Below are 66,840 nucleotides of genomic sequence, written 5' to 3' on the forward strand. Positions count from 1 at the left end.
CAGAAGATTTAAAAATCTGTTAAAAGAAGAAAAAATAAGTGAATCCAAACTTATCTAGAAAATCTGACGCCGTTCAAAGATACAAACTATTCTTTATGAAAAGCGACGAGAAAATTAAAAGGTTTAAAATTACACTCCTTTAAAAAATGGCAAAGGTAAATGGGCAAGAACAGATACAGAGAAATCCGAGACATTCGCAGAACATATTTCGAAAGTATTTTATCTCTTTTTCTAAATCGAACACCCTATATTTTAGGACATTTTTAGATCAATAAAAATGAGCTGATTTTAAAAAAGTATAATACTGGGAATCTAAAGGATATAATTTGTAAGATATGCGCTTAGAAAATTATATTTTATTGATTTCTAAGTTTAATATAATTATTAACATAATTATAAATAAATTATAATAAATAACATGAAAGTAATCCAGTAACTAATACATTAATTTATCTTAAATGTTCGAATTGTAGCCCTTGTTATATTTGACAATAACCCAAACGTTGTACAAATTCTTGTAGAACCTTTTTTATGGATTCTTGAGAAATATTGTTTATTTCTTTACGAATTCTTGTTTTTAAGTCTTCAATATTTGCAAGTTTCGTTTTATAAACAACATTCTTCAAATGAAACCATATAAAATAATCCAAAGGATTGAGGTCTGGCAACCTCGCTGGCCATTCAATATGTCCACCTCTTCCAATCCACCTGCTCGGAAGAATTTCGTTTAGGTACCTTCGAACATCTATAGCATAATGCGGAGGCAACATATCCTGTTGAAACCATAAACTTTTATCAAAACCTCCAAGAATAATTGTACTAGGGAATAAATTAACTAAAGTAGATACGAGCTATCTCCTTAAAATTGGGCCGTTTAAATTACTTTCGAAAAAGTATGGTCTAAAGATTTTTTACAATGCCAGCCCATACGTTTACTTTTTGCGGGTATTGTGTATGATGTTTGCGCATCCAGTTCGGGTTTTCTTTTGTACAGTATCTACAATTCTGACGGTTGACCTCGAAATTTAATGTGAATATAGCCTCTTTTCTTTTGCCTATAATCTACAATTCTGACGGTTGACCTCACCATTTAATGTGAATGTAGCCTCATCAGAAAAAATAATATTTTGAACCAAAAAAAGGGTTTTGGTGGTAGTTATACATCATTGTTTCGCAAAATTGTATTCTTTTATCTGGATCATCCTCGTTTAATTCCTATACAAGTGTGCATCTAACTGAGGTGCCATTTTTCAATGTTTTATTACTTTGTGTACCGTTGTTTTGCAAACATCGTGATTACGACTAACCTTACGAACAGATGTGTGCACATATTCTTCAAAAGCAAGTAGAACATATAATGTTGTATCATAATTTACAAAGGAACGACCTGATTTGCATGCATTTTCAACCGTACCAGTTTCTCGAAATTTCTTTTCAATCTTACTTACTGTTGACTGCGTTATGGATATTTCTGGATATTTATCATAAAATAAATTACACACTTATATCTGAGTTCGCGATTTGTCTGCATATCCAATCATCTTGAATATCTAAATTCTTTGTTTTACACTCAAATTTATTTCTACTTCAAATTAATTTTTAAAACTAGTAGTAGGCTACTTTTTTGCCATTGATAATAAATAATTTATTGTCTAAGCGCATATCTTTTAAATTATATCCATTAGACATCGAGTATTATACTTTTTTGGAATCAGCTCATTTTTATTGATCTAAAAATGTCGATGAGCCGATGACGTCATCACCTTAATGTGTATAACCTTTTATAACGAAATTTTGTTGTAGAATGTAGAAAATTAAACTTAAAAATCGACGTGTTTTAGATTTTTTTAAAAAAGATTTTTATATAGGAAATATCTAATTTATTCCATACTTTACGAACACACTGTATATTATAGCAGTGGCATAAATGTCGCTATGTCGCTAGCGGTTGTATACACAATTTTTTAGACAAATCTTAGCTATTTTAAATCATTTGGAAAACATATAAAGAGACATTTTTATGATTTTTATATGATCCGTTCCTTTCGCCATCGTCACGTCACATCTCTACCGCTAAATTCAGTTCTCCGCGAGTTTCTCGCCTCGGCGTTCAGCAACCGGGTACCGTGAACCAAAACCGTGGTTTCTTGCCATTTCATACTCATTAAACCACGCCATATGTCACTCAAGGTAGTGAAAAAACCGCTGAAGACACCAACAGCGTGACAATTGTCGAATTCAAGAGTGCGTGTTCTTAATCACAATTATAATAAACCTGAACAAGTTATACACTTAATTGTTTAGCAGATGCTACAGGATCATGTCAAAGCAGCAGGAAATGAAGTAGATAGGAAAAGAAACTATTTTGTTGTTTAGTTATCTGGAGGGTTAAGTGATTTTTCCTTTATTTATGGTTTTGTGTAATGTGCAAGTGACCAAACAGTATATCAAGTTGTTCTTTTGATTGGATTTTACTGCCGAGGAGATTTTTTTAAAGATGTTGATTTAAAAAGGTAAGAAAATTGATTTTCTCTAAAATTTTTACAGCTTTTTCAAGCCCCAATGTATACTTAAAATAAATGAATCGTACTATTTTATTCCGGTGTATTTTTATCAAATTAAAATAGAGGTAAAACTTATTTTGAGTATTCAACACTAATCAAAAATTTAAACAAAAATTACATCAGTTCTTTGAAAAAATCTGTTAATCTGTTAAAAAGTTAATACATGTAAGTACATTTAAACTGTTTAGGACGTTTCTCTTTAAACATCAGAAATATTTTTTTCAAATTTAGCTCTGTTGGTAGATTTGATAGAAGTTCTTGTTACATATTTTGTGCTATGATGACTAGCACACCCTTTGAATGAAGATATGCGATCCTTTATTTTATTAACAATACTTACAGGAACTTTTCTGGGACCATTTCTATGTAATCCTTCGGTGGGTGTATCTTTGGAGGCTATTCCACTATTTTTCAAAGATTTAACTAAGAACTTGATTTTGTTTTTCGTAATACTATGCAAGGCTATAAATTCTTGATGACATACGTTCTCCACGAGTACGATATTTTTTGTATTGGAGTATCTCATCTTGTATGTAACAACACAATCTCCCAAAGTTGCTTCGTTCTCATGTTTCCTAGGGCGTCTCCTTTCCACCGGTACAATGCTTATCAGCCCACACAAATACAGATTTTGTTCATTAACAGAGGTTATATTATTAAATTCTCTTAAAATTTGTTGTTTTGAAGCCTGCGGAATTTTAGCAAAGCAATGTAATCACTTGCTGGAACACTTCGTCCCGAACTCATGGTTCTGTGGACGCTGTTTTTTGTATAGATCTTGGATTCGGCCATATTTTGACTTTTTCTTAGAACTTCATACATGTTTCACAACATCTTCATGTTTACCCTCAGTTTTTTCACTCACATCCATTGTTTACATCAACTTTACTTAATATAGTTTTATTACCACACTAAAATGAGCATTGTTATGACTGACCGTGTAATTGATGCCGAAATAAGGTAGCCGTCGCGTCTCAATGTTTCTGGCTTAGCTTGTTGTTTTCCTATACCGCGTGCACTTAGCTTACTTTTGTTATGTATGGGCATATATTTATAGACTTTTTCTCGTGATTTGTCTTGTTATTACTTTATTTAAAGGTTTGCGAAGATGCAAACTTGCATTTACTACAAGATGGCGTAAAAAATGTCTTTATCCATGATGATTTTTTATATATACAATTGGTTTAAAACGTGTTTAGACCTTGTCCGATGTCCAATTTCCATTCATATCGATTGTTCCATTGTCCATCTCTAAGTTCTTTGGAGCTCATTAATTTTTTTACTCGTTAATCCAGGTTTTCTTTAGTCTTCCTCTCTTCTGTCTTCTGTACCTAGCTGCTTGTTTCGGGAGTCTATTCATTACCATTCACTGTAGATGCCCTTACCATATGAGCTGTTTTTTTTGTATGTAATCCATTATTTTAACCCTAAAAATGAGGTTAATCAACTGCTTAATATTCTCAATACTGGGATACGGATGTAAATTTTGGACTTTGCGACAAACGGAAAGAAGAAAGATAGATGCCACTGAAATGCTTTGTTGGAAAAGAATGTTACGAATTTCGTGACAAATATTTTAATTTTAAATGAGCTAAAATCAGCAAAATGCTATTTAGTAAAGTCCATCTCCAGCAATTAAAATACTTTGGACATGTTATAAGAGCAGACACAGTAAACATAGAAAGACTTATTATCCAACGAAAGGTAAAAGGCAGAAGAAGATCCATAAAAAGTTGGATCGATCAAAATTATAGGAGTATACAAAAGACCTATCCATGAGTTAAAAGAAATGACCAGAGACAAAGATCTTTGGAGACGGACAGTATACGACATCACGATACCCAATACACTCCCTTTTGGGGGTTTTAATATTGTTCTGAAGCTATTTCTTGTAGCATTTTGCAGTAGATACTATTTTATTAAAAATAAACCACAATTGAAGGTTAAAATAAGTACTTTCGTGTATTCGATTTGGTGATCAAGACTATCAGCGGACATAAAAGTATGTCCAGGTTCGAAGTAGGCTGGTACAATTGTCCATTCATATTATTATATTATTGGCGTCCCTATGAAACTTTAGAGAGACGTAGAGTAAACTAATAATATCTTCTTTCGAACGTTTACTAATTCCTTCATGCCAAACAACATCAAATGGCTAATAGTTTTCGATAGTTTGCCCAGATGGACAAGAATTTCATTAAAAGCTATTAACCTTTCTAATAAAATAACTTTTTTAAACTTATCCATTCTTGGCAGCATGGTGACTTTTTGTAGATCGCAAGAAACACTCGATTTTCAATTTTTTGCAGATACCGCGTTTTAATTGAGGACAGCAGTTTAATTGTGGCTGATTACCCAATAGAATAGTATCTGCCTTCGGGGGGTCAGGATTGAAGAGACAAAGAGAGCTCCATTTATTTATTTATTTATTTATCCTATGGCAATTACAACACATTTAGAACAAAAATAAAAACACTAGTAATATAGGTATATGACAAACTTTAAATAGTTACAAACAAACATCAAGTGTATTAATATAATCAACTGACTCTGAAGTTGCAAACAGGAAGTCTTCAGGGCTACCATTGTAGGATCTTTAGGGACACTCTTCAATAATGTGGTCGATGGTTTGGTTCTCCCCACAGTCACATTGAACAGACGGGTTCTTTCCCCATTTATGTAGCATGTATGCACATCTGCCACATCTGGTTCGGATCCTATTTAGAGTGGACCATGTTTTGCGTGAAAGATCAAAACCTGGTGGCTTGTGGGTAATGCAGGGCATGTTATTTTGCCATGCGTTCCATTCTTGTGACCATCTATTCGTGATGTTGAACTCCTCATGTATCATTCTTGCCGTTTTCATTGGTGGATTTCTACAACGGAGACAGGTATTTCGTGCATCCTCGGTATCTTGGTGGATCGGCAAGTTTATATTGTTCATGGTCTATTTATATTCACGTGTAAGTGCATTAACTCATCGTAAATGTGGAGGTGGGATGTGACTTAATACTGGAAGCCATTGGGTGGGAGTTGATCTAATTGTACCAGCTATCATCCTCATAGTGCTGTGCAGCTGAGTGTCGACCATTTTTACTTGTGGTATATATTAAGTGCGGTATTTTCAAACCGTATGTTGAGTTCCTTTCCAGCAAGTTTATTCTTCAGGTGAAAGCAACTAACTTCTGTTTTGGATGCATTTGGTTGAAGTCGCTACCTGCGAAAATATTTGCCCAATATAAGTCTGCCATCAGAACTTCTTTAGACTCTTCTAGTGTTCTACATCGTGTAGTGAGGGCCCAGTCATCGGCGTATCCGAACTTTCTTGATTGTGTTTCCGGCATATCTGCTAGGTATAAGCTAAATAGTAGTGGAGAGGGCACTGACCTCTGTGGTAGTCCATTCTTAAGTTTCTTTGGTGGGCTGATATCTGTGCTCCTCACTACTTGAAACATTCGGTCGTTGAGCATGCTATCTATTAGGCGTGCTATTGGTTTACAGGGGATTGCACGGAGAATTTTGTATATAAGGCCCTCTCTCCATACTGTATCGTAAGCTGCCGAGAGATCAATAATTGCCACTGATTTAAGTCTTCTTTGAAAACCCGCTTCGATGTAGGTGGTGAGTGACATTACCTGGTCCGCGCAGCTTCTTTCTGGTCGAAAACCCGCTTGTTCCACTGAGATCACCTGAAACAGTTCTGTACTGATTCTATTATATACAGGTATGGAAATAATTTTTCGGAACATACGAATATCAATACAATAATATAATACAAGTAGATTTCTTGATTTGCAATTAACCAGTGTACATTTCAAGATAACGTCGCGATGTGCCGTGTCTAATTCAATTGTTCGACTGGATATGCTGTACCCACTGAGTTCTCTGTAAATTAAAATATTATAACGTCGCGATGTTTTAAAATTAATTCGTTTGTTCCATTGTAAACCTTATTACAAGTCGATTATAGTCGAACAAATAAATTCATTTTAAAACATCCCGACTTGATATTTGAAATTTACACTTGTTAATTGCAAATCAGAGAACTCAGTGGGTACAGCATATCCAGTCGAACAATTGAATTAGACACGGCACATCGCGACGTTATCTTGAAATTTACACTGGTTAATTGCAAATCAAGAAATCTACTTATTGTATTGATATTCGTATGTTCCGAAAAACTATTTCCATACCTGTATAAGCCTCTCTAATATAAATATAAATATAATATAATATAATATAATAAATATAAATATAAAATATAAATTTGTAGATGGCAAAGAGAAGCGCAATTTGGTCTGTAGTTTTTTAGTTTGTCGGAGGGTTTGCCTGGTTTTAGTATGGCTATTATCCTAGAGCGCTTTAGTTCTTGTGGAATATTTCCAGTTTCCATGATGTCTGTGAAAAATCGAGCCAGCCAAACTTTTGTATACTTGCCACAATTTATTAGGAATTCTGGGTGAATATTATCAAATCCTGGTGCTCTTGCTGGCTTAACGTCTTTAAGAGCCTCTGATATGTCTTCGCTGGTGAAGGGGAGGGAATACTCCGTTTCTGTGGCTACATGTTTTAAAGTTTTAAGTTCATTCTTTACGTAGTTGGTGTGTGCTTTATCCTTTGTTGCCCTGGATTTTTTTACTATATGTGATGCTACGGCATCTGGCTTTACGGCTGCCTCTCGACATTTCGTACGGACACCACTCCCTAATTTTCTTAGTAATGAGCATGCCTGTCTGCTTGATTTCTGGAAGTATAGACTTTCTACTGTTTCGGTCCACTTTTGGCTTCTAGCGGCGTTTAGGCTGTACAGTAGTTCATACGCTATTTTTTGATCGCCAGTTTCAAGAAAGCTCTGATATGATTCCTCGCTATTTTCAGACCAGCCAGGGATATATTCTTTGCGATAGCCTCTTGGTATGTGTTTTTTGGCTACACTTTTGGCACGGCACCAACAAATCTGTGGTAGTTTTTATTATTAGGTGTAATCCACCCTAGGCATTTAGAGCTCCATTATTGTACGCATATTGTATTGCATGGGAATAAAACTCTCGTGCTTTCCTTGATTCCTTTCTCGAAATCCTTAGCATTCGCCTTATTACGTCCAGTTCCCTATCTTTTGTCTTTCTTTGGTTTCTCTCCCTCTCTCTTAAAATCACGTTTTATATCCAAATAATAGCATACTTTTTACCAGAGTTTCATAAATATTAAACAGTTCTCTTAGTTAAGTATATAATTTTTCCAAAAAAATCCGTTAATTCATCTAAACATCTATTTCTTCTCGACTATATATTGTTCTGAATATTTGTATTCATCAACAATTATTGTCTCCTTGTTATATAATAAAAGATTTGCTGTATCTTCTTATTTTTTTCTTTTATTAAGTTTTTTTTTCTGATATATTTCTGATATTCTTCTGATTATTTATGAGAATTGCAAACGAGTATTGGGCGTGTATATTTTTTCTGAATATTTTTTTAATATAAATTCTTTAAGACATTTAACATAACAGCATTATTGAATCAATTAAAAATTATTTATTAATTTTTTTGCACATTTGAATTTTTTGTACAAAGTATATTAATTGCTGAACATAATATAAAAAATGTTAGATTTATAGTCATTTAAACGACCGTTGTTAATTATTCATAAATATGTTAGCTGATTTCTTAGCGGTTTCTTAAGCTCGGGAGTCATAAAAATCATTCAACCAAAAATACTAAAGCCATATGTAAGAATATAAATGGCAATTAATAATTTATAATGTAGAAAATAATCTATCTAATGAAATAAAGAGATATTAATATAGGTAATTATAATAAATTTTCAATCGACGATATTTATTGCCTTGAATGAAATTTGCTATCTTTAATGTTGTGAATGATTTAATAATCTAGAACTGATTTATTGTTCTCTACATATAGGATGGTCCTTAAGTAATTGTATAAAACGAAACAGTAGATTCTAAACTTTAAAATATTGCGATTTAAGCCAACTTACTTACTTATTTCTATCCATATTCCTAATAGGAATATGGCGATCTCTAAAACAAAAGGAATGAGTCCCCTCGTGGGTAGACCATAGAGTAATGGTAAATCCCACTCCTTTGGAAAAAACGACAGCTTCGTGAAATCTGGGGGAAGCAAGAAATCGCTAAAAACTACACGATTGAACATCGCAATTCTAAATATAAAGTCCTTAAGCAAAGATGAAAAAGTCTACCAACTAGAAGAAGACATCAAGGACCTAAAATGGGACATAATTGGTCTAGCAGAGGTAAAAAGAAAAGGGAAAGAGTACAAAACACTAGAGTCCGAAACGTCCTATATTACAAAGAGCGAGAAGAACAAAGCCTAGATGGCGTAGGATTTCTAATTTCCAAGAAATATGCACATAAAGTAGAGCAATTCTTAGGAATATCTGAAAGAATTGAAATGATTAGGTTAAATGTAAACGAGAACATCTCCCTGAAAATTATTCAAGTATACGCTCCAACCGCAGCACATCCCGATGAGGAGATAGACGAATTTTATGAGAAAATTGCAGAAACTAGCACGAATTATCACAGCACGTATACGATGATAATAGGAGACTTCAACGCTAAGATCGGCAACGACTTGAAAAAACCGAAAACTATAGCTCTGGAGTTAGAAACTACAGAGAAGAAACCTTGGTTAACTTCCTACAAGCCCATAAATACTATGCAACACATTCTATAAGAAAAAACCTCAAAGAAAGTGGACGTGGCTATTTCCAGACGGAAAAACTCGGAACGAAATAGACTACATACTGTGTAACAAAACAGGTACCATACAGGACGTAACAGTAATAAATACTGCGTTAGTAAGTAGCAATCACCGAATGGTTAGAGAAACTAGAGATAAAACATAATAAAAATTGAAATAAATTTAGAAAAATTTAGAACAATATAAAAGCAACTTAAAACCCGCTAAAGTATTAAATATAGATAAACTTAGCTTAAATGAAATCAATGAAGTCATAACAAAAGAACTATTAAATGCAAGCTCAGAAGTGGCAACCGCTAACAGAAAACGAAAAAAAAAAATAATAATAAAAGAGGACATTAAAAGACATCAGGAAGACCGTATAGAACGGACAAATCATTGAGAAAAACCAAAAGCACCAAACCGAAACTAGGAAAGAAAAACATAATAACCGTTAAAAATGAACAAGGACAACTAGAAAAAAGTAAATCTAATATTGCAAACTCAATTGAAAAGTTCTACGCCGATCTGTACCGTTCCAGAAACGATCCCCCTAACTCCTCAAAGCAGAACTTGAAAAGGCAGGTAACAAATGTTCACTCAGAAGTGATGCCCGAAATAAGCCACGAAGAAATAGAAAGAGCAGTAAAAGAAATAAAAAGGAATAAAGCTACTGGAAGCGATGGAATCTTAGCACAAATGCTGAAGGAAGGCGGAGAAGAAACCATCACATATCTAAAAATATTATTTAATAAATATCTATTCCAAGGCAACATACCCGAACAATGACATACTGCTAAAATAATACTAATACACAAAAAGGGAGACACCACAGATCTGAAAAATTATCGACCAATTTCACTTCTTTCACAACTTTACAAAACCTTTACAAAGATTATTACAAACAGGTTTACAATTAAAATTGACGGATATCAACCAGTAGAACAAGCCGGATTTAGAAAAGGGTACAGCACCTGAGACCATCTTTATGCTTTAAAAATCCTAATAGAAAAGACTAACGAATACAATATCCCATTATGTTCGGCTTTTATAGATTATAAAAAAGCTTTTGATAGCGTAGAACTGTGGGCAATAGAAGAAGCATTACTCAACAACCGGATCGACTCCTTCTTCTTCTTCTTCTTCTTCTTAGCCTTCTGTCGTCCATGTTTGGACATAGATCTCTCCAAACTCTTTTCATCGGTCTCTATCCTGAGCAACATATTTCCAATTTGTTCCGGCTAATCTTTTACTGTCATCAACCCATCTCATCTGTGGTCTTCCTCTTGGTCGTTTATTTTCGTAAGGTCTTCAATCGATTGTCTCCCGTCTTATCCCGTAAAGTCTTCCGTCGATCCATCCAAGGAGACACAATATCTCCAAAATTATTTACAGCTACCCTAGAAGATATCTTTAAGTCAATAGACTGGAAAAATAAGGAAATCCCTATTACCGGAAGATACTTGAACCATCTTAGATACATAAAATCCCTAAAAAAGGACTAAAAATGAATTTCAGCAAAACTAAACTAATGACAAACCTATGATAAACATCGAAGGGACAGAGATAGAACACGTAGATGAATATACATATCTGGATCAAAATGTCAAGGTAAGCAAAGAAAATCAGACTGCCGAAATAAGCAGACGTGTAAAAATGGGATGGGCAGCATTCGGAAGACTCTCATACGTACTTATAAATAAAAATATACCTCAAAGACTGCGAACCAAAGTATTTAATTCCTGTATCTTACCTGTACTTACATATGGAGCTCAAACTTGAACATTCACTAAAATAAACATGGAGAAGATCAGAAAAACTCAGAGAGCTGTGGAACGACAGATGCTGGGTATCTCACTCACAGACCATAAAACCAATGAAAATATTCGTAATCGAACAAAAGTAAAATATGCTGTCGAACTGGCAGCTTAACTGAAATGGAAATGAACTGGACATAACGAACGTCTTACGGATGGTCGATGGAATAAAGAAATCGGGAATTGACGGCCATATGAAGCCAAAAGACCACGAGGAAGACCGCAAATGCGATGAAGCGACGATATTAAAACAACTGCAGGGCCAATGTGGAAACGTCTTACAAACAACAAAGATGAATCTTTTATTTTAATAGGTATGATAAGTTTGGTACTTAGATCGTCTTTTACGTTACTTTCTGGTTCATGGATTTGGTATCTTCTAAGTGTTTGTTGAAGATATTCAGGTCTATACTCTTATAGTTTTTTCACTTAGTGGCATTTAAATACACTGATGTTGATAGTTTATAGGTTTGTTAAACTGATCTCCTCCCTTCTTCGATTTCTTAAAAAATCTTTGAGTCTCTGAAGATTTCCTTTCATTTAGACATGATTCCACTTCCTGGCATTTTCGTTTTCATTTAGGCCATCTCCGATGCACTGATATTGGTATAAATATAGATAATCATTAAATTGTGTTAGACAACGACAAAAAAAGTAAATAATGTCATCAAATATTTATGTTTTACGTTTTTTACAGCATAGTATCATTTTAACTTTGTACAACAGATGTTTAAGACATTGGTTGAAAATAACGACTGCCACTAAAACTTTAATAATACAGTTTCTAGTGATAGTAAAAGCTGATATAAATATTAATTGACGAGTTAAAATGGTTATTGGGTGTACTAAAACATAACAAAGAGAAATTTAGTCGCTACTCAAGTAGAAATATTTTTTAATTGTATCAGATATAAGAACAACCGACCTACAAAAGTCAACTGGATTGTTAAACATGTCTAATTTTCATTTTTCTGATATTATCTCAAATTAAATTTCTAACTGTTTTGTAGAGAAAGGATTTCTGATCAAAATATATTTCGTTTTTTTTACAGTTATTCTAATCTCTCTTATTTTTCTGTCTTTGTGATTTATTTCATTCTTCTTTCGTTACATATATTTTTGATTAATTTTTCATATTTCTTCCCTTGGAATTTCTGTGGTATAACCATCGTTTTCATTCTCTTATGTTTCTGTCTAAGATCCAACTAGCATTAAGCCTTTTACGCGCCTATCACATCTAACTGCTGTACTAATCTTTTAGGACGTTAAAAGTCAGCGATTCTTTGCATTTTACATCAGACAAAAACATTTTAGTCTAGTTAGAACCATTACGATAAAGCTGACAGACAAAGGGAACCGAATTTCTGTCATTGTTCTTATAAGTGTGGAATAGGAAGAACTCGTATTTTTGAATTATTAAAACCGTTAAAAATATTACGCCTGTTTTTGTATATTATACTGTTAAATTATTTTTGAATACGGAAACTGTTAAGTCAAACATTAACAAACGTCCTACCCGAAAACAAAAAATTATTCTTAGGAAATGGATTTGCGCCGAAAACCATGAACTACATTATCAAACAACACTTGAGACTCGCGGTTTTTAATTGATAAACAATACAACGCCTTATCGTTGCTTTAAAACAAAATAGGAAAAATCATCTTTACAGTAAAACAAAATTAGTCTGAAGAAAAGTTTTAATAAGTAAAACGGTATAGTATGTTTATGCACGGTCATCCAAGAAAGTCCGAGAATTGGTGCCAAGTATCAAATGAACACATTTTCCTGTTCCGGTGATGGTTTTGTGGGGAGTGTCCGAACGCGGCGAGAAATTAACAACTGGACATTTTAACAAATGTAGTGGAGTTTCTAAACCATATATTGTTTCAAAATAGGCAATCGATATCCCAACAAGACTGTGCACCTGCGCATAAAATGAAAACAACTTAATCAGTGGCTTGAAAATTATATACCCTAATTCGTTGGTAGGGAACATATTCCGCCAGCCAGCTCAGACCTTAATCTACTTAACTACTAGTTGTAGCTATTTTTAGAAGGTAAGGTCTGTACACAACTTCACCATAATCAAGAGCCATTGAAACATGTTCTGGTAGAAGTTGTGTACAATGTGCCCATGGATGTCGTCCGTACAGTGATCCATGAATGGCCTCACAGACTTTTGCGCTGTATACAGTCAAATAGCGGCCATTGTAGTTTAAATTGCTTTAGTCAAATACCTTATATCAGTATTTATGGCAAGACTAGTTTATTTTTAAGTACCCAACATTCAGTGCCTTACATCGTAGTTGGTCTTGTATGGTTATTTACTTTTATCTGATTGATCTGATCCGATCTGATCTGATATGATTAAAACTATTATTTCACCATCTTTATTTGGCGGTACAGAAGGCAAGAGTTTGATACTGCCTCTATTTGGTCCAAAAGTATAAAACTATAAAATTTTGTGTGTAAGATATGATAGAAATTGACAGGTGGCTTACTTACCTCGAGCTTGTAGGCAAACAGCCATGTTTTAAATTGAAAATTCTGAGGGTGCTATTTATACAGATCCCAGATATGCAAACATAACTGACACAATGAGCACAGAGCACAATGGAAAAATGCTTCAATAGTCATGAAAGAAAGAGATAGCTAAACGAGAAAAATGAAAGAAGCAGCTCTCATCTTACTTAATGAAGAAAAGTGTGTACCAAAACCATCAGCAGAATATAACAGACTGGATACCAATATAACAAAAAGAAGTAAGCAACAAAAATATACCAACATACCCAAATCTTACACTAATTATTGATTCATCGTGATAATTATAGAAGCAAATCAGGGTAGCAGTGTTATATAAAATACTAAATTTAACAAAAAATTACGTGTAAAAGAAAAAACTTTGTCCAATTCAAATGAGGTTTTCTATTTTTGGTGGTAACTGGGAAATGCCATTGCTGAATATTTATTGCAATTAAGGCATGATTTCAACAATATTATATGGAAAAGTTCCTGCAGCACGAAAACTTAAATTCAGCTTAACAAAATCACACAACAATGTTCTCCTTTCTTGTTCTTCAGGTTACATCTTGTGGACGTTGGAGATCATACAAAAAACTTAATTTTATTGGAGGCTGCTATAAACAGTTTAAGCCTAAATCAATCTCTTTAAGCTCTCTAATTCTTCTTTTTAAATTATTATATTTAGGTCAACTCAAAATATGTTCAAGGTATTTAAGTTTCTTTTTAAGGGTGTTAATTATTTTATTGATTGAAGCTTGTTTTATTGTCATCATCATCATCTTGGTGCTACAGCCCTTAGAGGGCCTCGACCTTCTCAAGCTTTCTACGCCATTCTATTCTGTCCCTCGCTTGCATTTTCCAGTTGCCGACTCCGATCTTCTCGGCATCTTGTGTTACCCCGTCCATCCACCTTAGCTTTGGTCTACCCCGTCTTCTCATTCCTACGGGTTGCGCTGTTAGAATCTTTTTTATCATGTTTGACTCAGGGGCCCGGGCTACATGTCCTGCCCACTGCAGGCGGTTTCGCTTAATTATAGTGGTAATATCTTTACCACCAAACGTATGCTTGTAGATATTCTGCAGTTCAAAGTTATATCTACGCCTCCATACTCCGTTCTCACAGACCGCTCCGAATATCTTGCGTAGCACCTTTCTTTCAAAAATGGATAGAGCGGATTCATCTGTTTTCGTTAGCGTCCATGCCTCTGATCCATATGTGAGAACGGGGACTATCAGTGTTCTATACAGCCTTATACGAGTTTTTTGAGACAGCCGTTTGTTAGCTAAGTACTTTGATAGACCATGATAACACCTGTTTGCAATTATTATTCGCCATTTTATTTCCTCAGATGTGTTATTATTGGGGTTAAACGATGTCCCTAGATATATGAACTCTCTGACTGCTTCGAAGTTTTGGTCATTGATGATTAAATTTGTGTCAACATTTCCAGCTCTTGTGTTTGTGTTAGTCGCCATGAATTTGGTTTTATTTTGATTTATCTGTAACCCCATTCGTTCTGCTGCTGCTACTAGCTCGGTTAGGATTTCCGCAGTTCTCGCCCTAGTTCTTGTTATAATGTCCACGTCGTCTGCATATGCTAGAATTTGGACTGATCTATTAAATATTGTTCCCCTGCTATCTAAATTAGCGTCTCGTACAACTTTTTCTAAGGCGACATTAAAAAGCTGACACGCCAGCGCATCTCCCTGCCTTAACCCCCTATGTATTTGAAATGGGGTTGACGAGTCGTTTTGAATTTTAACTGCTGATAGCATCTTCGCCATTGTCACTTTTATCAAACATATGAGTTTTTTTGGAATTCCCAACTCATTCATAGCGTTGTAAAGACTTAGTCTTAAGACACTGTCATATGCCGCTTTGACAGTGTCTTAAGCTTGTTTTATTGTAATCTTGTTAAATTTTCTGCCTATTTTAGTCTTTCTATGTTTATAACAGTTATCACTTCTTATTATAGAGGCATTACTCTGTTCAGTATGATATACAAAAACTAATCTACATCTAATTTGCTATAAAGATGATTGATCTCCTACTCTATAAATATATATCTATAAACATTTTGAGAACGATTTCAAAACGTCAAACTTTGGTTAGTTAAAAAATGTGATTTTCATTACAACCAATAAATTGTGGCTTAATCCCATATAAACATAATACTTATTTAAATTAAAAAAGAAGTTTAAAAAAGTTTCATTGTAAAAGATTTTGCTATTTTGTAGTGGGAATAAAATGTAAAGAAACATACAAAAAAACCAGTAGAAGTACTCAATGTTTGTCAAAGAAAACAAGAAATAGGCTTTTTGAAAGAGGAAAGAAAGAATTTTGGAAATTAAGATCCCTATTCCCTTGGCTCCCTAGTTCCAAGTTATAATATACATTTATGAGGAGTATATCCTTGACGGATCTCTTTTAAGGGCTTCTGCAAAACAGAGATGTTGATTCGTACCCGTCTAAATTCACTCTGAGTAGGCGGGTGCCTGATTTTTCGGAGAGTCTTTTTTGATATTCGAGTCTTAAGCGCACAAAACACTAAGCACTGTTGACAATATTGTCATTTTTGTATGATTACCACAAGTTGAAATAATCTATATCCGTTTTGCAGGCGAGTATCTTATACTATATATATTTGTTTAACATTTTATTATAACTAACCTACGAACAAGCTTATCAGTCACCCTGTATAACTTATAATATAACAAAAAGAAACCATAAACAATGTTACTCTCGAAGAATGATAATTCTCACAACGTAATTAGTCCACCAACTCCTTATTAAAAAAGAATTCCAACAATGCACGTCATCGCCATGACCTTTTCCATCGAATATTGGGCACTGGGTAAAAGATAGGTTGATGACTGATGATGGTACGGTATAGTAACGTGTCCGATATTTTTCAGGTGTCAGCAATGGATACCGGGTACCGCTATTCGAAGTGCCTTCATCCGTTCGAGGCTGTGAACAGGCGAAGTTAACAGTAGTTCATATGGTGTTCGTAGAGTGCAAGCCGTTTGGCATATTCGCTCAAAAAAAGTGTGTTTAGTAAGTACCAATTTATTGCTAATAACAATAGAATAACATATTTGATGTATTGGCTTTAATGTACCATTATGACAAAGCTTGGAGATTGTTAAAATTGTTCTAATCATTTATGGATTGTGCATCTTCAAAGTAACACAAAATCAATCACTTAAATTTTTATTCCAGCAATTTTATTTAAAAAAATTTCTTGTATTTTTTTCGTAATGTTCTTCTTCTTGATTATTGTCTATTCTGTTACATTACCCGTTATATTATCCATACTAATCAGTAGTGTCAAAGTTCATGCTTCAACATCGTATAACAGTACTAAAATCGTAAATTCGTACATATATACATAATTTATATTCTCAATCTCTCGGAAATATTTGTATCTCCCACATGGCTACAAATTTATTTATGTAAAAAACGATTTTAGTTCTTGGTTTAATCATTTTACCAACTGTTCTATTAAAGGATTTTGTGCCATAATTATCATGAATAAAATATATTGGATATAATATCGATGGTGTAAAAGCCCAAGGGCGTAATACTAAAAAACTGGAAATTGTGATTTTAGTTTTGTTCTGAAAGACTGAGTAGACATACATCCATAAGAGAGCAGACATACAGCAGACATAAGACCAAAAGTCATATTAGCTGTAGCTATACGTTAAAACATGGCTCACAATACGACCAATTCAGTTTTTTTACGCCATTTGTCCATTACATCGTCGACATTTTGCGTAGGTACCATTAATACTCTTAATATCAACATCAAACCAAAATTTTTATATTGCTTATAAAGTTTATGAATATATAAATTTAAATGACAAGGAATGCATTCTCAATATATATCTGTGTTATTGAAGCGAAGCTTTTATACTGGCATTATATTACCTTTTTTTCTGTACAGTAAAATGATGAGGCGAGCGTCACGGAATTAGCGCCACAAGACGGCGTCGTTACGGGTAGGGTCATTTTTTTTTCACGCATTTTTTGAAGTTATACATTCAATATACATACAGTTTTGCATTCTGCATTTAATTTTCTTATTGAAGTTATACTTCTATACGCGCGGTCGACGTTGGAAATTTGCACGGGAGTGAATCGGTGAAATCATTACATATGTAAGATATGAGTAAGAGAGAGACAGAAGATATATTTTCTCTCTCTTTCTCTATCGGGAATAAAAATGTTCCTTTTGTATATATATTTAATATTATATATTTATAAAATATTATATATATAATATTATATATATATATATATATATATATATATATATATATATATATATTAATATTATTATTTATGTGATATGTTTTGCATTATTTATTAAATGTTCATAATTATTTTAGGCTTTTGTATTTCAAAATAATAATTACAATAAATTACTGTATGACCAAGAATTGTCAATGTTGAAATACGTTAGTATCATGTCTAATTGGCAAATTTCTTACGTGTTTAGTTTATACGCTGATATATGTGAGTTCGAATCCCAATATGAATTTCCTTTTTTATTTTTGAGATATTTAAAAACCCCACGTTAGTCTTATTAAATATTTGTAATGTACGCAAAAATGCTAAATTTTAAAATAAAATGAAATCTTACAACATAGTCCTAGTTGGTTTTTTTTTTATCTTCCACAAACATTTTTTAAAGTTATACTTCTATACGCGCGTTCGACGTTGGAAATTTGTGTGTATTCGTATATATTGAGTTAATCGACAAAATCATTACATATGTAAGATATAGGTAAGAGAGAGACAGAAGATATATATTTTCTCTCTCCTTCTCTCTCGAGAATAAAAATGTTCCTTTTGTAAACATATTTAATATTTAGTAATATTATTATTTTTTTAATAATATTATTGTCATGGTAAATTAAACATATGCTTAAGTTATGTATATTGTCATTTTTAAATACTTATGAATATTGCATTTTAATTTGTATTGTATTATAATATTGAATTATGTGACAGTGTATTGTATTGTATTTTTATATTAATAACAAAATTAACAATGAATTTTACTGCAGAGTATGTGTAAAAAAATATATGAAAATTTTTATACATATATGAAAGTAAAAATATATATTTTCATTAAAATATTGATTCAATCCTTCATTTACTTACTATACTCCTATTACAGGTCAAATGTTTATATACAGCAAACGATGCACCATATACCTGTATACCTAATTCTTTTTCTCTTTCTGCTCTCCCTTACCTATAGCATTACATATGTAATGATTGTGCAGATTGACTTCCATATAAATTTGTAACGACGAACGCGTGTATAGAAGTATAACTTCTACCGGCAGTCCCACTGGACTGTCACACCCGTTTTTTATTTTTAACTGTTGGGTGAGGATGTTTAATACATTTTTATTTTCTGTAGATCTGTTTTTTTACTGGCTTTTCTTTTTCTTTGCACATGTAATCGTTTTCCTTAGGATAATTTTGACCTTGCAAAGATGCAATGATGCAGCATGGCTCACCAAATCTTTCTTCTTCTTCTTTGTCAACCATTTTCCATCCACTCCTGGAATCTTTCTCTATCTTTCGCCAATCTAATTCACTGTTTGCCTGCCACTGTTCTTATGCCATCTACCCATCTTTTTTGAGGTCTTCCCATGCTTCTTGTTGTCTTCCTTGGTCTCCATTCTAGAATTCTCCGTGTCCACCTGTTGTCATTATATTGGGCCACGTGATCTGCCCAGCGCCATTTCATTTTTGCAATTTCTTCCACAATATTCCTAATCTTCGTTCTACGCCTTATCTCGGTGTTTCTAATCTTGTCTCTTAGTGATATTCCAAGCATGATTCGTTCCATTGCTCTTTGCGTTGTTTCTAATTTTTTAGCAGATTTTTTGGTAAGGGCTACTATCTTTCGATAGTTTTTATCTTCAAATACTCGGATATTCTACGAGCGATGTGTAAGTTGACATTATCAAACAAATGATTGGATACTAGTCAGCATTGACGGTTCTACAATTCTCAAACGAAATTCTTCCAATATGTCCTTTTTTCCAAAAAAAACTCGGACCATCTTCAAACACCCATACAGATTGGTTGATCTTTCTTTCTCATAGTAATACACCAATACAAGTTTGTAGAAACAAATAGTAGATTTACTCACAATCCACAATCTAATATATTAATTATATTCTTCACAATTTTCTTGTTATGTTCAGGTCTCTAGGACAACGTAAATTAAAATGATACTGGTACAAGGTTTGTTTTTTTTTAACAGGTTGAGGTGCGCCTACGCTTCTAATTCTTCAAAGTATATGTAAACAGTTTATAGGTGTTTTTTTGTTGAAAAAAAAAACAAAATTTGTTTAATTTACTAATGTTTGTATTTTGAGGACGATTTCGGAAGTGGAAATTGAAACGTCATAAAATTAATTTAACCTTTAATTGTGGCTTATTCCCATTTAAATACAGGTCATTTAAATTTGCTATTTCATTTGTAATTTGCTGTTTCATATTTCCTAGTGGAAAGTCTTCGAAAGGAGGCTGGTTATTTTATAATTTCCGATATTCGTTGGTTAGATCAGAAAATTCAAGTTGACAATATTAGAAAAAATACTTTGTTATATATTTATTTTTTTGAAAGTTAATCTTTATACAGAAGTGATAGTCCTGTCCCTATTATTAGTTCTTAGTAATAAATCCTAACAGTTGTTTCCTCGAAAACGTGCTCATTAAAACATCTCGCTAAATTAGATGCAGTAACACTCGGAGAAATCTTAATAACAACTCTTCATAAGAAGGTAAAAAAGGAATAAAATAACAGCTTGTTTTTAATAACGGCATCCGCCCAGCTGTGTTTTTATTGAATTGGATACCGTTTTGGTAGGAATATCTGAAATATTATTTAGATCAGCTCAAGTGCAACAGTGCATGTCGCATGATGAATATTTTAATTGACAGTGACGTGCGAGTTGTATTTAAATCTTTATTATTTCAATAAATAAAACTGTGTGTGTGTGTGTCATCTTAATATATGAGAGAGTAATAAAAATAAATTAGCATATATTTAAGGTACTTAACAGTATGAGCAAATATACTATGCTGTGGAATATTGTGTGTATAATATATTATGTATAAATTTGTATTCAAAAATGTTTATATAGGATTAAGCCGCTGTTATTGGTTATACTGAAAATTACATTTTAACTACTAGGGAAGCGCCGGGAGGGTTTGGACAATTTTTAAACAATTATGGCGTGGACATGGATAACAAATATCTAAAATTTTGAAATCATACTGATTAACGTATGTTTCCTCACTATATATTTGCGTAGTTTGTGTACAAATATAACAATGTGAATGAAATATTCGCGTATACATACTTGAGGTAATGTGTCCAAAACCTCGCAACTGACCGGGTCTGGATAATAAAAGAATAAATACAAAAATATTACTTAAGGTTTTTATTTGCCAAAAACAGCTTTAGATATCAATGAAACAAACAAAATATTCATTATTAAAATAAACTGTACTGGGAAAGATCACTGTTAAAATATATCATGTCTTTATATCTGGCACTTTGATCTGTCAAGGATTTGGTAACCTTACAATCACTTCTTCGTATGTTACAAATGCTGGAGGTTCTTCACTAACTATAAACCGGTTGGAAGCAACTTGCTTACAACAACTTCTTCAATTTTGGCGACATAATGTCTAAACAATTTTTTTTCAAACACCTTATAAACCACGAAACTATCAATTCGAAGTCTAGTAAGTTCCTCATCCTGATCTTCATCATTTTCCAAATCTAAATCTGAAGATGAGTCTTTGTAAATCACTTCTTCCTCATCGGAAGAAGACTCGCTCATTACTTTCCTCTTTACCAAAATACTATTTATTTTCTACAATTGCATTGCGTTTTGGAGTATCGGTTGCTATTATGGTTGTTCTTTTTACTGGATCTTTTTTAGTTCATTTTCTCTCAGGAGCTTTCGGGTATGGTTTTATTTGGTACTAGTCGAACTAGTGTGTCGGGCTGTGATAATGCAGAGAGGCTGAATTGCGATGACACCTCCACATTTTGTTTTGAAAATTCACTTGATGAAAAAACACTGGGGCATTTGATGTTGAAGGAACCATTCTGTCTCTTACAAATGAGCATAGAAACTCTTCTTCACCAAAAATATTTTTATCCAATGGCTTATCTCCAGTGCAACGAAATATAGATTTTATGTTGAAAGGAGTTGCAGATCAGATAAGAGAGCATCCAGTCATCTGCTCCTTGATTGAAACATCTTTTAAATGGTCCAAAAACAGTCCTATTTAATGGTTGCAATTTGTTAGATGTGTGGGGTGGATGAGTTAGAATTGTAATTCTATTATTATTATAGTTAGCAATAGCAGAAATATATAAATGGGATTTATGATTATCCATTAATAAAATAACTTGGCGTTCTTTAGAAGTATTGAGTATTCAATTCTTCTCTCTCAGGCGACAATACTTTACCAACTTGAGACTCACCTTAAGTAGCAACTTCTTTTTGAGTTTTTTGAACTGTGGTTAGACTTGTCTTGTCCAAATTAATTAGTCTGATCCAGTGAAGCTGTGCCTTTTTAGAATCTTCTCTAACTTACCTTGAAATTTACCGACAGTAGATTTATTGAATCTGGAAATTCTCGCTAAGCTTGCATTTTTCGGGGTTCGTAAGGATAGTTCACATTGTCGACTTAAAAATCCTGTAAACCAGTCTTACCCATATAATTTGTTTGCTTTCCAAGGCTCTGGAAATTTGACTTAGTTTTTTTCGGCAAATTCGTATGCTAATCTGCGAGTCGCTTTTGGGGTTAAATCATGGTATATATTAGAACATTTGTTAAAATACAACGCAAGGGAGGCTTCCATTTCATTAAAAAACACTTGGCGTGTGACAAAATGTGGAGAGAATGTCGTATTGTCAATTTCTACTTCTCTAGCTTTCTTTACATATAAAGCTAGTGTTGATTTTTTAACTTTTTGCTTTTGAGCGCTTTTTCTGTTACAAAACTTTCTAGATAAAACATTACTTCGCATGGATTCTTCGGGAAATCGTCCTTCGGTTAGTTGCATATAGTTATACGGCATGTTTTCTGTAACAATTTTTTAAATTAGGCAAGGTTTCGACACTTGTGGGAGGGTTTGGACAGGTGTCCTTCCCCTTCCTTAAGACAGTTGAGATAAATAAATACTAAATGTATTTAAGGATCTTTATATATCGTAAAAATAACAACAAACTTTCATTATTTAGACTTACCTTATAGTAATACTCAATCAGTATCCCAAAACAAACAAAACCAGCTAATTAAAAGCACAGTTTTAAATTGCTAAATATTAGAACAACAGCATGGACCATTTCGAAAATGGCCGAGCATCAAAACAAAGTAACCTGCCGGCTTGGCGTCTAGACAGATAGTAAGAATACTTCACATTGCTGCGTTGTTGCTTTTCTGGGATGGTTTTCCTTTAGTTGGTATTTTGGTGTCCTGTTTTAGGTTTTCACCTCTTTAGGACGTGGTTTGTTTTGCTGGGTGGTGTCTTTTTCTCTCGCTGGCTTTGTGTGTTCTACAGGTGGTATGCTTTTTTGACTTGTCGTCGGAGGAGCGTCTGGACAATCAGTGGCGAAAGGGGTACTGGTTAACGGTTCCTTTCAGAAGTTTCACACTTTCAAAAGTATGTGAATATATGTATACACATTGGTAAATAATAAATGGATTGAATCGCGGTTCGCGCGAGGGCAGCTGTCGCTGTAACCTCTGCAATAAACAGGTATCATTCAATGGGATCGGAAAACCACAGAAAACCGATTCCTCCCTGTCTAGGCAAGCTCGAAGTGAGCATTTAAAAGTTATTGCGACGGTAGTAGAGGTGACTTGCCTCCTGGATGTCAATGTCAATGTATTCAGCGGGGAGCTCGTTGCTGGCAAGGGCCAGTAATATTGTAGGTAGGAAAGGGATTTTAGGTTTAGGTTTTCGTCTGAATATATTGCCGATGGATGAGCAGGTAGTTTTTAGTACGTTTTGGGCTTTGAAGTTTTGGCCTCGTATGATTTTGATTGTATAACTCCTGCTCAGAGAGGTATGCGGTTAGTGAAATGGAAATTATGAGAGTGTCCAATGACTCCCGCTGTCCAAACCCTCCCGGTGTTTCTCTGGTGTTCGACGTTTCGACTTTAACTCCAGAAATCGTTCTCAAAAAAGATTGTTATTGTTTTGAAGAAATCTCTAAAAATGTATAACAAAGTTGTTTGTTATTTCGTTATGTCCTTTTAAAATTGACATACTTGGCCTTGATGTTATAGGCAACAGCATGTATATGTCTGAAAAAATCTGAGGGTGGTGTTTTTACCCTAGGAATATTAAATCCTGACTCTTTTGTATTATACAAGTTATGTCAAAAAAAGGTAACACTGTCTCTAGGATAGGCACAAAACTGAAAAATAAGTTGGGTTTGCTCAGTAAAAAATTATTATAACACCATCCGTTTTTAAGATTAAGGGAGTTTTGCCGAAACTACTGGCAACATTGTAATGAAATTGTGTACGAAGATCTTTATTTTTTATGCACGATAGAGCTCCACCGCACTTTGATAGAAGGTATCGTAATTGGTTGAATACCAGTTACTTATATCAGCTTATGCAGATACTTTATACCAGCGTCGGTTAGTACTTCATAATTTTCAAATCAAAATATTCCGAAAACTGTAAACAGTATCGACTTTTAACAAAGTACCTTTTTGATGTAAAATTGTACGATGTTTAACTTCGCTTGGAATTTTGATTAATCTAATTAAATTCTACCCTTAAAAATTTTATGTTGAATAATACTTGGTACGAACCTTATAACTAGCGCCCTCTATAAGAATCAAATATAAAAACAAACGTATGGGATGTATCAGCTTCTAAAATATATTCGTATAAAAATTTGATTACAATGTTGCCAATAGTTTCAGCAAAATCGTAAAAAATGTGTTATTGTTTTTCAACGCCTTTTATCTTGAAAACTGATAACGTTATAAAAAATTTTACCAAGTAAACTAGAGACGATGTTACCTTTGTTTGAAACACCGTGTATGTCTGTGTAATTTGTATCGTAATTGTGGTTATATAACGAAAGTTGTGCAACGTAGATTTGTGTTTTTGTGCATTGTGTGTTGCATATGTATTGTGTATAATATTGTAGGTGATGTTATTTGACCTCATTTTCCGTCGCTATTATTGGTATATTCGTGACTTCTTTTTTTAGTATTGACAACCAAATCCTGCTACCAAAACATTTTCTAGATGCATTTTTTTTTATCTTTCTTGTGTGATGTTGGGTTTAGTTTTGGACAAGATAGATCTCACGCACAAGGGGTGTTACTTTTATGGTAGCTCTACTTCAGTGAGTTTTTATAATTATTTAGTATTTGGTATACTTTTTGTTTCTTGTTTCTTTAAGAGGAAAATTCACTCACCTCAGATATCTACGGTATCTCTCAAAAATTTTCGTGCGCATTTGGACGTCGAGAGTAGTACAGCATGATCTTATAGAGATGTTTATTTAGACCCAGCTTTTTTTATGTTTTCTAAGAGGTACTTTGGAATGACTCCAGTAGTAGAAAGAATATTAAGTATCGTCTGGGTACTTTCCATTCTCCATTATCGCCTTAGTTATATTTCCAGATCTCTGTACTTGGCGATCTTTTCGTTCTGTTTGATATAAATCATATAGAAGATGGTCGGTTTGGAGAAGTCCCAGTTTGTCAGCTAGTTCTTGGTGAATAATCTTTCCTACTGACTCATGCCGTTCCTTATATTCAGTTGCAGGAAATGCCTGGCAGCCCCGTTAAGATGTTATATGGTTTCTTGGGCTTGACACCCATATCGGCATTTGTCGTTTAGGACCTGAGGTTATTTGACGATAAATTTTAGGTAATTTTTGGTTGGTATAACATGATCCTGAATGGTAAGTAATTAGCCATTATTCTGTTGCAGTGAACATAGATTTGAATGAGTTTATTTCCCGTTCAGCCCGTGTAATGGTTTCCCATCCAGATGCGCATTTTTTGTCCTTAGTTAGATGGTTTACGCGCAGTTCTGGTTCCCTCAGTTTGATCAGTGTTGTGTCATCTACTGCGCAAATCGCGCGATGTAGAGCCTCAATTTTTTGGCCATTTTGCATATCAAATCCTTCGAGCTGAACCTTTCCCTTGACTTTATTTAGTCAAGGCTAGACACTTGTTTAGCCCAAAATGCATACTGATATCATTTGAGAAAGTTTCTACAGTTTTTAGCATTTGATCTAAATGATTTCGAGTGGAAGCTCTTAGTTTCAAATTATCCATATACAACAGATGATTAAGCTTCACCACTACAGTATTGATGTAGTTAATGCTAAAACCTAAGTCAGTGGAGTTCAATAGTTGGGATAGTGGGTTCGTTTTCACCAGGTATTTGGAGGTGAATTTTAGTCTTTCAATCTGTCATTGTATGTCTTAAGAAGGTCACTATATTTTCATTAACTTTATATATTCTGAATATATCTACCAGCCATTCATGCGACACTGAGTCAAAGGCTTTCTTATAGTCAATAAAGGCAGCAAAGAGGTTCCTTTTTTGGTGTATGCCTTGTTAGAAATGACTGAGTCGATAATAAGTTGTTCTTTGCAACCCATGGAACCCTCAGCGCATCCTTTCTGTTGAGATTCTGATATTGTTTAGAGAGCAGTGTTAGTAGACACGCTGGGCTACACAGGATGTGACCAATTTATACAGAGTTGGAAAGCAAATAACTGGGTGGTACTTGGCTGGATCTTGGGTATTATTTTGATCCTTCGGTATTAAATAAGTTGTTCCCTGAGATTATCTAATGAAACAGAATGGTTTACAAATGAAAAGTCGGAAAGTCCAACAAATATTTCCTAAATTTTTAATTACAATCAATTGTGGGTTAATGCAATATAATAACAGTATTTAAACAGTAATTAAAATTGCCCTCAAACTTTTCTCTGTTATAGAAACAGTTATTATACTTTCTGGTATTCTTTAAAACCATATTAAATACAAGTACAAAAATTATACATTGTCACACCTTCATATTTACCCAAGTGTTTAGTTATTAAAAAATTACCTCATCCAACCACGGCGCCCTAGAAACCATCAATTAAGTTTAATGACCAAAAAACTGCCTAAATTACTGCTGAAAGTTATCTTCTACGAATTTTGAGGTGCTAATGACATAAACTTTCATTTGTCTCACCAATTTCCTAAATCGTGGGCGGAACGAATCATGATTTGGTATGTCGTGAATTACTATGTAATTACTAATAATAGTGTTTTGGTCTTATTAGTGGTTTGTCTAGGTAAGTTTTTGGTAAACACAGTAATGAAAACTTAAAGATAAGGATGAATCCGTATGCATTTTCATTGTGAACTGAATACTGAGAGGAAAACTGGGTACCATTTAGATAGGTTTGAAAAGCTACCAAAGCATCCTTGCCGTGGAATCAAATAAATAATGTAACGTCAATATATCGTAGGGAATCCCCCTGTCTCATCCCATTGCCAGCTTTAATTATTGGACCGGATAGTTCTTCTTTTACACTTACTTTTATTGTGTTGTTCTGGTTGATATTTTCAATCGTTTTGATTGTTCCTAGAGGTATCTCTCCTGTGTACAGTAAATGGATGACTTCCTTTAATTTTACCCTGTCAAATGCCTTCTTAAGATCCACGAAACATAAATATGCCGGTTTGTTGTATTATACCAATTTGCCGGTGAAAAGTCAAATAACAGAAGACAAAAGCAAGAAATATATACCGTAAACTACGGCAGATGGACTTAAATATCAATCATCATACCCTGAGACCATTGAACCAAAATTATGATATATGAAAAACAAATGAATTCATTTTTCTCGCCTTTATTTTTACGATACTGGTTAGCTTCTCCCATTATTATTATTGACTTCTCAAAAACCATTAATTAATTTATATAATTATCGCGGGTTTTCCAATCATCTGAACCTCAAAATATTTACCTGGGTCATAGCCTTCTTATACAGTTATAATGAGTTTCTTGAAAGGCGAAAAAATGTTAACAATCTTTATTGTTGTTGTGACCCACATACTAAAATAATGTAACCGAATATGGAAAACAGAAATTTTGGTATCAGATATAATAAAAATTTTATGCTAAATGCAACACTTTCTTACAAGCTTTATAATTCAAATTTGGCGTTATATTATACATAAAATTGTATACTTTAAAATGAGTAATTCGTCACTTGATAATATTAAATTCGATAAATGCTTAGGTATAAATACAGGCTTAGTTTTAGATAATATATTCCTACTGACCGAACAAATCAAACACATTCAGTACACAGTTTTAACTGTTGGGTGCGGTTGTTAAATCTTCTTCTTTTGGTGCCTATCCTCTGTGGATGTTGGCAATCACGTTCGTCCATACAACTTTGTTGACAGCTGCTCTGAATAGATGTATGGTAGTCATTCCTGCCCACTGTCTGATGTTCTTCAACCACGATGTCCTTCTGCGCCCTTGAGATCTTTTGCTTTCTATCTTGCCTTGTAAAATTAGTTGATACTTCTCAGTGCGCATCACATGCCCTAAGTATGTCATCTTTCTGATTTTCACAATATGCATAATTTCCAGATCTTTATTCATACGTTGGATCACGGTGTTGTTGGTAATATGATGGATAGAGGAAATTCTGAGCGTGCGGCGGTAGCACCACATTTCGAAGGCTTCTAATCGTTTGGATGTTGCCTCCGTCAATGTCCAGACCTCGACTCCATATAAAAGGGTAGAAAATACATACCATCTCTAGACTCGTATTCTTATATCAATGTTCAGGTGCATACCTATTACATAAAATCTTCCTGAGGCGATTGAAGACAGTTCTCACCTTTTCTATACATCTAATTTCCTGTGAGTGGTCCCATTCCTTATTTGGGCTGCATCCAAGGTATGTAATTTTGTCGATTATTTTCAAGGGTTCATTATTAGCTGTGAATTGGTGTTGTATTACGTCGTTTTTACTTACTACAAGAATTTTGGTCTTCTTACAGTTTAATTTAATGCCTAATCTGTCACAGGCTTCGCTGAACAGCATTTCCGAGTGAGTATTGAACAACGTCGGTGATAAAATGCAGCCCTGACGCACTTCCCGTTTTATCGTGAATTCTTATGAGGTTTCGTTAACAGTTGCCCTTTGCTGTAAGTATAAATTTTTAATTAGGCGTAAATATTTGTCAGCAATACTAGATTCTTTCAGTATCTGAAATAATTTTTGATGTTGCACCTTGTCAAATGCTTTTTTAAAGGCTATAAAGCATGCAGTAGTTTGAGTTGGTTGTTTTGAAATAGTTTCAATATTTCAGCTTGTATGTTATCAGGTCCAGGTGCTTTGTTAGTTTTTAGTCTTTTTATTGCATATGTTTCTTCACTGAGCGTTATTTCTGGTCTTGAACATCCAGAAACACTAACTTCTGTCTCTTGATTTTCCTTGAATAATTCTTCCATGTATTGCCTATATCTCTCAAATATTCTCTCACTTTCGTAGAACAGATTGTTGTGGTCGTCTAGTATTAAGTTATGACTTCGTGATCCGTTTCCTCCCGTTAAGTTTTTGACCTTTTTATGTAGGTTAAAAGTGTCATGCTTTTGTTGTAGGGATTCTATTTCTATGCGTTGATATTGTAGCCATGATTTTTTTGCTTTTTTAATGTTTTCCTTAATGATTTTGTTTATTTTTTTTGTACATTTCCTCATTCTTATTTCTGTGTTTTCTTCGTTTTTCCATTACCTCTAATATTTCTTGTCTCATCCATGGCTGTTTCTTTATATTGTTTTCTGGTTTAAATTTATTATCTACCACTGAATTACAGATATTTTTGATTTTATTCCACATATCATCCACACTTATGTTTTCTTGATTAATATCTGAGATTACTTCTTCTGAGACTCCTTCTCTTGTGGTTTTATCTTTCAACTTCTGGATGTCGTGACGTTTTTGTGCTTTTCTTTTGTGGACTTTTTTCATGTGGAGTTTGAAATGTCCTAGTAAAAGATTATGGTCTGTTGGAACATCTGCTCCCGGATATGTTTTTGCGGATTTTACGAAATTCTGATATGTTTGTTGTTTAATACATATTTATTTTCTGTAGTTCTTTTTTATTACTATATTTTCCTGGCTTTTCTTTTTCTTTACACTAGCTCTCAAACTTCTTTGCTGCTCTTTACTTTACTTGCTTTACTGTATACTTATACAGTGTTGTACGAAAAAATGGAATCATTGTGACATTTTTCAATACTTACAGTAGTTAGCAACACTGTTCACACATTTACCACTTATCAAGCATTGAAAATATAACCTTAAGTTTCTCTGCCTTTTATTTAAAGATGTTTTAGGACATTTTTCACTAAGTTTGTGTTGCTTTGTACTATTTTATACTATTTTGTGTTCTTTTTGGTAATTAGTGAGTCTTTTTCGTTTAATTCCATCATGGATATTACACCTAGGAAGCATGAAAAGATTATCACGTGAAGTGAACACACTTCTATTTCACAAAAAGAAATCGCAAGAGTGTGTGCACTGATTTAGGGGGTAGTAAGCAAAATTTTAAAGCGTAAACAAGAAACGGGATCAATGGATGTGAAAAGGTTAGGAAAATGCAGAAGAAAGAGTAAAACAACACCAGCAGATGAAAGATTTTTATTTCGAAAGATCAAATTGGACCCAAGAAAAACAAGCCAAGAGCTTTAACAAGATCTAGCAGCATCAGGTGTAGTGACTCAAGAGGAGTAACAATAGACGGCGAAAAGCTCCATGTCCGTTTCGCAGATGATATTGTCCTTAGCATAGATAATTTAGAAAAAGCCACAGATATGTTAAAGAAATCGGACTTTGCATGTTCGAAGGTGGACCTCAGAATGAACTTAAAATAAAACTAAGTTTATGACAAATGTGGTCCTCAATAACCATTTAACTATAAAAGACAAACTGGTAGAACTGGTAAAGAAATATAAATATTTGGGTCATGAAATAAGAATCAGCAAGGATAACCAAACATGTGAAATCCAAAGACGAATTACTTTAGCGTGGGCAGCCTTTGGAAAACTGCGAGACACACTTAGGGTCCGCATACCAATTAGCCTCAAAAGAAAAGTATTTGATCAATACGTATCACCGTTCATGACCTATGGGGCGGAAACTATGACTCTAACCAAGACTACGGCTTTGAAATTGAGAGTGGCACAGAGATGAATGGAACGGTCTATGCTGGAAGTGACGTTGCGGTACCGAATATGAAACGAAGATCTGCGAAGAAGGACGAGTATTGCTGATGTTGTGGAATGCATCTTCTTCTTCTTCTTCGTCTAGCCATTCACGTCCACATCTGAACATAAGCCTCTTCAAGTCTTCCTTTCCATTGTTTTTTATTGTACGCTACTTGTAGCCAATTTTTCCCGGCAGTCCTTTTCAGATCATCTGTCCATCTCATAGGAGGTCTGCCTCTGGGTCTTTTGTGTTGGTATGGTCTCCAGGTTAAAATTGATCTGTGCCATTTGTTTAGATCGCTCCTAGCTACATGTCCAGCGTATTCCCATTTCAACTTTAATGATTTTTGCACCACATCGGTGACTTTGGTTTTCTGTCTTATCCATGTGTTTGTTTTCTTGTCCTTAAGTGATATACCTAGCATTTCTCTTTCCATCGCGTGTTGAGTGACTCTAAGTATATTCATATTCTTTTTTGTGATTGTCCATGTTTGTGCCGCATAAGTTAATATTGGAATAATGCATGCATCAAAAACTTTAGATCTCAGATGTATTTGAATTTTAGGCCAAGAGCAGACAAATGTAGTAGAGGAAGACTACCTACACGTTGGGCTGACGACATCAAGCGTATCACCAAAAATTAACAACAAAGAGCTCAAAAACGTAAAGAATGGAGAAGTTTTCGGGACGCCTATGTCCAGCAGTGGACGTGATAAATGAAGGCTGGATGATGATGATGATTAGTGCTGGCGTTTCCAGATAGCGTAAAGAGTAAAGCTCACCTTGATTGTTCGAAGCTTAATAATTGTTTCTAATCTACCCATAACTGTTTTTTACTACACAGCTCTTTTATTTATACTATAATTTTAATAAATATACATAGTTTTTATTTCTATCCTTACTTTTTATTGCACTGATCATTGTTGATACACTTTTATTTCGTATAAACAAAAAATTGGATGATACAACTAACGATTTTTAAACGCATTCGCATTTGACTACCCAAAACAGTAAAGGTGACAGTTGCGAATGATTAATAAAGGCTAATTTCTTCAATAATATTTTCTCTTTTTAGCAATATACCAATTCTGTGTTTTTTGTTACAGGTGATCAAAATGTATTCACGCGTAGTGTCATTTGTGATAATATTCATCAGTTTAGCTGCTACTTCACCGATAGAAGAAACCAGCACCAGGTACACTGTCTACGAAGAAATAAACAATATTTCTTCTAATAATGAACAAAGTATTAGTCATCAAACCCACTTAAATTGCTCCTATGTTTTAGACGACCCCATAACAACTTTATTACTAAAAACAAATATCTGTGATAATGTTAAACAAGATGATTTTGCAACTAGTCGAAAATTTAAAATAAATTCATCAAAAAAAGTCGTTAATAGTAATCACAGTAGCAGTAGTAGTTTAAAGCCTACAAAAAAAACCAACTATACAATAGTAGTAAATTCTAGCTCAAAAAACGATATTAAACGGACTCCTATTAAATTAACAACTCCTAAAAGTACTAAAATCACAACGAAAAAACAAATTAAGAAGACTACTGCAAAAATCAGCAACTTGTTTACGACAGTATCTCCCAAAAAGACAAAAATAGGTTCATCTAAACCTGCTACTAAACCTTTAGTAAGACTATCGACCCAAAAGCAACCCGTAAAGATTAATATCTTACCAATTTCTAAGAAAAAACCTCCTATAAATAAAAATGCAAAACCAGTTGTTCATAAAGTAATAACAAAATGGAAAGAAAATGCCGATCTCTTAGATTTGAAACAAATATACAAACAAAACTTAGCGATCCCAACCCCTAACCCAGAAGTAACTTCATCATCTCCGCCATTTTCTCTCAATGATCTAGGTCCAATACCATCTTTAACTAATACTGGTGGTAACTTAAACGAATTAAATATTATGCCAGAAGTAAGTTCCCATTCCCCACCATTTTCTCTAACAGGTGTTCCCGATTTATCAGAGTTGGTCCCTATAGATCCTATACTTCCACTCGCTGACACAGGTACTCAAGCTAAACCACTGAGCACTTTTAATCTAGATATGGTTCCTAACAGCGACAATGGAATAAAATCTCCTTGTCCTAGCATACATATATCCAGCTCTATGCTGCAACCGGATCTACGACAGGAATGTTCTGATCTAAACTTGGTCCTAAACTCTCATATTCACCAAAATCCTAGCGATAGCGGCACCAGACTACCTGCTGTCAGTACCTATGACTCTGATCCAGAAGCTGTAGAAGCAGAAGCGGAACCAGTATTTGATGCTGTAGAAAGTGAGCCGGTAGGGGCTGCAGCAGATCCTGGTGTAGGGGCTGGACAATCGGTAATTCCACAAAGCGTTGGGACTCCCGGTAATGGCGGTACTGGAGGTACAGGTGGTAGTGGGAGTAATGGTGATGGTGGCGCGTGGAAATTTCCCGATCTCAAACATTTATTCGAAGCCATTGGATATATATGGAGAGGCCTGGGTTTTCTCTTTAATTTTTTGAGAAATCCGTATTTATATCTCGTTCCTATGGCTCTATTCTTCCTTTTAGGTTTTTTAAAGGTTCTAGTTTTATTTCCTTGGTGGATTCCTTTACTTATACTTTATATTAGTGTGAAGACAGGACAAAAGCCTAAACAGCGCATAGCGTTTTATCAACACGTGCATAAACCTGTAAAACATTTGGATGGGTGGTTTTGGAACCACAAAACAAAAACTTGGCAGAACGTCAAGGACTACGTTTATAAAAAACGAAACGACTTTCCCGAAGCGATCAGTTTTGATCCTCACGATACTCTGCAGAAAGATTTACAAAGGATACATCAGTTGTACAATGGTACCAGCGATGGATACAAAAGGTTTAAGCGAAAAACTCGGTGAGAGATATTATATAGTAAGGAAACGTATGGAATGAGTGATGTGCTAGTCAAATATTTATCGACTAAAGAATAAAAGAGAAAAAAACTAATATCGTTAAATTAAAAGAAATCATTTGAGTAGACTGGCAGCCAATAATATTTTTGTACTCATATATTTGGTCAATTCATCTTTTAAGTGCTATTGCAAGGTTTAAGAGGTAAACTCTGGTTGCGATTGGACTTCAATTGGTATTTAACCAAAGATCCCAACCTACGTACTTTCGTAGCATGTTACAGATTTTGTAGCATCTGTCGTGGATGCCCGTTTTCTACACTTCTCCATCTCTTCGTATTTCGAAATATTTCTTCATCCAAGTTTTTGGTGTTTATTGGTTTTTCTGTTAGTTAGTTTTTCAATTTAGTTTTGGTCTTTTTTGCTTTCTTATCTCTGAAAGTTTCCAATTCCACGCAGCGCTCATGGTTCATTGTAATATGAAATAAAACTAACAACCTGCGGATGCGCGAAGATAGCTGTGGTCAAAGGTCAAAGTAGATTATAAAGTGTCTTCCTTTCTACTTAAAGTATGAATTTATATTTTTCAAAATTTTAAACTAAAAACTTTTGCTTTCTATCAGTAAAAATATGTTAGGACATATAAAAAGTTTGTTCTAAATCTACTGACGTTATAAGGCAATATTTTGATTTAGACAGTAAACTAATTTGCCAAGTCGTAAGATATTCAGCCTTCAAAAATACGTACAACTTTTCTCAAACAATTGAAGCTTTCATTTTTTTCTAATAGATTTTCTAATTTATTTCTAATTTTAATCCCTGTATTTCCGGGAATTTTTTGACAATGAGCAGAAAAAGTTTTAACAAGAAAAACCGAATCACTTAATTGTAAATTCCTTTGTTCTAATTAATGACTTTATTAGATCTGGTAAATAACTAAAATTAACTTTTACGAACATAAGTTCTTTAGAAATTTGTACGTTTATTGACTTTTAGTTGTACATCGTAAGTCATTTTTAATATCTAACACAACATCTTTTATGGCATCAAAATAATTTTGGTAGAAAATTGCTTTTTTTAATCCACATTGCTCATCTTGTAATTATTTACCATGGAGGCAAGCTTACAGATGGTACTTTTTTTCGTAGGTTTTCACACAAAAATGTGGTCTCAAAAAAATTTTAAAACTTTTTAAATTAATTTATTGACTTAAAGAAATTCACTTCTGCTACTCTGTTTATACCATGTAGAAAACAAGTACCATATTTCGATAAAATATTTTCAAATTTTATTCTACCTTTGTCATATACGAAGCGGCATCTTTTAAATTCTTTTGGCAAAAAAAAAGTAGAGAGTGTTTGCTGAATGAAACTGCTTACAGTGATATTATTGGTTTTCTCCAGCTGCTTTATAGCTATTAAATAAGGTTTTCCTGGTTCATCCTCTTGTAATGCACCGAATAGAAGATGCATCTTATAGACCACATGCATCTATACTTTCTTAGTGTCTCGGTAGGAAAATTGTTTTTTTTTGCAATTTTTTAACGTAATGTGTGCTGCTAACAGAGCTTTACACATGTCTTGATTAAACAAACATTTTTCTTTTTTTATTCATCTTGATCTTGGACATTTTGAAGAGAAGTATGAATCTAGTGTTGAACACGTCTGACTGCATTCTTTTTAGCTTCAAAATATGATTGAAACTGCTTCCCACAGAAAATTTTTAAAGAAAAAAAAAGTTCAAGCAACAAAAAGACATCAATTTTCATACGAGAAGAATCAAAGCTAAATTACAAAAGCGGAATTGTTCACAATTTGATAAATTTTTGTATTTTGATGCTTCTCTCTATGTTCGTCTTTTTATTATAAGTCTTATAAGTAAAAGCGTATTTGTACAATAAAAATGTTATTTCCTGAAAATTATCTTTTGTGAGACATGATGCTTTCTTTTGTCAGTTCCATATTTAATAAATTAAATGTGAAAATTAATGTAATTTACGATTTTGAAACAAATCTTGCAAAATACTTTGTCTCGACTTTAAATCGAAAAAATACTTAATCCTAGTACTTTTTTAAATTGTAGATATATTTATATTTATATACATAGATATATATATATATATATATATATATATATATATATATATATATATAGGTATATAAATATATAGATATATTTATATACAACGTTTATTTTAAAACTAAGTACCTACAACTTGCTACGCTAATAAAATAATTTTTGTCTTGGAAAACCTATAATTATTAAATCTAGGTAGTAATGCAAAAGTTCTTATAGATAATGAACGCTAGATAATGAGCTCGTTTATATCAGAGTTGTAAAACTCAAAGTAAGTAAAACAATTTCCATTATCTTTCACATATTAATAGAGCTTTTGTTTTGTGTTAATTCATTGTCGTTCCTACCATTTGGTATTTCTATTTTAGTTTCCTCGCCATGTAGTCCGTGTCGTCCATGTCCTGGGGCAAAATATCGATACCATGGTCACCGGCGAATGTAAATATACTTTATGTATTATATACAGTATATGAATTCTGTAAAAATAGTTCTTGTAGTTTACTATTGTCTATTTTCTATATATTTTGAACATCCTCCCTTTGAGAGGCATACTCTTTCATTTACACAGACGCACTGTACGTGAAATTAAATCTTAACTGTCTTTTTCCTTTTTAACCTTTCGTTTTCTTGGATTATTTTAGTTATTTCTTTTGTATTATACAGCTCTTTGGTATTTTGGCTAGTTTTTCTTTATGAGTCAGAACAGTCGGGCGGCATTTTTTTCCGTTTATTTTAGAGCCTTCATTATGCCATCATTTGCTTGACCTACATCTTCTATTTCGTCTTGCAAGTCATGGATATGTCTAGTTAGTGTATTTTCATAGAGGTCGCTTCCTATTGAAGATTTGTTGAGTTCTTCGATGTTTTTGATTATTTCTTTTCTATTTGGTATGATACAATCTATTTCATTTTTGACACTGCTATCTGGACTTATCCATGTCGATTTACGCTGAGGCTTTTTATCGAAAAAAGAGTTCATCATGAATAAATTTTCCTGGTGTAAGAAGTTCAGCAATCTTTGCCCTCGTAAGTACATTTCTTTCGCCATAGCCATACTTAAAATATGCATAACATAAATATAACATTATTTCATACTATATATTTGATTTTTTTCTGTTACCTGTTTACAATGTTGGAATTTAATTTAATCGATAATTGGTTTTACTTCTAGGTTTTTTCTCATTTTCATAATGTCTCATTTAAATATTTTCGAATTTAATATGTTAATTTATCAATTTTATTATAAATATGGTTTCTATTGCTGATATTTCTGTGTAAATTGTCTGATGTGAAAATCAACGAATCGTACCTATGAATCTTTCTTTTTTATTGAATTTAACTAATACTCAACGATGTAAAAATTTAAATTTATTAAAATTCCTAATCTCTAATTTCTTATTTAAATTTCCATTCCTATTGATATTTATTACATCTGCTAAATGAACGACGAAAAGTAATTCTTCAATTTTATTACAATGTCCATCTAGTTTCACAAATTTAAAGGAGCGCATAATTAGTGATTTTTCTTGGCCTGTTTAAAAACAGCGGATGCTTTCCAATCTGAGCATTAGCTCATAAAATTTGCATATTTTATTTTTGGTTTAAATTTATACACTTTTGACAATGTTATATTTATACAAAATGTACAAAGTGTCCCAATCGACACGAAACTTGAAATAAGACGATTTGGTTTAATTTATATACAGTGTGATCCATTTAGATTGGAAATAGACCTGTAAAATGGATCCTATTTCAACAAATCTTTCTGAATCTTAAATTATATCTTCGAGCATTTAAAATGTTTATATCTCTTTTGAGAGCATTCTACAACACTTTCTTGGTGTTTTATTTAGAAATACTGTTCCACTGGATTACAAAGGCCTTCTAAATATCTATTTCCACAATTTCATGAAAATATATGAACCATTAGTGTAGCAGTCACCTGCTCTCACCTTCTATCTTTGTGAGTACCGTGCCCAGCAACCTCCATGACAATTTGCTGATATGGTTCTCAATGTTGTGTAATATTCATCTGCTAACTGTTCAGTCCATTGATAAAGGTATTAATGCCACGGGTATAACTGCCTAGCAGTTTCCTTCAATTTCTCTGTTGACAGCATCGAGTATGTTATAACGTAATGAAAACTATTGATTAAACAGAATAATAATAAATTTAAAAAAAAGCATAGATTATGTAATATTAACAAAAAAAAATGTGAAAGTTTACCACTGAGTTACATCCTCTTTATTTTTAATAACATCCACAATTCTTCAAAGCATAGATTGTACCAAGTTCTGACAAAAATTGTAATGTAAAAAAACCCATATTTCTTGCAATTTTTCCTTCAATTCGTTGACTGACCTGGCAGGATGTTTTCTCAAAGCTTTTTTCATTTCTTCATTTCGCGCCACAAAGTCTCTATCGACGACAAGTCGGGACTGTAAGAAACCCATTCCAGAAGTGGTATGCCATGGTCTTCAATCCATTTTAAACTCTCTGTTGAGGTATGACAACCTGCGCCGTCCTGTTGGAAGACAAAATCTTCCGGTGATGATAAACGGTGTTCCATAATCGGTAAAAGAGATTCTTTTATAGTATTCAAATATTCATCCGTATTTACAATCTCATCGATAAAATGTAACTTTTCACACCTTTAGAACGACATGCTGTCCCAGATCATGACAGATGCAGGAAATTTGACTTTTCTCTTCAGACAATCGGGATAGAAAGCTTCATTTTTCCTGCGAATGACACGACTCCCACTGTCTCCAACACGCACTTCAAATCTGGACTTATCACTCTGTTGTACTGAATCCCATTGCGACTGAGTACAATCTTTATGCTCTTTTGACTATTTTTTATGACATCTTAGTCTATTTTTCTTTTGTTGTAATGTTAAAAGTGGTTTTCCTTTAGCCTAAAATAAAATGAAATATATTAAAAGCAATTCTTACTAATTTTTTTAATTGTTGAATATAAGTAAAATGGGAAGGGGCTCGTACGTTATTAGTGGTCTGTGGATCGTACATTGTTTATAGTTTCAGAATTGTTTTCGGTCACTACTGCATTTATGTATTTAAAACTTGTCACTTTCTTAAAGCTGTGTCCATTTATGGTGACTTTTGCTATGGGATCTTTTGCTTCCCCTTGGTTTCTTGACATGAGCATTAACTTGGTTTTTTATAGGAAACTCTCATTCCTCTCTCCCAGGTATGATGGTCCAGAGCAGAATAAAACTCAATAATTATGGTAATGATCTTATAAGTTTTCCTACATCGTCTGCACAAGTTATGTTTTGGGGTGATTTTGTTAAACAGAGTGACAGAGTAAACTGAATTACCTGATAACCTTTTCATGAGTACATCTCCTTGCATTAAACTTCTAGAGGTCCTGAAAGTTCTCCTTTTGTTTCAACCATCTTGATTGCTGATGAATAGGTCATTTTGATCAGTCGTACATATTTTTCTAGTGCAACGGTAAACTCTAAACTTAAAACTCATGTAACTGGACATCCATCCATCTAATTCAATTGGTTATTAATGTTACTTTGCAAATAAAAATATCAAAAAATTCTGTGGGTTTGTTTTGTTTGTCAAAAAAGAATAAAGAACTCTTATTCAGTATTCCACAGCAGACGTTATTTAAATGACAAAAAACTGGCACATGACACAAATTTTAGGTTAAAATACTTCCAAGATCATTTCAATTCTTCCAAGGCGTAATTTATGTTGTGAATGTGTTTTTGTGGGAATATTGTTGACAACAATTTGAATAAATGATTCTCATTAACTAAAAAATTTTAAACCTATATTTAAAAGTTCAACTGTTTTCTTGTCAATGAGGGTTGCTTTCTCTGGAGGATTGGTGTATTTGAGGAGGATTGGCTTGGTGTATTTATGCAGAATTTAATTTTTTATTCCGGAAAATAAAAAATTAATTTAGATTGATAGTACTTGTCACTAAATTTACCACCATATAGTCAGGTGTTATTTTGTTAATGTAAGCTTAACAAAAGTCTGGAGTTTGACTTTTTTCGTTACAAAATTATTAGACTTTGCCTTTTTAATATTGGACAAACTGGTTTAGCATTTGAAAGAAGTGTATTAAAACATAAAACTCATAATACGTTATTAGGTTTAAGAGGGATACTTAAGTAAAAATAAGACTGATTTCTTTAAGTACTACGAATACACATATTTATTTATTTATTATTGTAAAATTAACTTTCATATATTTATTAAATAGTATTTAAGGAGGAAAATTATACAGATGAATTATAGAAAGTCAATTATAGAAAAAAAATTACTTTATAAAACGACTGTTGCAATAACATGACAAAATCTGTTTGACATAAAACTAGTTCAGTGCAGAAGAGCTCGTTTGATAATTTTTTTGCAAAAGTCTTTTCCAGGTGAAAGCGATATACTATCGATATTAAATTATTTACATAACTAAGAAATTATCTTCAATATTTTGAACTATTACTAGTTTCGCTGTACTTGTAATTCATCACATAGGCTATACGATGCCGTGGATTTAAAAGTAGAATTAAATTCTAGGATTTAAAAGAGTCAAAATAACAACCCAACGTCAAATGCTTGACATTAAAACACAGGGGCAAGCTAGGTATTTTTATTAAATAAACTAGTGACTGTGGTTATAAGTTTGACACACAACACAAAGGTTAAGGACTTTTTAGAATTGGGGAACAGTTAATGATGCTTACAAAATCAGTTTTTTTTTATTTATGGACTATTTTACACATTAAAAATAAGAGCTTTTTTGAAAAATATTCTTAATGTACAAACATTTGGATGTTAAAAGTTTATTTGGTGATTCTACGTTTTAAAATGAATATAAAAGTCGCACATAATGTTACTCTTATAAAATGTGACGCGACCTTTATGAGTTATGTCCAGCTGGACTTGTCTATAGTTTATTTTTATGAACGAGAGAGTAATTAGCATAATTTTAACTGGTAGCTCCGACCACTCCATGGGCGTGCTCAAGATTAATTGAAAAATTACTTTGAATAATTGTAAAAAATAAATGAATTATTTCAGTGTTATAAAGTGTTATGTGTATGTAAACAAAAGTGACCTCTTTTATCACACACTATATTAGAACTGACTGGCCTACATTAAAAAGGGTTTTAAAAAATTCACATTTTTTTTAATTTTTAAAAATTACAAAAGAGAAAAAGAGTTTTTAAAACCGTCTAAAGTATGTTAAATAGATGAATAAAAATATTAATATAAAACTTACAGCTACTTGTTACAAATCCAAATCAGATTCAGAAGATGAACTTTCAGAACCAAGATTTATAATAACTGGCTCGATCATTTTATCAGTAATATTGTCCAGCTTCCACATTTTTTCCTCTTCTTTAATAGTGTGATTTACTGCCTTTTCCCAGTTTTCAGGTTTTACATTATTTACGGCCTCCAAAAACAACTGTTTAACATCATGAATTTTAAAAGTGGTATTTTTTCTTGAAACTTCACTCTTTATCTGTGCCCATACCAGTTCAATCGGGTTTAATTCACAATGATATGGTGGGGATCTAAGTACTGTCATTTCACGATTTTTGGCAATTTCATCAATTTCGTATTTTTTAAATTTTTCTTTATGAAGGGCACACAACGAATAAAGTTCCTTTCTTATAGATCCGGGATGGTACGTAATATTTTTTGAACTCAGCCAATTCTGCAAGTCTTTTTTTAACCACTTGGTTGTGGGCAGTCCTTCTATAAGTCTGGAGTGATAACTTGCATTATCCATTACTATTACACAGTTCTTAGGAAGAAGATCTATCATTTGTTCGAACCATTCTTGAAAGACATCAGCGTTCATGTCTTCATGGTAGTCACCGGTACGAGTTGATTCAAAAGTTAATAAACCACCTTCAACAAAACCGTCTGAACTGCCAATGTGTACTATTATCAGCCTGCGTCCCTTTCCTGATGGTGGGTTTAAACCAGTAGATAAGTTATTTACAAAAGCGTGCCTTTGACTTGTAACAGTTTCATCCTGCCAAAATTTATTTGGTGTATGACCCTCGTTGATCCATGTTTCATTAAGATAAAATATTTTTCTTTTTTGGTTTCTCATTTCCTTTATGGTTCTTAGAAAATGTCTTCTCCATATGACAATATCGCTTCTTTCTAATAAAATAGACTTTCTGGGATTCTTTTTCCAGCGGAAGCCTATTTCTTTTAAAAGTTTCCATAACGTACTTCAACTCATTTCTGGGTAATCCTTATCATCTCGAACTGAGACAAGAACTTTATCCAATGTTGGAAATTCTTGTCTAAAGAAGAATTCATGCACTTTCCGTCGAAGTCCTTCTTTAAAATGATATTCTATTTGAAATTTTGGTTTCCCTGGAGCATTACGTGGCATTTGAAAACTACCACATTTCTCTTCTTTAATAACTCTGTAAATCGTAGATTTCCCAACACCAAGTGTACTGCTAACTAACTCAACGGTCTCATCAACACTTTCACATAAACGTTTGTCTGTAAATGATTTAAAACAATTAAATATTAATGTTTTTTCATTAACTGTTAGAGGAGAAACTTTTCGGCGTTTACACGGCACTTCCAAATTTTCCATAACACTAGTATACACAATAAACTGCACCTTGCAACTGAAGTACCTACTTTTAGTGAACTGTTAAGAATTTTGAATACGCCACTTGGACCTTCCTATATACAAAATGGAAAAACCCACTATCACATTTTCTGTGGAATAAGTTTAGAAGGTAATTATCTATTCAATTACTGTCGTAGATTCCTGTTATTAAAGAATTAAATGTTTGATTGTTGAAACCCTTACTTCGTGGAATGCACTCATTTCAGATAAAACAAAACGTTTTATTTTATCTAAAGAATTAAACTTTATTTTGCAAATAGGCAAAGAATTAAACTTTATTTTGCAAATAGATAAAATAAAACGTTTTATTTTATCTAAAGAATTAAACTTTATTTTGCAAATAGGTAGGTACTTATTAAACTTTTATTGGTTATATATAACCAATAAAATAAACATCTTACATTTCTTGCAAATTCATTAGTACCTGTTAACCTCCATCACTCCGACACTGGCAACCTTATTTAGGGATTAGTATCCCTCACAACTATTGTATTCTATTCTGCTCCAACCTTTATACCTGGTGGTCATACTCAATTTAAAATTGTTTTCCTATATACTTCTCTAAACTTGTTGACAAATATCTGTTTTTCATTGAGTCACCCGTATCAACAGTTTAGGGATTTGCATACATAATTTATTGTTTTATTACTCTCTCATACATAAAAATACACTATAGGGTATGTGATAATATTTACAAAGAATTTTGATCACCAATTTTGACTTTTCTCAAATACAAAGGTTTATTATATTGTTTTTTTAACGTAAATTTGTATAAAAAGACATATACAGGTATAAAACGTTTAGTAAGTCTCTCATTCACTTCGGGGAAGTAAGACAAGCCATAGTATTTGACAGGTGGAAAACAATGTTGAGGTACATCAACTTGAACTGAATTTGTAGGGAGAAAACTTTAATTTTCTGCTAAATTAGTCAAGATTCTGTCAAATAATGGGGATTAATTTTTAATAAGAACGATTTTAATTTAACTGATTCAATTGTTAACATGTCAACCTACACCGTGTTATTTTTTCATCAGTGTCTCTTTTTTTCAAATACACCAGTGATGCTATAAAATATTTCCTATATATCGTTTTACTTAATTACTTACGCATTACAAAATATAGAAACCAAAATTTTGACTGCTGATATTTGCGTTTTTGTTCGCTTTGTTAACCAAGTGGTGTAATTACTATTTAAATGGGAATAAGCCACAATTAAAGGTTAAAGTACGTTTATTGATGTTTCAATTTCCACTTCGGAAATCGTTCTCAAAATACAAACATATTCTAAAGCATAAATCCCCTTATAACTTGCATGCTCATCAAGAATAAGAATAACTTTATCGTCATTACTAGCTTTCACAAAATTTTGGAAATGCTTAATCCATTTTAGAAATATTTCGGTTGTCATCCATCCTGATTGTTGAGTCACACCTAAAGTTCCTGGAGAAGCTTCGTCGACAAATTCATTTTTCATATTTTTCTAAAATATCATCATCGGTGGGACAAATGTACCGATAGCATTAACGCAGCAAACAATAGTGGCGCCCTGTGCGCAAAATTTTCTGTGGTTTTTGTACAGTAGAAAGGCCCGATTCATCAGCATTATATATTCTATGTGGCTTGTAGTCTAAAGACTCCAGAAGTTTTTCATATAACTGAAAAAACTTTTCGACTTGGGGCCGATTAAAGGCCTGAGACCGGGCTGCTGAAGTAGGTTCAGGTTTCTGTAAAGATATATCTTTATTTCGTCTTAAAAATCCTTCCATCCATTCTTGTCCAGCCTTTTGTTTTTGTGGATTAAATTTATGAGCAAAGTTGTTTTTTTTTTTAGCAAAATGAAAAGCTAGTTCTTGGACCGATGCGATCGTCAACCCAAACAAACGCGATACAAGGAATTTCAAGTGCTGCACTAAGTGTCTTTCCACATCATAAGGAAAGGTGGGTTTCCATCATCATCTAAAACCTTTCAAATTGAACTCCAATGTTTTATTGTTGTCCAATGCGTGCCTCTGTGGAGTTGCTTTGGGAACACCAAATGTTTTTGATGCCAATAACCAACCCATTCCCTTTTTTCGAACTGCTTCTATAGCTCTCTGCATTGAATATCCACTCCAGGATTGGCGATCAGTCTTACGCTTATAATTGCGAGGCATTTTGTTATATCTGTAATAAATAAAGACCTAGATTACATTTTCAGTTCATTACTGAAAACATAATGTCCGTTGTTCAGCTATGTCGTTTTGTCCATATAGCGTTATGAAAGAAAAAAATGAAAAATTAAATTCAAAGAGTGCTTCTTTTGTAGAATAAATTATATCAAGAGGCAAAACAAATCCATTAGTGATAAAATAAATGCAACAAAAATAGGTAAAATAGCGAAAAACTTACCATTTATACAAAAAACTTTTCGTCTGTATAAAAACTTATACTGTACATACTCTACAAACAGTGAGACAGTGAGAAATGAGTGAGATGGGCGTAAGCCCGTTTTCACAGGCCGTTAAGTTCCATTCGGGCCACATGTTTCAATTGTCAGCTACGCGTTCAATGCCGTTACATCACCGCATAATAACTATGATATATGTCATTTTGTACTTGTATGTCGTTTTGTACGTATTTTCCCTACGACAAATGAGAGTCCAAATAAACTTATCAAGCAATTGCTTCTCTTGAACAGTATTTTTCACCACCAGGAAAATTTTTTCAACTGTTTTGAAAACAGGAAATAAATCACCATTTAAACTAGTATAATTTAAAACTAATGACATTACTAAGATCAAATTTTGATAATTGACGAGTTGAAGTTTGGTGTTTTTAAAATCATATACATTTTATACTTGTGGCGCCATCTCTATGTCAAGCCCTTGACTTTTTGAATGATGTCATGCTCAAATAATATTTGTTAATAAATAGCAAATTCACTGTATACTGAAAGGTGTGCTGTGTATTTGTAAATATCACATTGACCACCGATTATTCGACTAGGCGGATGTTTTAACAAATGGAATGTCAACAATATTCGAAAATTCCAATGTTCTAAATAATACAAACAAAAAAATACTGTGTCATTTTAAAAATATTTTCAATAAAAGCATATCATGACTTTCACCTGTTAAAGGCTATAAAAAGTTGACGTAAAACAGACAAGTCCAACTCTGAACTTGTAATCAAAATTCTGTGCGTGTACTCAGAATATGTATTAGCGAAATAAGTATGCCATCTCCTGTAGTGAACTGGTTTTTCATATGCATATTTATTGCATTGCATTCCTTCATGTTAACGGTTACACGGAATTGTCATGATTTCCTCTTGCGTGATTCATGTTTCAATGAGAAAACTGAAGACTAAGGTCGTCTAAAATGTAAGAGAAACAGTAAGATTCAGAAGTATGTTAAATGTGGATAAATGTTAATATAAAAGTAATAATCAAATTATATTTATTATTGGTACAAATAAATCTATAATAAATATTCCAGTACAAATGTTTTTTTATTTATGTAGACTTACAATATATACTATATAAAATTTGCTACATTGGTAGAGGTGTGACCTCTTCTAACAATCGATCAATTATTTACCAAAAAATCGCATTCAAAGTTTAAAATTAAATAAAACCAAGGTTTCAAAATAAGTAAAAGCCCACAAGGGTTAAAACTAATAAGTATATGACTTGAAATGAGCTTCACAAACTCCCTTACTGAATTAAAATCCTTCTTTAAACCCAGATCTTACAAAAGCCTTAGGACGGATTCTCCGGCATTTGATGCTAATTCTGTAGCATAGTTCTTGTGTATTAGAGGTTCATTTCAAATCGCCTAAGAGGTATTTAAACCTGTATGTCTAGCTGGTCATTATATCGTACCACTTCTCCAAGCAAATAACCTTGAAGCAAAACGCTCATTCAAAAGCTCTCGAACCTGAACAGCACAATGAGATTGTGCTGTGGTGGTAAAATATTTTCTGGTCCCTTAACACGTTATTGTTGTTTTGAGTGGTTCAACAATACGGTCTACCAAAATTCCGGCCTACACATTAAATTTTTGAGGGTGGTAAGTATATGTTTTCCTAATCTAATGGTAATTGTTATCGGTCTTATAATAAGCTATATGCTATTCAACATGCGTTCTTGATGTTCTCCATCTTGCATCTACGTCGTATATCTGTACTTCTGCCTCTGTCCCATAGTGTCTTACCATCAATTGGTATGTCTTTTCATCTTTGCTGTTTCTAACATCCTTTTTGTTTTTTCTGTGTCAGGTCGTGATTCTGCCGCGTATGTCATTATTGGTCTGGTTACTATTTTGTAAATTCTGCCTTTCGTTTCTTTCCCGATATTTATATTTCTACATATTGTTTCATTCATGCAACCTGCAGCTCTGTTTTTTCTATTCACTTCACCTTCCACTTCAGTTTCGAGGTTTCCGTAGCTAGATAATGTTGTGCCTAGATATTTAAACTCCATCACTTGTTCTATTATCTGATCTTCCAGCTCCAATTTACATCTTAGTAAATTTACTGTTATAACCATGCATTTTGTCTTTTTTTTGGGTAAATTGACATGTTAAATTTTCTGGCAATTATATTAAATTGGTGCAGCATATATTATAAATCATCTTCACTCTGATAGAGTAGTATTGCGTCGTCTGCATAGCATATTATTTGAAGTTGTTTTCTCCCATTTGGTATCCTTTTTTAGTTCTTACTTTTTTTATTATTTCATCCATAATCAGGTTGAACAATAGAGGACTCAAGGAATTTCAATGTCTTATTCCATTGCTAGCTTCAATAGGTTTAGTTTTTCTTTCACTTTTACTTTTATTGTGTTGTCTTTGTATTGTGATATTTTCGATCGTTTTGATTATTCCTAGAAAAACGAATATTGTAAAGCAAGTTCGAGTTATCTATTAGCTGTTGGATAAAAAGTTTGCGGAACTGTAGCAATGAAATTTATTTGCTTCTAAACTTCTATAAACACTAGTCCGTGAAACACCAGAAGCTTCAGATATTCTTCTGATAGACAGAGAGGGATCCATCTGCTGCTACTCCAATACCTTCATTTCGAATTGGACGACTTACTTCTCGTTTGATGTTAACTGAAGCCGTATTTTGAAATCTACGTGGGCCAAAACTTGCAAAAAAACAGCATTTGACTCAGAGTGAGCGACTGCAAACAAAGACTAACCCAAAGTCGGCGGCTGAATGAACATTTGCCAATCTGTATGACTTATGAATTAAACAATGAACTATACCAGATCATTAAACGAGCATACCCCAGGTGAGAAGAATTATAAATCCAAAATATCCAGTTCCAACGATTCTAAAGGAAACAAAAAGACGAGCAGAAAACGTACAAACAACACTTACAATTGTCAACGGTTATTATCAAATAACCAACTGGTATATTGAGCAAATTAATTTAAGAAAATTGCGTGTGATATACTAGTCATCTGGGAAATATGGACAAAATTAGCATAGACAAGAATTTTAACTCATTTATTATATATTGAACCGGTGGTTGTGATTTCACAAATATAAAGAAAAAAATTACTACAACAATAGTACAAGAAACAATACTTGATATATTAACATCGGAAGTTACAAAAACAATCAATACGACAAAGTCACGAAAAGCCTCAGGTCCAGATGAAATATACGTAGAGATGATAAAGCTTATCAATGAAGAAAATCTTTAGACGTTAACACTATTATTTAACAAAATATATACCACTGGAATCTTCCCAGAAGACTGGCTTAGATCGACATTTATACCTATACCCAAGAAAAATAAAGCAAATAGATGCTTACAGTTCAGATTAATTAGCCTGATGAGCCATTTATCAACGAATATACAGAGAATGCGAAAGAAACCTGAGCGACAATCAATTTGGATTTTTTATGGGGCTTAGTACAAGGGAGGCATTATTTGGCCTCCAGATATTACTACAAAAATGCCGAGATCAGTGAAAAGACGTGTTTCTCTGTTTTATCGACTACAAAAAAGAGTTTGATCGAGTAAAACACACAGAACTCATAGAAACCCTAACACAACATGGTATAGACCATAACACTGTAGCACTTATTAAAAAACTATATTGGGATCAAATGGCGTCGATCAAAATAGACAATCGTCTGACAGCAGAATTGCCAATAAAAAGAGGAGTTCATCAGGGCTGTGTACTTTCTCCACTGTTATTTAATATATAGTCCGAAAAGATCTTTCAAAATACCCTCGAAAATATTGAAGAAGGAATAAAAATCAACGGAGAATACGTAAACAACTTAAGATACGCAGACGACACCGTCATTATTGCGGACAGTGCTAAGGGTTTACAACGACTTTTGAATGTCATAACCAGAGAGGGAGATAGCTTGGGACTAAATATAAACACAAATAAAACAAAAGTAATGGCTGTTACACGTGCACCATTTGTCGACATTAATATTTTTATCTACAACAAACATATAGAACCAGTACAAAGATTCCAGTATCTTGGTTGCTGGATAACAAACGATCTTGACCACGAGGTCGTGCTCGTATAGAATATGCTAGGTACGCATTTCAACGAATGAAAAAATTCCTAATAAACTCTACGTTATCGTTGGATATCCGATGCCAAATTGTAAAAACGTTTATTTATTCCATATTGCTATACGGAGTGGAAACTTGGACTCTCAGAATTACAAGTATGAGGCGTATAGAACCTTTGAGATGTGGGTTTTTCGAAGGATGCTAAAGATCTCTTGGACAGAGCACGTGACCAACAACGAGGTGCTAAGAAAAATGGGTACTGAAAGTAAACTCCTAAATATTGTAAAAAACAGAAAACGATTTTTCTAGGATATATTTACAGATGAGAAAAATACAACTTCCTACGACTTATAATGGAAGGGAAAGTGGAAGAAAGAAGCGGTCCAGGAAGAAGAAAATGCTCCTGGTTGAAGAATGTAAGAGACTGGACAGGTATGGATACACATTCGATGCTAAGTACTGCTTAATATAGAGAGCCATTTGCTGTAGTTATAGCGAACCTTCAGTAATAGAGAAGACACCTTAAGAAGAAGGTTGTGATTTGTGACATACTTTTAGTCCTATAGTTCCGCAGGGAGATTATCTATTCCGAGTGATTGCTTTCTGGCTAGATTTTTACTGCGTGTTTAGTTTCAAGAATCGTTGATAATTCCTTTTTTCTCTTGTCTGTTCTACTTACCTCATCTCTTTCATCTTCCAGGTTTTCTTCTTCTTTCCTTGGTGTTAATACGTCACCATTCAGGCTCTTGCATTGGTTTGTAGTTGCCGTGAATTATTTCCGTTGATGTTAACTTTCTTATAGAATGTTCTGATTTGTTTTGTTTTTCTTTTAAGATTTTTTATATATTTAAGTGGTTTACATTTGTGCTAGTGCGACGGCTAACCGTTTTTTGTAGACTTCATTTTTTCTCTTGTTACTTTCTTGCATTCATCATCATGCAGATTGTTGTCATAAATATTTGTTATTCATTAAATATTTCTGGAAGTATCCAAGATTATGATTTTTGAATAGTTAATCCTTCAGTTCAATTAAATATCTGTTCATAGTTCCATTAGATAAAACAGAAATACATTTATTGAATATACTTTAGAAATATTTGAATACAAAACTTAGTTTAGTATTTTTATTGAGAATAAGCCACAATTTTACTTAAAAATACGTTTATTTTCCGAAGTGGAAATCGAAACTTCAAAAATATACTTAAATTGTGGCTTATTCCCAATAAAAATAATAAAGTGTATTAAGATGCCCCAATTTTCATTGTTCAGTAGTTTTCCACTGTCTTTGTAATAAATATAAATTAAAATTTATGATGTGACTTAATAATACAATTTATGACACAGATATCAAAAAAGGTTACAATAGGGATAAAAAACCATTTCTATATATGTTGCTTAATGAAAAATACTCTTAAAATTTTACTTAGTAGTGAGATATCGTGCAAAAATTGTTATCGATTAGGTACTAATAAATTTTGTGGAAACAAATACACTAAATTACTTTTTTGATAATAGCTATGCCAATTACTAAATAAATTGGGTTTCCATTAATCACACATATTCCATACTTTGGGAATCTTTCTGTTGTTGGTATTTTTTTATTAAAAAAATTACTACCATGTACATAGGTACAAAAAATATATTGGTAGTTGTTATAAATGCATATCTTTATGTGTCCTAAAGCTAAATAAAGATATTCAAAATGAAATTCTTTTAATTGTAATAAAAATGACAACTATATGTATAATTTTTGCAAAGTTACTATAACTATTTCGTTATTTGTATAAATAAAATGTTGAACTTAATGTATATTATGGTGGTTTTATTTCCCTGTATATGTTTATTACACTTATGATATTATCACGTGTTTTTCGTGTAATTAATATTATTTTATATTTATACTATTTATATAGAAAATTATTAAATTTTTATTCCAAATACAATGCTCAAAATGAGAACTCCATAACGAAAGAAATCAAAAGAAGAATAATTCTGTTTTGTAAGTTCTTTTTTGATCAGCTTAGACACATGAAAGTAGAAATGAAGCCAGAAAATAAAAATTACAATACACAAAACCCTTATACTGCCAGTGTTAACACATGGATCGGAAACATGAACCATCTCCAAGACAGATGAAATTTTTTTGCTCATATTTGAACGAAGATTCCTGAGAAAAAGGTATTTGGAATTATAAAATATACAACAAATACAAACAGATATCTGGTGGTAAAGACGTATAATCTCACACAAAAATAAAAAGACTAAGATGGGTAGCATATCTAGCAAGATAAAAACAGAAATCTTCCTAGACAAATTTTTATGTCACAGCCAGTGAGAAGTAGACGAAGAGATAGATGATGCAAAAATAGGTCCAGCAAACTGGAAACAGTTGGCAATGAATAGGGATGACTGACGAAATAGACTTAGGAAAGTCTACTACAGAGTTTTAGAAACAATGACGATAATGACAGTGCTCAAACAATTAGAAACACATTGGATTTAATAATCCATAATGTTTTTAATAAAAAAGAAATGCATATTTCCTCTGGTGAGAAAGAACTGGTGGACATAATATACATAAAAGAGGATACAAGGGTGACCTGCTTTACAAATTTTTATGTTTAAAAAAAATTAAGAATTCTTTCCAGAAACACCTAATATAATAACAAATGAGCTCGTTAAAAGTATAATTCAACTTCGTATACAAAAAATAATAACCACTAATAGAATACTAGACGAATGGAGGAGAGCGATGATGCTGATGTTCTTCGAGAAAGAAAATAGGAAAGGTTTATATAGTTACCTATAAAAACTCCCTATAGTGTTCATAATTTGATTTTGATCCTCAATGATTTGTCCCTATTCATTTCTTAATTTGTGGATGTTTTTTCTTCCAATGGACATGGTCGATCTGAGTACTTTTATGCTTTTGGATTTTTTATTACTCTAGTTTTATGCTTGGATTTAATTTTTTGTTTTTGTGTTCAGCACAAGGATAGTAGACTTAAAAGACATTTTTAAGTCTATTATCCCAGTTTGTTTAAAAATAAAGGTTTTTAATCAGTGCATTTTACCGGTTCTTACATATGGTGCAGAAACACTGACTCTGACAAAAAGAACAGTAGATAAAATAAGAGTTACACAACGCGCTATGGAAAGATCAATATTAGGTATTACCATCAGAGATAAAGTACCAAACCTAGAAATAAGAAGAAGAACAGGAGTCACAGATGCAGTTGAAAAAATAGCCATGGCTAAATGAGCTTGGGCCGGACATGTTGCCAGATTAACGGATGATAGATGGACCATAAAGATTCTGGAATGGCGACCAAGGCAAGAGGCATATCGAAGCAGAGCCAACCTCAGCAATGGACAAGGAAAGATGAGATGGCCATTCTTTTTAGTTACAATTATTTCACAATATCCCTACGGTAGAAACATACCAATCTTTTCTTGTACTGCTAAGGATTTGACGGTTTTCCTAACACCTAAATTTAAAGATAACATTATCTACATGGCAAATATTTTATCGTTTTAGAAATTCCGTGACTGAAAATGTCCATTGTTAAGTATTTAAATAGTACTACAATAGATAAACCTTTATATGCAGGAAGTTTCGATAATATAATGACTTTTGTTACATTATTGTTTTGATATCTTATTTTCTATTCAAATTTTATCAATTTAAAAAATACTTTTATGTGTGTTTTTCATTCTAGATCTGCAGCTATTGAAGAAGGTAGAAAAGCATCGATAGAAAACACAAAAACTGAGAATGTAGTCTTAGATTTAATGGACGTTCGAACTCCACCAAGAATAAAACTTAAGCAGGAGAAATTAAAATACGAAAATTCCCATCCAGGTATTGCTATACCTGTCGATGAAGACTCCATTAACATAGAAGAAGGCACTACCAAAAAGTTCAATTTTTATAAACTGGAGAGACCGACTACAGACTCCAGTATCTCTACATGGATTCTGCTAAGTGGGCAACCGCTCACTACAAACAAACCAACTGTAGCAAACTCTACAAATAATGCAGGTGATGATAACAAGAAGAATGATACAATCGTTCCTATTTATAACAGAACAACAAGGCCATCGATGACCATAAATACATCAAATGTTATCAAAGAAAAAATCAAATTTACAGAAATAAGTAAGTTTAGTCAAAAGAAAAGAAAATCCACTACCACTTCTCCTCCTCCAACAACCACAGTTGCAGAAATAAAGAAAACTGAAAACAAAGTCCCAGAAGTAAAGGAAAAATCGAAAATAACATCTACTTATAGCACATCTGCATCAGTATCTGTATCTTCAGGTCATAAATCAGAAAATGATAAACAGGCTACAAAAATTAAAAAGAAGATATCTACAACAACTACTACCAAAGCACCTCTATTGACAAACTCTAGTAGTAAAAAAGATGAGAGTCTTGCAATGACAGCTAATACAGTAACTAAGATATCTACTTCAGAATCCAACATGGTCAACACTACCGCAACGAATTCTAGTTCAATTGCTCTAGAATCCAAAGATGGTTCAGTTTCTTTAACAACAGACAAGAAGAAAACCTCCTCTGGTAAAAAGAAGAAAAACAAACGTAGGAGGAAACCAGCAAGTAAAGAAAGTACAGCACTTACCAGTACCAACAAAATAAAAAATAAAAACAATGCAATCGGGGCTCAGATCTACAACTATCTATCTAGGGAGATAGTTCCTAGTCTTGGTGTTGGTTTAGTAGGCCTCATGGTGACTGCAGGCTTGGCCAGCTACTTTTTGTATCCATTCGGTGTGGCAAGAAGAAACTTTGATATTGATAGAAAAGACAAAGGCAACTATTTTTATAAAGACGAGTACTCAGGAGGAATGCTTGAAGAGGATGCTATTGGACAAGTCATAGCTGGTATGCCTGACAATAAATTGTTTCCTCAAACAATCTCAAAATCGTCAATTCCAAAGAACAATTATCTTAATAAGTTTTATAGGTCAAATGTGCAGTCTCCAATACAGTACAGCCAACCACACAAAAGATTTCCTCAAGAAAACGTGTCCGCACTCTTCGAAAGGGAAGATAACAAGAAATTTATAGAAGACAACGAAAACAAAGGTAACAATATTAAAGAAGAGAAGAGATTTGTTGTTGGTAGTGTTCAGAAAGAAGAAATCCAGAAGGTGACACCTGCTGCCGTGCCTGAACATGGACCAAGGAGCTTGGGCCTTAGCAGGATACCGAGAATGAAACAAGACTCTAGTGAGTCTTCTAAAAATAAATAAAATATATTATAGTTAAATGTGAAAAAGGAAAAACATTATTAATTCTTAGGCAACTTTCTAAAAGAGATATAAAACATTGGTTTTTTATTTATTTAAGAAGTAGAAGTGTAAAAAAGTAATTCCAACGATCGATTTTAATAGTTATAATTGATTTACTAAAATGTACGAGCCTTTTATTGAAAAAAAAAAAATTATTGAAAATTGTACGAGTCGTAGTGCGACTGGAAACCCTACCAGGAGATCTTAGCCAGAAGATTATAACTACTGACTTTTATGGCAGTTATAAATAAGGCAGTATTTTGTTAATTGTTGAGTAGATGTGGGAAATCCCAAAATTTGCGTTAATTTATTAAAGAAAGTTTTCCTATTGCATATTAACCATTATATTGAACATTTCCTTGGAATTACTTTTCTTCACCTAAACTTGACAAACTATAGATGTGACTGAACTTTAATTATAAGTAAAGATAATTCTAATGTAATTAACGCAAAAACAAGCTAAAAAGTATGTTGTTTTGATGCGTGGTAATGGTATTATCAATTAAAGCTTTAATTAAGATGTATTAGTTCGTTTCACTAATTATTTAAGAGTTTGACGTTTGAAAAATTCATACAGTTTTAAATAGTCTTGCAAAAATTACAGAATTACAGATTAAGTTTTGGATTTTCGGAAATTTTTCATTTCTGTATAATCTTTTCATATTTTCTTATACCTGTTTTTTATTTAAAGTAACTTCTTCTTTAAGTATTATGTCCTGTAGCTGCATAGTAGCTTCCATGAGAATTTCCTGTTACTGTTCTCGATTTTCTCTATAGTTCCAACTGTCATACACTTTCTATATAGTATAGACCTATATACCATTGTGATTGATGAAGAGCTATAGTTTACTATTATAAAGTAGTAGATTGCAAAGCAAAAACCTTGAAAACTCTGTCTTAAACTATACGTCAAATTAGTGATTTGGTTTATCACTATTGCTAAAAGTATATTTCGACTTTGTCGTGATAAAATACTAAAAAGTCTTATCAACTAAAAAAATTATACTGGATTGGTTTTGAAGGACAAAGTCCAACATATAAAAATTCGTGTCCTTATTTGTCTACCTTGGTCATTGTTTTCATTTACCCAGGTTCCCAGATATTTGTAATTATTCTCTTTTTCTACTGGTTTTCCCTCGATATATAATCTTCCTACTGTATGTTGCTTAGAAATAATCATGCGTTTGTTTTTCTTAACGTTCATTTGTACTACATATTTTATACTGACTTGAAGTTATCTATTTACTAAGCGTTGCAGTGCTTTTAGACTGTCTGCAAAAACAGCGGTGTCATCTACGAATCTTATGTTGTTCAATATTTTTCCGTTTATTAATATACCCTGTTGTTCCTCTGACCTATAGTTTCTGTATCGACATTTTTGATTCTAATCTTTGCTTTTTGATTCCAGTACATATTGACAATAACCTGTATATCTCGACTACCCATATTCTTTTCTTTTAACATTCTTACGAGTTTCTGATTTCGTACTCTATCAAAAGCCTTTAGATAATCTATAAAGTAGACATAGAGATCCTGGTTCATATCTTCTCGTCTTTGCGCGAGAACATTAAAAGCGAACAGAGCCTCTCTCGTTCCTAGTCCTCCTTTGAATCCAAACTGGGTGTCATCTATATCTTCTACCATTTTTTTGTATAGTCTTCCATGTATTATTTTGAGAAATATCTACGTGGCTTATTAAGAAAATTGTTCTGTACTGAGAGCATTCTGTCGCATGTACTGACTTTCTTAGTGTTACAAACGTGGACAGCAACCAATCTTCAGATATTACTCTTGTTGTATATCCTTTATTGACCAAATCTTAAAAGTATATGCAGTGTTTCTTCGTCAATGCATTTAATTAGCTCAGTGGGTATCTGATCTGGGCATACTGACTTTGCACTCTTTGCATTTCTAATTGCCTGTTCTAATTCGCACATTATTATTTTGGGTCCTGTTTGTTCCTGTGGTTCTTTTTGTTTCATTCTATCATCGTCGAATAGTTTTATTATGTAGTCTTGCCAAAATCTTGGTTTATTTTTGATGTCTGGAATGAGTTTACCATTATTATCTTTAAGCATCACATAGTGTGCTCGCTTTTTTGTATTTGTTAGTTCTTTTATTTTTATATGCATATTAAAGCTGTCATATTTCCTGTCATACTCTTCTGTTTCTATGCATTGATCTGTTAAACACTTTTCTTTGGCCTTTTTGATCTTTACTTTAATTCTACTTTATAGTTCTTGATATTTTGGCTTATTTCTCCCTTTGGCTTTTCTCCTCTCTTCTATTAATGCTAAAATTTCTAAAGTCATCCACTTATGTCTTTTATTTGTCTTTTCAGGCTTTAAATTTTCTTCTGCAGCCTTTAGTAATGCCTTCTGAATATTGCTCAAATAGATTTCTTCTCCTACTTCTGTTAGATTTGAGTTGACTTGTTGAATCACTTTTTGATGTATTTTTCTTTTTCTTAATTTTGTATAATCAAACGGTTCTTTGTTTTTAGGTATTACAATCTTTTTGAGTATCACGTCCATTCTAGTTGTCAGCGGGTTATGATCTGAGTTGACATCTGCTCCGGAGTTATTATTATCGATGGATGGTTTATAATTCTTTAATCTTCTTAGCATTAAATGGAATTTTTTAGATATGTTTAGTTCTTTTCTTGTCTTCTTTATATGGACTTTTTAACACAGTACCTTCAGAACTTTTAGAGAAATGGTTTGAATAGTTTTAATCAGTTTAACATAGCGCCTGACCTAAATCGTGTCCTCATTTATTTGCAATTGATTATTGTGATTACACCCTATTCGCATATTTTCTAGATATCTGTTAATATAATCCATTAACAAGGAGGACTTTTCCACTCAATCTGTCTTATTTGGAATGATGAAGATCTTATTCCAACTCTAATTTCAAGACTTTGAGAGAAGTGCTTTTCTCATTTTAACTAATAAATTGTTTTGACTAGTGTTATTATAGTGTATGAATGTTTCAAAATGTCGGCACACTAATTGCCAGCTAGAAAGAACCAATGATGCGCATAGTTGATATTGCGAATATTTCTGGGAAGCTCTTGATGGATGACATTCTTAAGAAGGTGTCTTATCGTGACCGGCATTAACATCGAATTGTTTGGAACGTATGGGTATTTTCTAGCTGGCGCTTACTGTATTTAAATTATAATAAATGAGACAACTGTTGACCATGACCTATTTATAATATTGTGTATTATAGCGTTTTTGATTGACCTAAGTATTATAATATTTTACTAGCCAATACAATGCATCTAGTTAAGTAGTGGCAAGTCATAGCAATCTCTAAAAATATTTTATAAAATGTAGACTATTACATTGTCCATTAAGTTTTTTGTGAGGTAATGGTAGATTTTGATTTTCTTTAATCGAACATATTGTAAAACTGACAATAAAAGGGAGAAATTTCTCTCCTCCCGTATTTATATGAAATATTTAATTTATGGAACTTTAATCTGTGCATTATATGCATGTTTTAACTGTATATGTAGCTAATAATACCAAACTTTACTTTATTACGGTCAACATATTATAAAAACAACTTCCAGTTTATATTTAAGCACCTTTGTAAACATTGAGCATCTAGAATGTCCTGATTTTTCTGTTTAAAAATTTGCATTGCAGCCATATTGTGACATGTTTCGCTATACTGTTAATATACAGGATGTTTCAAAAAGGTAGGTCATAAATTAAATCATGCATTCCGGGGACAAAAATAAAGTGATTAAATCCAACTTACCTTAATATAAAAATATACACAAAAAAAGTTACAGCCCTTTGAAGTTACAAAATAAAAATTGTTTTTTTGCATTATCTCCTAAACTACTTGACATTTTGTAATAAAAATGGACACGTTACTTTCTTGTTCTGAAAGCATTTTTCATAAAAAAGAAACAACAAAATCTAAGCGCACAGAAAAATTTTAAGGTGTGCAGCCCTAAATCCCCCCAAACTTGAGTACGTTCAAATCAAATGAATTTTGTGGCATCATTAGTTTAACACATTATTTTTTAAAATTTTTTGCCTTTTATCACTTTTTTCAAAAAAACGTTTTTATCGAGTTACGGCCCTTTTCAATAACCTTTAAAAAATTACGTGCAACTAAATAAATGGTTTAAATGAATTAACAGGTACAAAAAAATGTGTATAACCTCTATAAATATGATATTACAATAAATGTTCAAAATGACCCCCATTTTCTTCAATACACATTCGGTATCGTTTTAATAAGGAAAACCGAATGCGCTGAAAAATCATATTTTTCTGACAAAATTAATTTGCAGCTTCAATTATTGTAACCCTCAATTGTTGTTCGTCCCCTATTGTTACAGAATACACTTTCTCTTTCATAACCCCCCAAAAGCAAAAGTCCATGGGTTAAAACCTGGACTTCTGGGTGGCCAAGAAATAGGTGCGTCAGAACCCCTTCCAATCCACCGACCAGGATACTGCTTGCAAAGGTATTCCAGGAGGAGCGCCATCTTGTAGAAACCACATATTTTGCCTTATTGCAATATTCACTTCTTCCAAATATTCTTGTAAATCGTTTGCCAATAATTGCAAATAATTATCACCATTTAAATTGTTGGGAGGAAATACTGGGCCTATTAGATTGTTATCCACAATTCCTGCCCAAACATTAACTTTGAAAGACCTTTGGCGAGGAGTCGTTTCTTTGGCGTGAGGATTTTCATCGGCCCAAATGTGCTTGTTATGATGGTTTGTTATTTCATTTCTACTGAAGTTAGCCTCAGCGGTAAACAAAATATTTCTAATAAAATACATTTCGAGTGTTTTCCATTAACAACCAATCGCAAAATCCAATCCTTTTAGGATAATCTTCAACCAATAACTCTTGAACCGTTATTAAGTGATAGGGTTTAAGCAGTTGATCCTTCAAACGCCTCTAAACCCTTACGTGAGGAACATTTAGTTGAGCAGCTACCACCCTTGTGCTTATTCCAGGGACTTCTTCAATGATTTCTAAAATGTCTTTATCAGTTGCATCCATTATTGGACGACCACTATTGTCAGCAACTTGAGGTTGGAATGTACCCGTTTCCCGTAAACGACGATCAATGGTCAGAAATGATCGTCTGTCGGGTGTATTTCGATAGGGGTGTTTTACTGCATAATGCCTTGCGGCTGCTGCACTATGTCCTTGACATTCACCTACGATATTTCCGATAGTTTATTGAAATCATAATTTAATCAGATTCAACTTACCCAAAGTTAAATGCATATCTGCCATTTCCTGAAATGTGTAGGCCATTGTAATATAAAATTTTTTAATATCCATCTTATTCACAGAATAAATGATAGCTTCAAATTATTGACTATTATTGATGGAACTGTTTGTACTTATTGTATCCGTAGAAACTAATTGTAATTTTATAGCCAACTAGGAAAAAACTAGTTTTTCGAAAAAGTGATAAGAGGCAAAATTTTCTAAAAATAATGTGTTAAACTAATGATGCCACAAAATTAATTTGATATGAACGTACTCAAAAGTTTGAGGGGATTTAGGGCTGCATACCCCCCTTCAAATTTTTCTGTGCACTTAGATTTTGTTGTTTCTTTTGCATGAAAAATGCTTTTAGAACAAGAAACTAACGTGTCCATTTTTATTACAAAATATCAAGTAATTTAGGAGATAATGCAAAAAAACAATTTTTATTTTGTAACTTCAAATGGCTGTAACTTTTTTTGTGTACACTTTTGTACAAAGCTAAGTTGGATTCAATCAATTTATTTTTTTCCTCGGAATGCGTGATATTTGAATTTTGATACACCCTGTATTTGTAATTTTATACTGGGTATAAGAAATTTCGAAGCAGCGATCTTCGTTGGTTCAGAGAGTTAATGAGCTCTTCCCGTCTTCGAGTTTTATTTTGACCTACCCCTATATGATAAGCCCTGATATAATGAAACATATCAATCATAACGTGGCCTAAGCACAAACTTTGAGAAAGAAAGGGTAGTAATTGAATGCTTCCAGATGCTTCAGACGCCGCCCTCTAGAAACACCTTCAGTTTTGACCGAATATCAAAATTTCAATAAATTTTTGGTATATTTATAATATTTTTGGAGATTGTCAAGATTTAGAAATATTGAAATCGCTATTAGATCCGCTTGTAGAAATTTTAGGTATATTAGTGGGAATTATTATTTATGTAATTATTTATTTATCACTTGTATGCTTTTTACTGAAAATTTGTAAATAAAATAAATTATATGACGATATTGTACATCTGTTTTTTATTTTTCAATAAAAAAACATATATATTTAAATTTAAGGATCAGTCTAGATGATTATGTATTTTTTCACGGGGAACCTGATCTAATTTCATCTATTTTTTTTCAATTATTGTTTGGGCATGTTTAATAAATAATAAAGTATTATAAAATATCATTTCATTACGATACTAAAATACAGGGTGTTCCTTTTAAGAAAACTCAGAAAATACTCATTCCGAGTTTCGACCAACCCTGTATATCAAAATGTAATATTTCATTATGTTATTAATTTTATACAATAGTAGAGTCTATTAAAAATCTTAAATATATTTTTTGATATCAAACCTCTACAATTCTACAGGCTGTTAATTTTGATACGAAATTAAGAAAAAAACGTGATTATCTTTTAATTTACCTCGTATAATACCACCGAGCCTTATATTGAAAAAACGAGGACATTAAAAAATGTCCAAAAATATAAAAATATACAGTGTGTTCTATTAAAAAAAATAAGTTTGTTTTATTCCGTCAATATGGTTCGCCCTGTATGTTTGAAAATATTTTTAGAGTATGGTCCTATCTGTGGTCAAACTTTAAATTAAATAATTTTTTTGTATTTTGTATTTTTTTGTATACATACACACAGGGTGCGGCACTAATGCCGCACCCTGTATGTATGTATACATGTATGCATTTAATTCGTTTAATTTAAGTTAATTCAATCATTTCTATGTATTATTGATATTAAATATCAAATATATAATAGGAGAAATCAAAATAAAGATAATTAAAGCAGAGAGAACAAGAAAAAACAAAAGAAGATGGAATCTGGAGAAGTTAAAAGTACAGAAACTAAGAGAACAATATGAGCCAACCCTAAAGGAAAATCTAACTGAAGCAAATAACACAGAGAACATATGGAAAAATATAAAAGAATCTACTTTGAATTCAGCTGAAGAGGTGCTAGAACAGCGGGAAATAAAAAGAAGGAAAGAGTGGTTTTATGCAGAATGCGAAATCAAAATCAAACAGAAAAACCAAGCAAGAGATAAATGGATATCAACTAAAGAAGAACATCATCGAAACGAATATAAAGAAAAAAAAAGCAGCGGATAATTGTTGCAAGAACAAAAAAAATGTGGTTGGAAGAGCTGTTAAAGGACCTAGAAAAGAATAGTAAAGACAGCGCCAAACTATTTGGATACCTAAAAGCTCAACAAAGAAAAGGCAGACCAGTAGTTAAAATTGACAATAGATCATGGGAAACACACTTCACAGAACTATATAAATGCAAAGAAATCCCGGAAGAGGAAATAGGAGCAATGGAAGAAATTAGAGATAATGAAATAGCGATACCAACATATGATAAATATTTAGACATCATTTAAAAAATGAAACAGAAAAGAACACCCGGACCAGATGAAATTCCTAATGAGCTGATTAAAAACGGAGGAGAAAAATTATTAACAACCATCTATAACCTAATAGTTAGAATATGGGAAGCAGAAGAAATGCCCGAGGATTGGAAAGAAGGCAGAATTATACCAATATTTAAGAAAGGAGAAGTAATAAACTGTAACAACTATAGAGCAATATCCCTATTGAACATATAAAATTCTAACAGCCTTCATCAAGCAAAAACTCACTCAATTTACAGAGAAAAAAATTGGGGATTGCCAGCAAGGATTCAGAGAAGGCAGATCTACTACAGATGCGATCCAAATAGTTACACAAACAATCGAAAAATGCCACGAACACAATATAGAACTCCACATCGTCTTCGTAGACTTCAGACAAGCCTTTGACTGTATTGAAAGAAATATATTATTTATTGAAATGAAAAATCAAGATATACCAGCAAAATTAATCAGATTAACAAAAATGACCATGGATGGAGCTCGAGCTAAAGTAACAACAGAAGAAGGTAACACAAAATCAATTGCAATAGAAACAGGAGTGCGGCAAGGCGATTCCCTGTCAACCACATTATTCAACATAGCAGTAGAAGGAACAGTCAAGGCCACCAAAATTGAAGGAACTATAGCCCACTCCTCAACACAAATAGTTGCATATGCAAATGATTTAGTTCTCATGGGAAGAGACAAGGAATATTAAAAAAAGCAGTAACAATCCTGGCAAAAAAAGGACGGAAAAGAGGTCTAGAAATTAACGAAGAAAAAACAAAATATCTACTCTGATCTAGAAGAGAAGATAACAGGACGAGAGAAATCAAAATAGAAAACTACACTTTTGAAAGAGTCCAACAATTTAAATATTTGGAAGTAATATTGAATGCCCAAAACAAGAGAAGTGAAGAAGTAACGGAACGAATACTAGCAGACAATAAAACATACTGGAGATATCATAGGCTTATGAAAGACAAGAACTTATCCAGAAATACAAAACTGAAAATATACAAAGTTGCAATCAGACCAGTAGTTACGTACGCAGCTGAGACAATGTGCCTCACGGAAAAAGATGAAGAAAACTTGAGAATTTTTGACAGGAAAATTATCAGACGGATTATGGGCCCGATAAGAATGCGCAACGGAGAAATGAGAAGAAAAATGAACCATGAACTAAGGACGTAATGAAGGGAGAAGATATAGTTAGACTTATTAAAGCACAGAGGCCGAGATGGCTGGGACACATAGAGAGAAGGAAAAACGACCTACTGATTAAGAAGATTACCAGATGGAAACCAGCAACTGAAAGACCAAGGAGAAGACCCAGAGAGAGATGGGAGGATCAGGTCATGAGAGATATCCAAATTCTAAAAGTGAGAAACTGGAGATGGCTGGGACACATAGAGAGAAGGAAAAACGACCTACTGATTAAGAAGATTACCAGATGGAAACCAGCAACTGAAAGACCAAGGAGAAGACCCAGAGAGAGATGGGAGGATCAGGTCATGAGAGATATCAAAATTCTAAAAGTGAGAAACTGGAGGGAACTATGCACATATCGAAATGAGTGGAAGAAAATTGTAACGAAAGCCAAGTCATACAACAAACTTTGATGAAATACAAGTGAAATGCGGAGTGATGCACTGCAATAAACGAATCAGGGAGCTCTAAGTAAGAACGGCAAACATTCCACCCGGAATGAAAAGCCCTGATGATGATTGATTGGGTAACAAAAGTAAAAAAATTAATATGAAATAATAATGCAATTTCGCTCGCCCTGGTTGCAAGCAAAATATCGAGTCACCATAGAAATCATTCGAACTGTCACTAATTAAACGCACTTATTAACAATTCAGTTTAATTTGATTTAGTTTTTCTTTTTATATAATTAATAACAGGAACTATTTTTTTTTAATGAAAAGTCTAGAAATTTCAAATCTTCTATGTTATGGTCCAATTAATCTGAACTCAAAGCACCTTAATTGTAAATAGTCATCTAGTTATAAGTAACTAATAAAAATACTTAAAGTAAGTATCGGTTGAATGGAAACCTAAAAAGTTTAAAACCCTTTCAGGAGACGAAATTAATAGTTATTTAACCAACAAGTGTATTAATAAGAGCGATTAACAATTGAGATATATAATGTTCGAGATTGTTAATCGCCATTTTAATTCACGAGTTCGTTACAAAACTTTTCCGTCGACCGTACTTTTCAGAAATAAAATCATCTTAGTTTAAATTTTTATTTACTTAACGATAAATAATGACATACAATGGCAGACAGTACTTACAGCGGCTACTTCATTTTAAATAATTTTTTAGTGGGAATATAAATAGGTATGTTTGGTTGCCTACACCACAGGCAACTGCCAATCACAGAGCATTAAATGTGGTTAAATTAATTGATACAAGCAATGTATGTTGTATTGCCTATAATGAAATCGTTCATTAATAGAAAATCATTCATTAATAGGGGTCATTAATCAATGATTTTGAGGGTGTTAAAATTAATCATAAATGGACGGTCGACGGAAAAAAGTTTTTATTATATAATATATTATATACAAGCCTTTTTGTTTGGATTATTAAAGGGAATGCTGGCAAAATCATTAGTACAAATTATTTTTAAAAATTCCGACCTTATTTAAACCAGGTGGATGAATAGGTCATACACTTTGACGTACTTCGGTATACTTTCTACTGTTAATTGATACTCTAGCTATAATTTTAGTTTAAGCTTATATCCGCTCTGTTTTTGTCAAGCTTCTATAAATAGATAAAAATACCTGTGGATAAATATCTTGCCATAAGTATATACCCAGTTCATCCTTTGAAGCATCAGTTTCAATTTCTTGTTAGATTAAAAATATCTTGCTATTGTTGCTGTCGTCAATAAATGGTGGTCAAGATAATGCTGTTGGATATTATCTCATTCCAATGTGACATCAATATTACATAATGGGGCTGTTACCTTTGACAAATTGGAACCAAACTTACCCAACAAATGGGACATACCTAAAATTGTTAATGTCTTTTTGATCACCATCACATCATTTGTATATAGGTAGATCTGAAATTGGCCTGACATATAGTTTATGTGACCCATCTCCACTATTAAAAAAATTCGTCCGATAAACTTTATTGATTTCAATCTAAATCGAATTTTAGGGCTATATTATTATTACTATACTATTATTATTATTAGTATTTATTTGCATAAAATCTAAACCTCTGGATAAAATATAGTAAAATACTAAGTCTGGCAATTAAGTTCCAAGACTATTGGCGCAACATCTTAATTTACCATTTTTTTTTTTTTTATTTTCCCTTCAATATACTCTATTTTGCATCCATACAAGCAAGCCTTCCATTGTGCGAAGCGGTGGTGCAGGTCATCTTCACTCATGACAGGAAAAATGACACCTCAAAACAGGATTTGATTCTTGGATACAGTTAGAAGTCTCAGGGTGCTAAATCTGGCGGAAAGGATGGATGCTTCCTGACTTCGACCTACTTGTTGGCCAAACAGTCATTAAAAGAGTTCGCGTCTGATGTAGGACCCAAGAATTCCCTTTACACATCTCCTTAGTCTTTGTAAAATCTCTAAATAATAATATTAATTAACTGTTTGATCTTGTACCCATTCCATGTAAACTGCATCCCACATATCGAAGAAAGCAATCAATATAGCTTGTTCTTAACTTATCGGACTCTCCAAGAGTTTAGAGTCTTCGACTGCATGGATTACCATGTACTATCAGAGTTAGATTGAAAAATCCATGATAAGTCACCAATTATGACCTTTGAAAGATAAAAGGCGATCAAAACCCTCGAATGGGGTGATAAAGGAATAAATGTGGACGGAGAAATGCTACAGCACTTAATCTACGCGGACGATATAGTCCTGATTGCAGACGATTTGGGACAAATAAAGAAAATGTTGGAAGAACTTAGTACAGCCTACTAAGAGTAGCGCAGAGGAGAATGGAGCGATCAATGATAGGGGCCGCTCTGCGAGACAGGATCAGAAACAAAGATCTACTAGCTAAGACCAAAGTCATAGACGTAATTGAAAGAAGCTGTAACTTAAAATGCAAATGGGCTGGACACGTTACCAGAATGAAGGACGAAAGATAGACTCGCAAACTAGTTGAATGGAGACCAAGAGCCGATAAACGTAACAGAGGAAGACCACCAACACGATGGCAAGACGACTTACGAAATACAACAAAAAACTGGATACAGCAAGCACAAGATAGAACACTTTGGAGCCAAACAGGGGAGGCCTATGTCCAGCAGTGGATTGAAAGAGGCTGATGATGATGACCTTTGAAAAAAGTCAAAATGTTTTTAGATGCATTCAATTGTGTTTACAAATGTTTTTACGATGCATCTTATGTTTCGCCGTTAGGAGTTAGGTTAGGAGTAAGTTAGAACTTTGCTCACGTTCAATTTCTTATATAAAACTTGTCTCGCGTTCTTTTCGAACCATTTTAGTACTTTTTGAACAGTAAAAATCACTTTTGAAGTCACAGGCTGTAAGGGGCGCTGGTCATTTTCAACATCCTTCCTCCTGTTCTTAAAATTAATGTATCACCCAAAAACTGCAACTAGACAGATAATTATTCTCGTAAATCCTTTCCAAAGTCTCATAGTTTTACGACAAGAACTTCTCAAGTTTAACAAAAACTTTTTCGTTAAAAAGTTAGTCTCGGAAGTTAGGTAATTACCAAATCT

General features: G+C 33.0%; 3 protein-coding genes across 3 annotated transcripts; all 3 read left to right on the forward strand.

Moving 5' to 3' along the window:
- Positions 1-2,178: 2,178 nt before the first annotated feature.
- Positions 2,179-54,413, forward strand: LOC140444361 (uncharacterized). Its single transcript, XM_072536112.1, has 4 exons — positions 2,179-2,513; positions 16,544-16,685; positions 32,067-32,155; positions 52,830-54,413. The coding sequence occupies exons 3-4, from the start codon at positions 32,076-32,078 to the stop codon at positions 54,385-54,387; spliced, it is 1,638 nt and encodes a 545-aa protein (XP_072392213.1). The 5' UTR covers positions 2,179-2,513; positions 16,544-16,685; positions 32,067-32,075; the 3' UTR covers positions 54,388-54,413.
- On the forward strand, positions 8,813-9,280 carry LOC140448149 (uncharacterized). The gene has a single exon (XM_072541244.1). It carries the CDS (start codon positions 8,813-8,815, stop codon positions 9,278-9,280), a length of 468 nt encoding a protein of 155 aa, XP_072397345.1.
- LOC140442287 (uncharacterized) lies at positions 32,163-35,880 on the forward strand (the record flags this gene model as incomplete). Its single annotated transcript, XM_072533365.1, has 1 exon — positions 32,163-35,880. A coding segment is annotated over one exon (1,695 nt), but the record flags the coding sequence as incomplete, so codon positions are not given.
- Positions 54,414-66,840: the final 12,427 nt, after the last annotated feature.

Source organism: Diabrotica undecimpunctata, chromosome 1 (genome assembly GCF_040954645.1).
Source record: "Diabrotica undecimpunctata isolate CICGRU chromosome 1, icDiaUnde3, whole genome shotgun sequence".
Lineage (NCBI taxonomy): Eukaryota > Metazoa > Arthropoda > Insecta > Coleoptera > Chrysomelidae > Diabrotica > Diabrotica undecimpunctata.

What these genes read in the sequence shown, in the direction of transcription:
- LOC140444361 (XM_072536112.1), top strand. Translation starts at nt 32,076, where the DNA reads ATGTATTCACGCGTAGTGTCATTTGTGATAATATTCATCAGTTTAGCT. An exon ending in ATAGAAGAAACCAGCACCAG is followed by an intron (nt 32,156 to 52,829) that starts GTACACTGTCTA and finishes TTTTCATTCTAG; the next exon opens with ATCTGCAGCTATTGAAGAAG.
- LOC140448149 (XM_072541244.1), top strand. Translation starts at nt 8,813, where the DNA reads ATGGGACATAATTGGTCTAGCAGAGGTAAAAAGAAAAGGGAAAGAGTA.